This window comes from Mauremys reevesii, linkage group 2 (assembly GCF_016161935.1).
Source record: "Mauremys reevesii isolate NIE-2019 linkage group 2, ASM1616193v1, whole genome shotgun sequence".
Taxonomy (NCBI): Eukaryota; Metazoa; Chordata; order Testudines; family Geoemydidae; genus Mauremys; species Mauremys reevesii.
Window position 1 is genome coordinate 145,324,773 of NC_052624.1, and position 60,948 is coordinate 145,385,720.

The 60,948-nt window shown below is 53.7% G+C and overlaps 3 protein-coding genes across 3 annotated transcripts; 2 read left to right on the forward strand and 1 right to left on the reverse strand.

Annotated features, from left to right (window-relative positions):
- The first annotated feature begins 2,263 nt into the window (after positions 1-2,263).
- Positions 2,264-19,959, forward strand: LOC120397292 (pulmonary surfactant-associated protein B-like). Its single transcript, XM_039522990.1, has 10 exons — positions 2,264-2,650; positions 3,194-3,265; positions 3,352-3,477; positions 4,349-4,477; positions 15,731-15,820; positions 17,695-17,878; positions 18,520-18,680; positions 19,103-19,183; positions 19,408-19,515; positions 19,825-19,959. The coding sequence occupies exons 1-10, from the start codon at positions 2,264-2,266 to the stop codon at positions 19,858-19,860; spliced, it is 1,374 nt and encodes a 457-aa protein (XP_039378924.1). The 3' UTR covers positions 19,861-19,959.
- Positions 19,960-23,812: 3,853 nt separating this feature from the next.
- On the reverse strand, positions 23,813-53,385 carry USP39 (ubiquitin specific peptidase 39; the record flags this gene model as incomplete). Its single annotated transcript, XM_039522991.1, is given in 14 exon segments — positions 23,813-24,344; positions 32,224-32,310; positions 32,936-33,071; positions 34,466-34,608; positions 34,877-35,065; positions 40,887-40,954; positions 41,991-42,068; positions 43,026-43,251; positions 44,106-44,258; positions 46,132-46,268; positions 51,347-51,441; positions 52,385-52,454; positions 53,017-53,133; positions 53,136-53,385. Coding segments are annotated over 14 exon segments (1,797 nt in total), but the record flags the coding sequence as incomplete, so codon positions are not given.
- A 1,916-nt stretch (positions 53,386-55,301) lies between these two features.
- On the forward strand, positions 55,302-59,542 carry C2H2orf68 (chromosome 2 C2orf68 homolog). The gene is made up of 4 exons (XM_039521703.1): positions 55,302-55,457; positions 56,262-56,377; positions 57,174-57,319; positions 58,321-59,542. Exons 1-4 carry the CDS (start codon positions 55,342-55,344, stop codon positions 58,441-58,443), a joined length of 501 nt encoding a protein of 166 aa, XP_039377637.1. The 5' UTR covers positions 55,302-55,341; the 3' UTR covers positions 58,444-59,542.
- The last annotated feature ends 1,406 nt before the right edge of the window (positions 59,543-60,948 follow it).

A 60,948-nucleotide genomic window follows, 5' to 3' on the forward strand; every position in this document is an offset into this window, starting at 1 on the left:
GCCCGGACCCCTGCCTGTGTGCAGCCCCTGGGGACGGAGCTGGGTCTCAAGGCGATTCTGTATTGAGGGCTGGGCACAAGCTGTGCTGCCCGCTGTCACCCGTCAGGGGCCCCCTCAGGATCGGGAGCAACGCCCCCACCCTCGGCGTGGCCTGGGGCCGTTGGCTGCCAAGAACTGGCCCCCGAGAGCCCTTGTGCCGCCAGGAGAGGCCAAAGCCAACAGCCCGAGCACCTGAGCACACAGCGCCATGCCCCTCGGGGGCAATGTCAACACGCCCCGGGCGGGGCAGGCAAGGGCCTGGGCCCCCATCGGGGGGGCGGGTGACGGCAGCAGGAGCCCAGGACTCTGTGGCGCCAGCCTGCCCTTCCCGCAGGCCTGGGGGCAGGTGCCCTGGGCCAGGCACCAACTGCCCAGCGGGGGAGGGGCAGGCTGAATGCGGAGCTGGGGGGGGATTCGCACTTGCCAAACAAGTGACCTCATTTCACTCCTCCCACCCCCCAGCAAACAGCCCCCAGCTCTCAGCGAAGGACAAACCGGCAACTCCCCCCGGCCCTGCCTGGCAGTGAATGGGCCACTCAGGGCTGTTTGCTCAGCTGCGCCAGCCTCCGAGCGGGCGGGGCTGGATCCTGATCTAGGACCAGGCGTCTGGCCCTGCTCGGTCCAACCCCCACTCCCAGCCCAGAGCCCCCCAGCCTCCCTGGGGCCTTGTGCAGCCCGGGGCTCTGACACAGGGAGCCCTACGCCAAGTGGCACAGACACAAGGCACGGGGGCCTGGTCGCACGGCCCACATTTGGGGGGATCCCAGACCTGGGCTCAGCCACAGACTGAGCCCTGAGCGCACTGGCTGGGTCACACAGGCGTCAGGCCCCCATCCATCACCACAGACAGAAACCTGAGTGAGACTCCAACCGGCACCTTACAGGGCTGAGCTGTGGGGGGAGCCCAGGGCTGGGTTAGCAGGGGCTGCACATCGGGGGTGAGGGGCACCGGCAGAGCTGGGGGGCCCAGGGCTGGGGTAGCGGGGGCTGCAGATTGGGAGTGAGGGGCACTGGGGCTGGACCTCAGCCAAGTACTTTTGCCTCTTAGCCACTCACTTTGCTAAATTTAATCCAAGCCAAACCCCTGCTCCTCCAGGGGGATCCTGGGCACAGTCCCATTGGCCGGGCCGGGCCCCCCTCGCCCAGCATGGCTATAAAAGGGGCATGGGATGCGGGTGCTCGAATGCTTGAGCTCAGCATGGCCGGGTCCCGGCTCCTTTTGCTCGCCCTGCTCTGCGGAGGCTCAGGTAGGAACAGCCACAGGGACTGAGCTGCTGCCCTCCACCCCTACGCTGCCTGGGGCCGAGAATCAGCTCCACGGATCCAGCCAGTAGGGTGCATGGCCCCGGGCTGGGAGGGGAGTGATGGGCACACGAGGAGAGCCCCTGATGGGGGCATCTGCGAGGCAGGGGGACCCCTCACACGGCAAGGGCTGGGGGCAGAGATGTCTGAGCCATGGGGAGTGGGCTGTAGGGGACCCAGCCAGACCCCTGGCAAAGCGATGAAACGAGACTTCATGCACCTTCCTGCCCCAGGCTGGGGGAAATGGGACAGGGCTGGTTCTCTCAGCTCTGCCCTCCAGGCCTGGATCTCCTCCCCAGCAATGGGCGCATGGGGTGGAGGCAGGAGGGGCCCTTCCACCAAGTCCTTCACTCCTCACAATGAGCCAGAGCTGCTCCTTGGACCCAGGGCAGACCCCTGCATCTCCGCCCCATGTGCAGCACCAGGGTGCCATAAGGTTGCTGTGGGACTAACCCAGAGCCCGGAGGGGCAGCTGTAGCCCAGATATAGGAGGGCTCAGCGTGTAAGAGTCCAGGGGACAGGACTAGGACTCCTGGGTTCTCTCCTCAGCCCTGGGAGGGGAGTGGGGTCTAGTGGTTAGAGCAGGGGGGGACAGGGGCTGGGAGACAGGACGCCTGGGTTCTATCTCAGCTCTGCTGCTCACTCTGGATAGCTTCCCTTTCCTGCGCTGTACCTCAGTTTCCCCATCTGTAAAAGGGGCTAATGCTGCTGGCCCACCTTGGGTAAGCGCTTTGAGATGCAGAGACCTCTAGAAGGGCGGCTCCGGCTGTGGGGAGAGAAACCTCTGGCTGCCAGACCTGGTCCCCTGGTTTTGAAGGCGCCTTTCACTGACGTCCCGCAGCCCAGTTGCCGTTCTGTGGCTGGTGTCGGCTTTGCAGGTGTTGACTGGCCAGCTCAGCCACAGGCTCTTTGCTGTCCCAAAATGGAGCATCCCTTTTGGAAACACGTCCTGCCTTTGATGCTGTCGTGTGAATTCAGCAGAAGCTGGTGGAAGACGTGGCGCCAGAGAACGCGGAGGGAAGGACAGACAGAGGGATGCAGAGAGGGAGAGACAGGGGGACGGAGGGAGCGTTGGACGAAGCACGGCTGCCCCAGCACAGAGGCTGTCTGTCCCTGGTGCCAGCCAGGCCCCAGCTGCGTGTCACTAACCGGGCCTTGGCCTCTTTCGTCCCTAGCCCTGGCCGGGAGCCCGCTGGCCCAGCAGGGCTGTGCCGAGGGCCCGACGTTCTGGTGCCGGAGCCTGGCGACGGCCGTGCGGTGCGGCACGGTGCAGATCTGTGCCCAGGCCGGGTGGAACCAGGCTGCTAAGGCAGGTCTCGTCCGTGCCCCGCAACCTGCTGCGGTCGGGCTGGGTGAGATGTGTGGAGGCCATTCCCTGCCAGCCGGGGGCTGCGGCCAGGCAGAGGCGTGTGCTGTCAGAGCCGCAGATCCCGGGTTCAGGGCCAGCGGGGAGCCTGGCTAGGGGCAGCCAGCGTGTCCCTGAGCCCCGGGGGCTTGGCCCCAGCCCTGTCCAGGGAGCCCCTGGGAGGCCGGCAGGGAGAGAGTTGGGTGGGGCCAGAACCGGGGTCCCAGGAAGGGGGGTGGCCACAGCTGGCCCTTGGCCTGGAGGGGCTGCAGCTGAGCAGCCCTGGGGCCCCTGCAGGAGCCATGGCTGGGGGTGTGTGGGAGCCGTGAGGCAGGATCTGGGGGGGCTGGTGGCTCAGCCATGAGGCGGGGGGCTGGGGGGTGCCCTGGGCGCGCTGGCGCCAGGCCATGCCCTGCTGACGGGTGTGGGGGGAGAAGGAGGAGCAGCTGGGGCCCCACAGAGGGGCCCTGACCCCACTCAGCCCCTGACGTGGTCTCTCCCCCACAGGAGGACATGTGCGCGGACTGCGGGCAAGTCATCACCATCCTGACCCGCATGGCCAAGGATTCAGCCTTCAAGGTACTGTGGAGGGCCAGGGCTCCTTTCTGCTAGGCCTGGGGGAGCGGGCGCTGGCTCTGCCCCACTCACACCCCTTCCCCCCACAGGAAGGCATCCAGAAGTACCTGACCCACGAGTGCACCCTGCTGCCCCTGCACACCCTGGTGCCACACTGCCAGAAGGTGGTGGACACGTACTTCACCCTCTTCATCACCTGCCTGGAGGGGCAGATTGTAAGTGGGACCTGCCTGGCCCCTTCCCCGGGGGGTGGGGGATCCCTATCACTGCCTCACTTTCAGCGCCCAGCCAATCAGATAACAGGGGGCGCTGCTGCCCTCGCACGATGGCACCACGCCAGGAAATAAAGCCACCCCCAAGGGCTAGCAGCCCAAAGGAGCACCAGCCACACCGCTGGGACATGGGCTGGTGGGGAAACTGAGGCACAGTGGGAGGGGGACTTACCCGGGGTCCCAGTGAGTCAGGGACTGAGGCTGGGACTAGAACCCAGGAGTCCCAGCCCTGTCTGCTCTACCCCACTAGACCCTATCCACAGCCAAAGCCAGACCTGCTGCCCTGTCCCTTGCTGGACCCACCAGGCACCCGAGCCTGCCCTGGGCTCGCTGGCAGACGCTGTGCCAAGGGGACGGTGACCCAACCCACTGAGCCCCAGTCTTGCTCTGCCGGTGCCCATGGGCACAAGGGCTGGGCAGTGCTGGCTGGTCGCCCCACCTCACGATGGGCTGGGGTCACTCTGTCGTGCAGGGGTCTCTCCTCCGGCTAGTCCGGCCTGGCACACGGGAGAGCAGAACTGGGGCAGATCGGATCAGAACTGGCCCACAGCTGAACTGGGCAGTTCCAGCAGAGGGCGCAGGCAGTGACACCCCACAGCCAAGGGGTTCCCAGCCCCCTGCACCACTGGGATCCGCCCCTCCAGAGGAATTCCCAGCCCCAGGGGTCGGGGCAGTGTCAGAACTCAGGGGGCTCTGCTCCCGCCCTGGGGCCCCTGGGCATTGCTCCCCATTGTGTCACTCGCGGATCCCAGGGCACAAACCCACATACCCCCTCCGCTCCCCCTGTGTCACTGACCAGTGCTCTGCCCCTCAGAAACCCGCCTCCATCTGCGGCAGCCTGGGCCTGTGCCCCACGGACCCGTCGCAGGACCAGAGCCAGGACAAGTGTGTTCTCCAGCTGCTGCAAGGTCTCCGCCTGGATCTTCCCGATGGTCAGACCCAGGTACAGGCACCTTCACCCCTCTGGGCCCGATCCTGATGCCATGTGGGGTTCCTCTACCTACTTCAGCAGGGCTGATGTGCTGAATTCTGGGGGCTGCTCCCCCATACAGAGGGCCAGCACCAGGCCTAGGTGCCCATACGTCCCCCCGTGCCCTGGGTGCCCCATGACACCACACAGCCTGATAATGAGCCCATCCCTGCACCATGGAATCAGGGTCCTGGATCCCACCTTCACTGACAACCCTGATGACTGACAAGGAAACCCCCCTGGAGCAGTCTGGCTGCCTGAGTCTGCTGAGAGCCTGAGCCCATCACTGTGAGGGGCAGCAGGGAAGCTACCTAGCCTGGAGCTCATACAGCTGGGTCCTTTAGCTCAAGCAGAGGCTCGAGTTCAATGCCTGCCCTGGGGCATGTGACAGGGGTCCCGGGGAGCCACACTGAAGTTATTCAATTAGGGTGAAGTGCAAAGAATGGGGCAGACGATCCCCAAAGCTGAGGGATATTCCAATACTTAGATTTACCAGCCAGCCCAAAACAGCTTCTGTAATACCTCACTGATTACCCAGCAGCCAGCAACACAGTTCCCTTAAAGCAACCCAGCCTCAGGCCTCCGCCCAGACACCCAAGTCAAATATGATGAGCATTACTGAAAAGCTTATTCATCATATAAGAAAGTTCTACCAATCCCAAAGGATCGGACACATTACCTCCCAGGTTAATGAATATTCCAGATCTTACCCAAATACATGCTACAGCCAATTCTTATCAACTAAACTAAACTTGATTTAAAAAGAAAAGAGATGATTGGTTAAAAGATCAATATACATACAGAGATGAGAACGGTTCTGAGATCAGATTCATAGCAGAGATGGGGAGCTTTGGAGTTCTCTGAATTAGTCCAGAGGTTACAGTCCAATGTCCATATTCAGGGTGATCCAGGCGGGACTGGAGAGCTCAGTCTTATGACTTAAGCTTCCCCGGCATGAAGCATCCAGCAGATCTGAGATCAAAAGGATCCAGACCCAAAGGAGTTTTATACAGTTCCAGGTCTTCTCTTGACAGCTCGGAGTCCTTAGGTAAACAATAGACAATCATAGAGACTTGGAAGTAGACCTATTTCCTAAGCAGCACCGGTAATTAGATACACTGATTAACATAAGGCAATGTATCCATTAGGCAGTTTATCACAAACTTTAAAGAGACATCTAGACAATGACATTATTTCACCCAAGATTCATCTAAATGTTAATATTCCCTTTTGATCTCTGAATCAATAGCTCTAATGACAGACAGGAACTGCCTGTTTACATGGCTAACATTTAACAAGATATGAGTACACACATACAGTTAGTATCACCTCTAATTCGCTAACAATACAGGGTTGCATTTCAAAGTTCTGGCCTATCTAACATGGAATGGCCCTAATTACCATTCGCATACTTTTCAAACATGTCTCTAAAGGTTAAATTTGGGTCATTTATCCTGCAGGAGGCTTAACCTTTTCTGGCCATGCGTTACACCCCCAATGTGAGATTGGTGTAGACAGGAGTATTTGAAGCTCCTGGATACACCTAAAGGACCTCCCAATATTGATATGAGCTGTGTTTATATTGAATTCTTTCTAAGGCCAAATTAGTGATGCATCCTTTGGCCCAAGTTGACAACTTAGTCCATATTCTGTCAAACACTCTAGTGATTTCAGGATTGAGCCTATGTGTTAACTTAACATAGACATCAATGTTTTTCAGAGAGCACGTACTTTGACTTTTAGCCATGAAGGTGGTGAGGTGTTGTACCTCAGTTTCCCTTTTTGCACAGCAGTGCAAGCTTGTAATGGTTTTTCTGCTGTGGAAAGTTTTAGAATTGTGTATAGGCATTAGCTGTGAAACCTCAACATTATTAGGCTTTCTAATACAAAGTGTGTTCTTATTGACCCAAACAGCATAATCATAAGGGTTTCTATGATACAGTATGTTTTCATGTACCACTCTTAACATGTTTGAGGATTTTCCCCATAAGTCATACACATTAGACATTTTTACAGGTTTTGGCATCAGCCGTGAGAACTAGTTACAAGAATTAACATTAACATTAATATTAACATCAAATCTGTCACAAGTGCACAATCACAATGTGACGGCGCTGCCTGTAGGAGCCAGCTGAGGTTACTCAATCAGGGTGAACTGAAAACCAAATGGGGCAGACAAACCCCAAACGCTGGTGGTTATTCCAATACTTAGATTTACCAACCAGCACAAAACAGCTTCTATACTACCTCACTGGTTACTCAGAAGTCCAAACCACGCAGTTCCCTTAAAGTGCCCAGCCACAGGCCTCAATCCAGACACACCTGTCAGATATGATGGTGATTCCTGAAAATCTTATCTCATCATATAAAAGAAAAGGTTCTTCCAATCCCAAAGGATCAGCCACATACCCAGGTCCAATTACAACTTAGATCTTACCCAAAATACACACTATTAGCCAATTCTTATTAACTAAGCTAAAATTTATTTAAAAAGAAAAGAGAGACATGTTGGTTAAAAGATCAATATACATACAGACTTGAATTCAATTCTTGATGTTCAGATGCATAGTAGAGGTGAGCTTGTAGTTGCCAAAAGTCCTTTTAGAAATAGTCCAGAGGTTATGGTCCAATGTCCATATTCAGGGTGGCTCCAGTCAATGACTGGGGATCTCAATCCTTATGGCTTAAGGTTTCCCCATCTTGAAACCCAAAGCAGATCTGAGATCAAGTAGGATCATGTCCCAGGCTTCTTATACTGAGAAAACAATAGGCTTAACTCCTTCTCCCAAACAGCCTGGCAATTAGTACAGGGTAAAAGACGGTTACTCACCTGTAGTAACTGGTGTTCTTCGAGATGTGTTGCTCCAATCCATTCCAGTTAGGTGTGCGCGCCGCGCGTGCATGGTATTCGGAACTTTTTTACCCTAGCAACTCTGGCGGGCCGGCTGGGCGCCCCCTGGAGTGGCGCCGCTATGGCGCTGAATATATATCCCAGCCGGCCCGTCCGCTCCTCAGTTCCTTCTTGCCGGCTACTCCGACAGTGGGGAAGGAGGGCGGGTCTGGAATGGATTGGAGCAACACATCTCGAAGAACACCAGTTACTACAGGTGAGTAACCGTCTTTTCTTCTTCGAGTGATTGCTCCAATGCATTCCAGTTAGGTGATTCCCAAGCCTTACCTAGGCGGTGGGGTCGGAGTGAGACGTGGCGGAGTGCAGGACCGCGGAGCCGAAGGCTGCATCGTCTCTTGATTGTTGCACCAACGCATAGTGTGCCGCGAAGGTATGGACGGAGGACCAGGTGGCTGCTCTGCATATGTCCTGGATTGGAATATGGGCCAGGAAGGCAGCCGAAGAGGCTTGTGCTCTAGTAGAGTGGGCCGTCAGTCGAGGAGGTGGAACTCGAGCGAGATCGTAACACGCCCGAATACAAGCCGTCACCCACGAAGAAATCCTCTGTGAGGAGACCGGTTCGCCCCTCATACGCTCCGCAATTGCAACGAAGAGCTGGGGCGAACGCCGGAAGGGCTTTGTGCGCTCGATATAGAAGGCGAGGGCCCTGCGGACATCCAGGGAGTGAAGCCGCTGTTCCCGAGATGAGGCGTGCGGCCTCGGGTAGAACACCGGGAGGAAGATGTCCTGGTTTATATGGAAGGCTGACACGACCTTCGGGAGGAAGGCCGGATGCGGACGGAGCTGGACTTTGTCCGTGTGGAAGACAGTATATGGGGGACCGACAGTCAAGGCACTGAGCTCGGAGACTCGTCTCGCCGATGTTATCGCGACGAGGAAGGCTGTCTTCCACGAGAGATGAAGCAGGGAGCAAGACGCCAGAGGCTCAAACGGTGGACCCATGAGCTTGGCCAACACCAGGTTCAAGTCCCAGACCGGCGTCGGACGGGTGGGAACATCCGGTCCAACCCCTTGAGGAAGCGGGAGACCATATGGTTGGAAAATATGGAGCGTCCCTCAACCGGCGGGCGAAACGCAGATAAAGCTGCCAGGTGTACCCTTAAGGAGGAGACCGCGAGGCCTTGCTCCTTAAGGGACCAAAGGTAGTCCAGGACAACCGGAATAGGGACGAGAAAGGGGTTCTGGCCTTTCTGGTCGCACCAAATAGCGAAGCGTTTCCACTTTGCTAGATAGGTGGACCGCGTTGACGGCTTCCTGCTCTCCGTTAGGACCCGCTGAACAGCCCGCGAACAGGTCTGCTCGGCGCCAGTCAACCAGTCAGGTACCAGGCTGTAAGATGCAGGGAGCGGAGGTCCGGGTGGCGGAGCCGGCCGAAGTCTTGTGTGATAAGGTCCGGCCACAACGGGAGAGGAATGGGTTCCCGGACGGACAGCTCGAGCAGCAGGGTGTACCAATGCTGTCTCGGCCAGGCCGGAGCGATCAGGATGAGACGGGCCTTGTCCCTCCGAAGCTTTAGGAGCACCCGATGAATGAGTGGGAACGGAGGGAAGGCGTATAGGAGGTGATCCTTCCACGAGCAAAGGAACGCGTCCAACAAGGACCCGCGGGAGCGTCCCTGGAAGGAGCAGAACCGGGTGCACTTCCTGTTGGTCTCCGACGCAAAGAGGTCTAGTTGGGGAAATCCCCATCTTCGGAAGATCGTATACACCACGTCTGGGCGAAGGGACCACTCGTGTGCGAGGAAGGACCTGCTGAAGCGGTCGGCTAGTGTGTTCTGAATGCCCGGAAGAAACGACGCTGTTAGGTGAATGGAGCGGGCTATGCAAAAGTCCCACAGGCGAAGCGCTTCCGTGCAAAGCAGGGAGGAGCGTGCTCCGCCCTGCTTGTTGACATAGAACATCGCGGATGTATTGTCTGTCAGCACGGTGACACAGCGGCCGCGGAGATGGGCTTCGAAGGCCTGACACGCCAACCGAATCGCCCGGAGCTCCCGTACATTGATGTGTAGGGAGAGCTCCGGAGGGGACCAGGTGCCTTGCGTGTGAACATCGCCTAGGTGCGCTCCCCAACCCATGTCCGAGGCATCTGTGGTCAAGGTAATGGAGGGACACGGCGGGCGGAATGGTACCCCTGCACAGACGACCTGAGGGATTAGCCACCAATTGAGGGTGTCGAGGGTGGCCCTCGGGACTGTGACGATCAAGTCCATGGGGTCGCGATGTGGACGGTACACAGAGGCCAGCCACGTCTGGAACGGGCGAAGGTGCAACCTGGCATAAGTTGTCACAAAAGTGCACGACGCCATGTGGCCTAGGAGGCGAAGACAGGACCGCGCTGTCGTCGTGGGAAAGGCTTGGAGCTCCGTGATGCAAGCCGCCAGAGTCTGGTACCGAGTGAGCGGAAGACAGGCCCTGGCCAACTGGGAGTCCAGGACCGCTCCGATGAACTCCACCCTTTGAGCTGGAGTTAGGGCAGACTTTTCGAAGTTGATGAGCAGACCGAGCTCTCGAAACAGCGACAGGATATCGGCCACTTGGTCTGCTACCAGCTGACGCGACGGACCGCGTATCAACCAATCGTCGAGGTACGGATACACGTGCACCCGACGACGACGGAGGGCCGCGGCAACCACCGCCATACACTTGGTGAACACCCTCGGGGCGGTGGAGAGGCCGAAGGGCAGCACCGCGAACTGGTAGTGTCTGTCGTTCACCATGAAACGAAGGTATCGACGATGAGGGGGGTAGATTGCGACATGGAAATATGCGTCTCGCATGTCGAGGGCGGCAAACCAGTCTCCCGGATCCAGGGAGGGAATAATAGTCCCCAGGGATACCATGCGGAATTTGAGTTTTATCAGGTACCGGTTGAGCTTCCGGAGGTCCAGGATCGGACGGAGGCCTCCTTTGGCTTTGGGGATGAGGAAATAACGGGAATAGAAACCCCTGCCCCGCCGGTCGGGAGGCACCTCCTCTATGGCACCCAAGCTCAGGAGAGTCTCGATCTCTTGTCGAAGGACCTGCTCGTGAGCGGGGTCCCTGAAGAGGGACAGGGAGGGCGGGTGAGAAGGAGGGGGCGAAATAAACCGGAGGCGGTACCCGGATTGGACGTCGTAGGACCCAGCTGTCCGATGTTAAGCTGGCCCATGCCGGGAGGAAATAGGAGAGGCAGTTCGAAAACAAAGGGGAAGGATCCGATGGAGAGACTGAAGAGCCGTCCCCGGGCGTCCCATCAAAACGCCTGCTTAGGCCCTTGGGGGGCCTTAGCGGACGTCTGAGACTGATTGCGCCTGTTGCCTGATGGTCGGCGGCGCGTGAGGTTGTTCCTGCGGCTGTTATATGGTCGGGATCTGGCCTGGGTGAACGGCCGGGATGGCTGTCTACGGAAAGGTTGTCTCTGGGTCGCCGGCGTGTGCATCCCCAGTGTTCGGATAGCCACGCGACCGTCCTTAAGGGTCTGTATACGGGCGTCCGTCTTTTCCGAGAAAAGCCCGTGTGTTTCGAACGGCAGGTCCTGGAGAGAGTACTGTACCTCCGGGGCCAAGGTGGAGGATTGTAGCCAGGAAATCCGCCGCATAGTGACGCCAGAGGCGAGTGTGCGGGCTCCCGAGTCTGCTGAATCAAGCGCAGCTTGGATGGAGGAGCGCGCGGACTTTTTCCCGTCCTCAAGGAGGGCGCTGAACTCCTGTCGCGAGGACGCCGGGACAAGTTCGGTAAACTTGGAGAGCGAGAGCAGCATCTCATAGGTGTATCGGGCCAGCAACGCCGATTGATTGGCGATGCGGAGCTGCAGGCCCCCAGCCGAGTAGATCTTACGGCCCAAGAGGTCCATACGTCTTGCGTCTTTGGACTTGGGGGTCGCCGCTGGTTGACCGTTGCGCTCTCGGTCGTTTACCGACTGGACGACGAGGGAGTCCGGAGTCGGATGAGTATACAAATACTCGTACCCTGTAGGGGGAACCGAGTATTTGCGCTCCACTCCTCGGGCCGTGGGAGGTATAGACGCCGGCGTTTGCCAGATGGTATTGGCATTACGCTGAATTGTCCGAATAAAGGGGAGCGCCACCCGGACTGGAGCCTCCGACCCGATGACGTTAGTAACGGGGTCGTCATTTTCCACCACCTCTGCAATTGGGAGGTCAATGGACTGCGCGACCCTACGGAGCAGGTCTTGGTGCGCCTTTAAGTCTATTGGTGGCGGGTCCGCTGTTGACGAGCCTGCGACCGCCTCGTCAGGTGATGAGGACGACGACAGACCCGGGCCCGTAGGTTCTGGTGGCGGTTCGTCCACCATTGGAGCAGGGACCTCTGCGGCTGGCTGCACCGATGGGAGTGGCTGCGAAGCTCCTGCTGCAGGCGATGGCGGGGCCTTACTAACAGTCGCTTCTGGCGCGCGGCGCTCAGAACCCGGAGGTCGAGTGGGCAAGGGGGGGCCTTGCGACTCATGCTGTGCCCAAGGAACCCAGAAACCCCATTGCTGTGGGCCATAGGCTTGACCTGGGGTATCTGCTCTGAGGCCCGCTCCGCTGCCGCCCTGGGAAACGACCGATGCCTGGCGTGACCACTGGGGGGCCGACGCACTGATCGAGTGTCCCGTGGATGGCCGGTGCGCGTCCGCTGGCGGTGCCGTCGGCCCATGTCTGTCCTCACGGTACCGGGAGCACGACCGGGACCAACGGTCGCATCGGTGCCGGGACGGCGACCTGCTGCGGCTTCGGTATCGGGAAGCGCTGCGGTCGTGGCGTCTGGAGTAGCTGCGGTCCCGGCGCCTGGAGCGGCTGCGGTCACGGTGCCGAGAAGGGCTGCGGTCACGGTGCCGAGAAGGGCTGCGGTCACCGCGGTGCCGTGATCTGTCCCTAGAGGCCGACCTTCGGCGGTACCGGCGATCCGGGCTTCGAGAGCGGTACCTCGACGCCGAGCGGTACCGCGAACGAGATCGGTGCCGAGGTGTTGATCGGCGCCGGGAGCGAGGTCGCCGAGAAGGTGATCTACTGCGCGAGCGGGACCGACTGTAGACCCTTGCGCGGTGTTCCTCGGCGCCTGGGCGCTGCATCATGGCTGGTTTCCCAGCAGAAGGTACAGCCCGCACCGGCGGTGCCGGGGGCCGGAGGCTCGGAGCCTCTGTCAGTGCAATAAGCTCCCGCGCCTTTGAGTATGTCTCTGGCGTGGTCGGGAGTTCCAGCTCTACCTCGGGCGGTGCCGGGGAGCAGGGGGTGGCCGGGCTCAACGGCTCTTCTGGCGCCGGAGCTGCCGGTTCCATGCACTGTGCGTGCACCACCACCGCCGGAGCCACAGAAGTTGTCAGTGGCTGGCCAACCGGTCCCGAAGTCGGGGCTTTCGCCGCCGCTGGCGCCTTCTTTTTGCGCGCCGGGGACGGGGAGCGGCGCCGTGATATCGGTGCCGGCTTCGGTGGACGGGACGCCTCCGAGGTCCGGGTTGGTGCCGCCGATGCGCTGCGTACCGAGCCCGATTTCGGTGCCGTAGGGAGCGGTGCCGGTGGACGCAGCGCTGACTCCATCAGGATCTGTTTGAGCCTGGAGTCCCGCTCTTTCCTGGTCCGCGGTTTAAAGGCAGCACAAATGGGACACTTGTCTGTACGATGCGATTCCCCCAGGCAGCGGAGGCAGGAATCGTGAGCGTCCCCAACGGGCATCAACCATTGGCAAGCCGAGCACGGCTTGAAACCCGGTGTCTGGGGCATGAGCCCCACCGGGTGGGGAAAAAGGAGGGGGACCCCCCCTAATTCCTTATCTACTACTCTAAACTAACTAACTATGAACTAAACTAACTATGTACAAGAAAACCGGAGAAACTGCTAGGGGTGTGGAGGACTAACAGAGCACTCCACAGTTCCAGCTAACCGTCACGGGCGGGAAGAAGGAACTGAGGAGCGGACGGGCCGGCTGGGATATATATTCAGCGCCATAGCGGCGCCACTCCAGGGGGCGCCCAGCCGGCCCGCCGGGGTTGCTAGGGTAAAAAAGTTCCGAATACCGTGCACGCGCGGCGCGCACACCTAACTGGAATGCATTGGAGCAATCACTCGAAGAAGAATTTATCCATTAAACAGTTCAGATACAGGTTACCACAACCTTCACAGAGACACATAGACAATAATACTATTTTCCTTAAGTGTCTTCCTACATGTTAATATTCCTTTTTTGATCTTTGAATTAAAGTTATAGCAATAGACAAGACTTGTTTGCTCATATCACAAGCCCTGAACAAATATCTACCCTTGATTTCTAACAATGCAGACTTGCATTTCAAAGCTCTGTTCATTTACAGATCTTCCTAACCAATTCTTAAGGTTCACCCATGGGTCAAGTCAGTTGGTGAGTTACTTAACTCTTTCTGGCCCTGTCACCTTTCAATGAGATATTATATACTCATAATGTCACACACAATCACAATCGTTTTTGTCATGCCAAATCTTTTGGTTAGCTACCTTTGTAGAGTTCCCTTTACCTCAGGGTTTTCTTAACATAGACTTTTAGTTTAACCACATCCTCGGGGCTTCGGTATTTTAGAGATGAGTGAGGCAAGTCTGTTAGGGCGTTTGCCTTTCAAGGGGCAACTTGCCTTCCTTCTTTTCCCTTTGTAGAGGGTTGAAATTTGAGCTTTCTGGTACACCGTAATCTGTGGGATCCCCAGCTATGTGCTTATTGCCAGCCACTGTGGGCAGCTTTGTTCCCCTCTTGTGAGCTAGGGCATTTGCATGGACAACATGCCTTAAAGAGACACAACCATTTTCTAGCATCATGTCCAAACTACAGTTCTCCTGCTTTTCAGCTACCGATTTCTGCATCCACAAGGCATCAGATGCATCAGAGCTTACTAAGCAATCACCTGACATATCCAAAGTGTCTATGGGACTATTTACGAGGCTGCTCTGCTGTGTAACGCCAGGAATCCGGCCTCACTTTTGAACCTGAGACACAAACTGTTCACTTCCAATTTCAATTCATGAAGCCTCCTTTAAGCTAGTTCCCCTGGATTTTTCCAAAGCAAAGTCAGTGGATTCATTTTTATTTGAAAGACTCTGGCCTTAGGCACCAACACACTTTTCTTAGTAGAGAAACTGTTTACTACCAACACTGGCCCATTAAGAGACAATGGTTCATTAAGAGTCAAAGGGAGCAATTCTTTTTCACCCCCACTAGGACAGCTACTGACTTCTCACAGACTTCAAAGACTTCACCCAGAAATCCCTTCCCTTCTGCAATACCATACACTGCAACAGCTTGCTTTAGCTATGTTCAAAATCGACTTGGGTACAATGGACAATTTAACAAACTCCTTCTAAGCGTCACTCAAATCCAGAACTACCTCTGGGACATCAGGGAAATTTTCACACAACTTCCTCTCGGGCAAGCTGCTAGACTCCATATTCGAAAGGTTAGAGCCATTCTCTTCCCCTTTGCAGGTCTCCTGGCTGACAACACACACAAGCTTGGGGGCCATTCCCGCCTTGTCACGAGTTTCCACACTGTCAGTGGGTAACAGTCAAATCACCTCCGTGCTTTCCTTGTGCCCTGACTATATCACCCTAATCAGACAAGGTTGTCATATCTTTACTCAGCAACACACTAGGATCGCCTGGCCCCTGGGAACTAGCTCTGACATTAACCGGATGTGACCTAGTTACAATGTTGTTCTCCCCAGCAGACACAGACTTAGGAACGTTTCCTTTCTGGGCTTCAGTTGCGTCCAGAATCGATTCGGAGACAACTGATACATTTTCACCCATCATAGGCTGACAGGCTTCTTCCATCTGCTCCACAGACAAAGAACTAGAGACACATTATTTTGTAGCAGACACACTGCTATTCTCCCAGCAATTGTGTCAGGCTCTCTGCAGATCCAGGCAGCCATAGCAACCTCCTAAACATCTCTGGCATCCAGCCACCAGAGAGGACAGCACCACCCAGTGTCCAGGTGGGGGACTTTGCCCCACCCATGGAGCTTGCTACAAGATCCACCCAGCCCACATCCCCACAGGGGCTACCCCCTGGGCTGCCACACCCCAAGCAGGTCCGCAGTGGTGGTGGGGATCAAACCAGGGTTGCCCAGATCCAGAACAGTGAGCATCGTGTTATGTGTAAGGCAGCCAAGGTCCCGTCCCCTCAGGCCACGTGTGGCTGGAGACAGGCTGGCTTGAAGGGCTCCCTGGCTTGGCTGTGGGAGTGAAGCTCAAGGGCGCAGGTGGGGCTCAGGTGCCATGGGCCAGACGCCAGCCCCACTCTCTGGTTGGTTGCCTGGCACTGCCAGGCCAGCCCCCAGCTGCCGGAGCTGACCCCGTTCTCTTTTCCCAAGGGAGGCCACAGCAAGGACCTGCCGTTCCCGCTCCCGCTGTGCTGGATGTGCCGCTCCTTCGTCGGCCGGATAGAGTCCACCATCCCCAAGGTGCTGCACCCACCTTCCCCCCTCTCCTCCGGGGCATCGCGGGAGAGACCCCAGAGCTGGCCACCGGCTCCAGCCCCGCCCAGGCTGGCAGCAAATGGGAGACTATGAAATGAGCTAGGCAGGTCTCAGCTCGGCCAGCGCTGGCTGGTACAGGTGCTGGCAGCCCGCAGCTCCCAGGGCAGGGCGTGGGGGACGCTCGCTCTGCCGTGTGGGAAATGCCTGAGGAAACTAAAGTGTGTTTTAGCTCTGAACAAATGACTCGGGGAGCAGCCCTGCTCTCTCCATGGCTTCCATGGGTCCCCCCGCCACTCCGGAGCGGCTCCGGGAGAGCTGGACCCTCCCCGTGCTGGGCATGAGGTGCCATCAATCACCTTCAGGGGTGGGGCTGCACACCTGGGCCCTAGGGCTGGATGGGGCTGGCAGAACCGAGAGCGACTGGAATTTGGAGCCTGGCTTGGCTGGCTGAGCCGAGGAGGAGCAGCAGGGGCTGGCAATGGGCAATGTCCCAGGGACAATAACCCCAGGTGCCCTTGAATTGGAGAGGAGGGAGCAGGAATCAGGACCTGTGGGAAATGCTCATAGTTCAGCCTTTGTTTTGCTCCCAAGTTGGGACAAAAAAATCAAAGTGTTTTTATGGGACAAAAAGCTCCAAACATGTTTCATTGGAGTCTGTTCAACATTGACACCAAACTGCGTCTTCCCAGGGTGCCACGGTGCCTCATGTCCCCTGCCCGCGCTCTCCCCTAGGGGCCAGACTCATTAGCCAAACTACATCTCCCATGATGCACCACATGGCTTGGTTAGAGGGCACACCATGGTGCATCATGGGAGATGTAGTCCAAGTAGGGGAGAACACCAACGCTCATGAGGCACCACAGGCAGATGCACAGGCATAGCTGGAGACACACTGGGCTGCTAAGCCAACTTTCCCCTGCCTGCTCCCCAAGGCTGGCTTCAGCTCCTAGCCCAGCCGATCCCTCTCCTCCACCCGGGGCAGCCTCCGCTTTAAGTCTCACCCCCTCGAGAGCTGACTCAAAACCAAGCCCTTGTTTGGTTTTTCGGGTGGAAAATTTCAATGGTTTGTAGAAACTGCATTTTTGGTTGGAAACTAATTTCAGTGGAGAATTCTCAGTCAGCTCGAAAGAGACTTTAGGTCCCCAGACTGTGAGCCTGGAACTGCCAAGGCCCCTGTGGCAATTCCTCTGCAGCAGAGAGGTTCTGCTCCTCCCAGAACTGCAATGCCCAGGGTAACTCTGAGCTATCAGCCCTAGTGCCCTGCTTATGGTTCATCTCAGCTGTTTACATGGTGCCAGGCATCTGTGCTCGGGGCCTCTGGCACCACACTGCAGAGAAATGCCTGTGCAGCCTAAATTGCCTCCTGCAGTGGCAGCTGCATCTGGCATCTGTGCCAAGTGGGCACAGAGCAGGGCAGTGGGGCAGACCCACCCCGAGGGTGACATGAATATTCAAATAATGTCTTTTCCATCCAAAAAGAAATGGAATTTTCCAGATTTTTTTTATGAAAAACCACCATTTTCAGTTTAAAAAAATGGGTAAAAATCTTTGGGTTTTGGTCAAAGTTCTTTGGCTTTTAAAAACGGAGGCATTTGATCTAGCCCTTGAAATCTGATCTCAAAATCATTTTAACTTTTTTTTTTTTTTCAAATCAGGGAGTTTTTCCATCCACAACATGAAACCTGGAAATTTCCAAAATGTCCAGCAAAAAATAATGAGTCTACCTAGGGCCTTGCTGCAGCCACTCCTGCAACGGGAGCTGGCCGGGCGGAAGGGGGGAACCTGCCCACCCGCTAGGGGGGCCAGAGGTGAGAGAGTCTGGGTGGGGCACTGACTCAAGCTGTCTGCCTTTCCCCAAGGGGGCCATCGCCAAGTCTATGTCACAGCTCTGCCGTCTCCTGCCGGGCACCATCGGTGGCATGTGCCAGCGCCTGATGGAGAAATACACCACCACCATGCTGGACCTGATCCTAGACAAGCTGGGCCCGCGGCTGATCTGCGGGATGCTCCTCATGTGCGCCACGGTGGAGAACTGCGGCCCGGGTGAGTCCTGGTCCTGGCCCTGCTCTGCTGCTCCTGGGCTTGGGGGCTGGAGTGTCTACATTGCATTTTAACCCTAGGTTAAGGATTTTCTGACCTGTGCTTGAACCTGAGGCTCTGGCGTCCACACTGCAGTGTGCAGACCCACCAACTTAACTCGAGCTCGGATCTGCCAGCCCTGCAGGGACCTGGGGTCTGGCCCTGGGTTAGCACAACTACAGTGTAGATGCAAGGGGTGTTAGGCTTGAGCCCAAGTTCAAGCCAGGGGCTTACAGTGCAGCGCAGACACACTAGAGAGCAGGGTGTTGGCCCTTCAACGGCAATTCCCTGGCCCAGTACTAGGCTGTCATGGCTGCAGCCCAGAACTGAGGCATTCTAGGGCTCATAGTCTGGAGCAATGCTGGGAGGTGGAGCCTGGGGCACCAAGGCATGCTGGGATGGGGCAAGGCTTAAATAAGCTGCATTTTAATGCTGTCCTGGCCAGGCTGCCTTGGTCCTGGGCTTTGATGACCCCCGGGGGTAGGACCAGGGCACTGGGTGGAGACGTTCCCGGGGGCTCATGTGTATTTCATGCCAGCCCCCAGCTGCTGCTACGCTGCCCCCAGTCTTTGTGCATCTCATGTTACTCCTTGTCTCCCCTGCAGACCCACCCCTGGTGCCGCTCCTTGCCCAGAGCGCCGAGTGCCAGGCCTGCGTTGCTGTCCTGGGCCTGGCGAAGTCGGCCGTGCAGGCGAACAGCACTGTGGCAGACGTGGAGGTGGCTCTGCTCAGGGCCTGCAGCGGTGCCCACCTGGGCTGGCAGGAGGTGGGTGCCCAGGCCGCTGGCAGTGACACAGGAGCGATGAGGCCAAGGGGCCTCCCCAGATGGCTCCTAGTTCCCAGTTCCTCCCCAGGGTCCCATTCCCATGGATGTGGCTGTCGGTGCCGGGGGATGTGACGTGATGGGTAGGGTTCCTGGCAGGCAGAACGGGGCTGGAGGATCTACACAAGGGGCTCTCTGTGAAGGTGGGGTCCCTGCTGTGCTAGTGTCTGAGCTCCCGGCCCTTGGAGCCATGCCCCATGGGGTCTCTCTGCAAGAGAGGGACCCTCACAGGTGAAGCCAGCCATGCCCCTGAGATCTGCAAGGAGCACCCAGGGGGCAGGAGGGCATCAGTGGGGAGGGGGTTGGGGCTCCACAGACAGACAGACGACCAGGGGGAGACACTAACCTGCCTCCTCCCTCCCCAGTGCAAGAGCTTCATGGAGCGGCACTGGCCCCAGCTGCTGACCTTGCTGCCAAAGGCCTGGGACCCCCAGAACACGTGCCAGGTAAGAGGAGCCGCAAACACCCCTTCCCCAGCCAGGGATCCAGGCCACTTGCCCCAGCCAGGTGGCACCAGGACCTGAAAGGAAAATCCTGAGAGACTCTCTCAGCTACTGTGGCTCCCAGCCGGGCTCCCTCCATCACCGCTCAGAGGGGAGCTGCCCCCCGGCTGCCCTGACCTGCCCCTGAGGCTGACGGGCCTTGTGCTTTCTCTGCCACCCGCACACAGGAACTGGGCGCGTGTGAGGCTGGGACGGGCCTTGCTCCTGGACCCGAGGGCTGCATGCTGGGACCAGCCTACTGGTGCTCCAGCCTGGAGACTGCCAAGCAGTGCCAGGTGAGTACTGTGCCGGGGGGGGAGGGGAAGAGGCACACAGGCAAGGGACTAGCCAATGTGCACACAGCTTTGTCTCCCCTCACTCCCCTGGGAGCCCCCTTTCCACCCCACCTCCCCCATTCCAGGTAGGAGGGGGGACACAAGACCTGCTCCAGGTCCATGGGGGCCCCTTTCCCAGCATCACTGGGGCCCAAATTCCTCCTGCCTGTGCAGGTCACCCCAGCTGGAGCCAGACTGGGGCCACGTGGGGGCAGAAGCTGGAGGGGACCCTGTCTGGCTCTAACGTCTCCTCTCCCCGTTCCCTTCCAGGCCGTGCAGCACTGCCAGGCCCATGGCTGGGCATAGCTGGAGACACACCAGGCTGCTGAGCCAATTCTCCCCTGCCTGCAGCCAGCCCAGCCCCTCCCTCTCCTCCACCCAGGCAGCCTCCACTTTCAATCTCACCCCCTCGAGAGTGATTTCCTCCCCTCTGCCCCCACCCTCCCAGCCTTGGCTACCCACTCAGTGCTGCTGGCCTGTGCTCTGCCCCAGGGTGTGTGGCACCAGGGGTAATGCCTGCGGCTCCAGCACTGCTGGGATAGTCCTTGGGCAGGACCATGGTGGCTTACAGAGGTCGCATGTGGCCTCCTCGCCGGGGAGATGCCTGCCTTTGGAACTGGTCAGCTGGGGCCAGTGCGAACTGCTGGGCCGAGATTCCTGTGCCGAACCGCAGCTGTCGGCACACGTCCAAGGCCCCTGGCTATGCTACAGCTAGAACTGCCAGGCCAGGCCAACCCCAACGGGCAGCTCCCGCACGTGCCTATAAAGAGGGTCCAAGGCAGCATTTGGCACGTGCTGCATCTCCCAGGCAGCCGTGGCCTGAAACCCAGCTGAGATCCAGCTCCATGGTGGGACCCCGTTTGCAAGGTGAACTGCACCCTAGACAGGAGGTGAGAGAGGAGAACTGGCCAAGCTCCTGTTCCTCCTGGGCCAGCTGCTGCGTGCTCCTCAGAAAGGGGGAGCTTACACTCCCACTGCCAGCAACGCCAACCCGACTGTGCCCTTCACAGGCCCCCCTGCGAGGGGCGTGGCTGCTGCAGGGAGGACCTCCCCCCCCCCCCCCGAGGGGCTAGGCAGATCCCATCCTGTGCTAGGAGCATGACACAGTATTTCACACACCTGCAGGAAGCAAATTCTAACTGCTTTGCTCCTGCACCCTTGGGCCAGCCAGGAAACCGCATGCAATGCGGCCACCTCCTCCCCTCCCCTCCCCTCCCCTTGCAAAGGGAGCAGCCTTCGAGGGATGTAACCTCTGCAAAAATTTGGCTCCAAGATTTTGAACATCACATCCATGGGCTGAGGCGGGGGGGAGGTGGAGTTAAGACAACACACACTATTCCCTGCCCCAGTGACACAGAGTCTGCTGCCCTGCTGGCCACGGGGCATTGGAGAAGAGGGAAGCTGTGGGGCTGACGGTGCTGTCTAGTGTACAAGAGAAGGGTCTCACGGCAGCTGAGTCACAGTGAGAACCACACGCTGGCTTGGCTCCCACATCAGAAGACGTGCTTCTCCCCCCCAAGTTGCGAGCTTCGCCGCAGCGATAAAGCCACAGCAGCCTCTGCACACCGACGGCACATCTGAAATCCCCCCTGCCTACAACGTTCAGCTGCTTCAGGAAACACCCCCTCCCCCCGAGGGTCAGCCCCCCTGCTCCCCCTCGCTTGGTGTAGCGGGTGAAGGCTCCGGCTTGCTGTATGGAGAAATGTACCTGACAAATAAAGCTTTGGATTCACACTGTGACTGGCCAGGGTGAGATTACAGCCCTTCACATCCCCTCCAGCCCCTTTCCAGTTCCATCTTCACTCTCTTTACTACCCCACATTGACTGGGGTTTTTAACATCCTTCCCGGGGCAGTGGTGGTAGCCGGGGCCACTCCAGGCACCTCCATCCCTCTCTGGCGTTGGCTGCTGCTTCCAGTCGCTCTGTGGGACTGCGCGTCCCCAGCCTGCCCTCCCGCAAAGGGTTCAAAAGGTTTCTCTCTGGCACCCTCTTTCCTCACACGACTTGGCTACCACATGACGGCTTCCTGGGGGAGTGAGAACAGGCCTCAATGCTGCGCTCTGCTCATGGCACAGCCAAGCTGCTGGGGAGCAGTTCCTCCGATCTCCTGGCTGGGGAAGACGCCGTCACAACCAATGCCTAGAATCTGGCCTAGACACTCAAAAGGTGTCTAGCTTTCTGGCCACCGTTTTAGTAGCTCTCCAGCTCTTGTGGCTGTTCATTAGCACCAAGCTTACAGCACAATTTCAATTCGACCCCCTCAAACTCTGGGAGTTTAATACTCCTCTTTTAGAGGCTCCCTGCACTGGCTGTAGGTTCATGGGCCCAGTTCTCAGCGACTGTAAATAACGGAGCAGGAAGCAGGTTCATGAAGAGTGTCCCGTTTTTCACATACCCCCTCCCATGTAGAATTTCCCAGCCAGTCCTGCTGGTTTTCACTGGTGCTGTTACAGCAGCTCTGATGCACACGGTCATAGCAGCAGAATGTAACCCCCCCCCCCCCCCGAGAACCAGTGATGAGAAAAAGCAGGTGCTCCAAGCCAGGGGGGACAGTACTGGGGCAGGACAGATTTCAGTTACCTGGGCATTTCAAGAGGCAGGTATGGCACGTTTGAAAATTACCAGGCATCTATCTATATCTTTAGCTCGTCACACACTGTTAAAAATCCATCCCTAAGAGCCTAAATCCCTTGTAAAAGCAGGAGGTAGGCTCCTAAATCACCTAGCTTCTGACCGTTTGACCCAGGGTCCTAGGAGCTCCTTGCTGGGGGAAGATGTGCCAAGGTGTGAATTTAAACCAGTGCTGCTCTTACTTCAGTTTCAGAGGCTCATTGGGATTTAGCTCTAGGCGCCGGGAGCGCACAGGGTGACGGGAAATAAGCCGCTGTGATGCGGGAACACTCAGGGATTTGCACCCGTTTAACTCTAGCAGTGTAAATAGTGACCGAAGAGCCTCTCTAGACACAGCCTTGCATCAGCTTAGTTCCATTTGTGCCAGCCCATGTGGACAGCCTGTAGCTTAGAGTCAAATCCTGGCTCTTATCGAGTGCTTTTCATCAGAGCACTTTAGAGAGGTCAGTGCCGTCAATGCATTTTAAGGATGGGGAAACTGAGGCACAAGCAGTGACTTGCCCAAGGTCACCTTGCAGGCCAGCAGGTCCCGAGTTCCAGCTCAATGCTCCATCTACTAGGCTACACTGCCTCGCAGTGCCATTTGAAACTGGTGTCAAACCACGCCTCCGATTAGACCAGTGCAAGGACAAGAGGAGGATTATAGCACAACAGGGTATAACCAAGAGGGTGAGGGAATTGCTGGCTTAAACAAAGGAAGGGCAGTTCTAACACTTACTGCCACCAAGCCCCTGGTCGGATGGAACACGTCCCATCATCCTCTCGGCCTGCCCTTCTTCCCATGCCCTGCGAACCCGGAGCCACACACCCAAAGCAGAGGCAGGGGGAAAGCAGCAGGGGTCAGAAGGAGCCTCCTGAGCGAATACGCTCCATCCGTGCACTGCCCTCCGCAGGGCTCCTCCATGGCCTGCCTGCTGTCTGCAAAGTCATCAACATGCAGCAGCAAAAGGGTTACGTGCCCTTGTTTTCACACTGACGCAAACAACGCTGTCACGTCCCTGACTTGCTGAAGCCACAGTGACCAGCTTCCACCTGCAATCTCCCACCATCAGTGGCTGACTGACTTTTCCATCAACAGGCTCGTGGGACTGCCTCAAAGAGACCCCAGTGGTGTGGTTCCACTCTGACCTCCTCTGATGTGGTGGGCGAGCGCTCCTCCCCTTCTGAAGGGCGCCCCCACACCCTGACCAGCACCTTCTCCAGGGGAGGCAGGGGCACAACAGAAGGAGGCCGAGAGCAGTTAGAGGAGCTAGGCCCAGCCCCCCAAGGGTACTGGGGTGCCTAAGTCCCATCCATTTCAATAGGAGTTTGGTACCCAGATACCTTGGAGGGTCTGGCCCCTGCTGGCTCCTTAGGAAAATGGGAGCTGGGGGAGCTCCCACCATCCTCAAAGGGAGACTCTGGAGCGGGGAAAGGAGTTGTGCCTGGAGTCTGTCCCAGCTGAGGGTTAGGGCACTCGAACAGAAGCTGGGCTAGGTGGGACAGTCCTGCCAAACTCCAACAGCCAATGGCAGGCTTCCCACAGCTCTGACAGGGTGTGAGATCCCACACCCCGCCTGAGAGGAGACAGAAGCAGGCGCACTGAACAGATGGGATTTCAGAAGCAATGAGGCCAGGCAAGGGAAATAAAAAACAGGCCTGAACTCCTTTAATATACATAAGGACTGGCAAGTAGAAGAGAGGCCGTTCCTGCTCCAAGCCTCGCTAGCCACTGTGCCCAGGGCAGGGTCTGCTCCAGCAACCAGCCAACGGCAGTACAGCTGGAATGGGGACGTCAGCGGGACATGAGATGAGGGGAACAGCCTGGGTTCCCTGAAGAGTTTTCCAGGCGGGACCGGCTTCCTCTGCCACGGGCACAGGCCAAGGTTTGCTGGGGCCTGCGTGCAACCAGAGACCAGCAGAAGGGCACTGGGTGATGCGAGACTCCATCCCACTGTCCCCTCGGAGGCTGGTGGAGAAGCTGATCGGCTGAGTCCTGCTGGCACGTACTGTGCATTGTGCTAGGCCAGGGACGAGAAGCGCCATCCAGCTGTGGGGGGCAGCGTCCCAGTCTCTCCTCCGGTTCCCTGGAGAGGATGGTGGTAAACATCTGTAGCACTCTGCTCTCTTCTCACGCCCCCTGCTGGTTGGTCTCGTCCTCATCCCGCCTCTTCCAGATCTGCAAAGAGAAAGGAAACCCATCACTTTGGGGTTTCTTTCCTGCCCTCAGCAGAGCTCAGGAAGGCAGCGTGGCCTAGTGGAGAAGGCACAGGGCTGGCAGTCAGGAGAGCCAGGCTCTGCTTCTAATCAACACGGACCCTGAGCGACCTTGGGCAAGGCACTTCTGTGCCTCCGTTTCCCCTTCTGCAAAATGGGGATACTCCGCCACTTACCCCTCTGTGATTCTTATCTGGCCCCCACCACCACAGTAACCAAGCTCTTCACAATCTAGAGGGTACATATCCTCTCACCGCCACGAAGCCAAGCAGTTCCCCTCTGCAGATGGGGAACTGAGAAAATCAAATGACTTGCCCAGGGATTTCCCCCTTCAATACATTCATCCCCTTTGGGAAGGGAGAGCTCTATATCCTAGTAGAGAGGATAGGAAGGGAGTTGGTAGAGCATAGGCAGGAGCTAGTGAGGAACAGTCACACATTAAAGAGTCCCATTTAAACACAATACATGAAGGCAAGCAGCTGAGTATTGACAAAATGAACAAGTGCTTCTATACAAATGCTAGAAGTCTAAATTCTAAGATGGGTGAACTCAAGTGCCTGACCTGAATGAGGATATCGCTATAATAGGCATCGTGGAAAACTGATAGAATGAGAATAATCAATGGGAAGTGGTAAAAGCAGGGTACAAATATCCAGGAACGACAGAGTAGGTCGCGCTAGTGGGGGGATGGCTCTGCATAGAGGCAAATAAAGTGAACATCTGAAATGAATCAAACTGTGCCATACAATCTCTATGGACATTCCATGCTTAACCACTGAGCATTTAACGGCTGGGACATACTACTGACCGCCTGGCCAGGATGGTGGTGATGACTGGGAAATGTGCAGGGAGATTAGAGAGGCTACAAAGGCAGAAAACACAATAATAGTTGAAATCCCCCATCCCTGCATTGACTGGATACACGTCACCACAGGACAGGATACAGAGAGAAAATTTCCAAACACTATAAATGACTGCTTTTTGGAGCAGCTAATCCTGGGACCCACAAGGGGAGAGGTAATTCTTGATTTAGTCCAGAGGTGGGCAAACTCCAGCCCGCGGACCGTTCTGCCCGACCCTTGAGCTCCGGGCTGGGAGGCTGGCCCCTGGCCCCTCCCCTACAGCCTCAGCTCACTGTGCCTCTGGGCAGCAGGGCTGTGAGTTCCTGCCAGGCAGCGCAGCTGTATGAGCTACTGGGAGTAGTGTATTAAATTGCTCCCCGTAGGAATGTGCTACTTATGGTGTACTACTTACAGCTGCCAGTCCTGGCGCTTCATAAGTAGCACATTCCTACGGGGAGCAATTTAATACAATACACCCCAGGTAAGGAAGGCTATGCCTCCCCACACAGCCTGGCCCCCGCCCCCTATCCACCTCCTCCCACTTCCCCCCTCAGAACCCCTGACCCATCCAATCCCCCCTGCTCCTTGTCCCCTGACTGCCCCCTCCCGGGACCCCCCCACCCCTAACCGCTCCCCCGGGACCCCACCCCTCTCCAACCCCCCGCTCCCTATCCCGACTGCCCCCCTGTGCCCCTTACCATGCCACTCAGAGCACCAGGACTGGCAGCCATAAAGTAGCACATTCCTATGGGGAGCAATTTAATACACTACATTGGCCCTCCAGACGGTTTTGGAACCCTGATGTGGCCCTCAGGCCAAAAAGTTTGCCCACCCTGATTTAGTCCTCAATGGAGCCCAGGATCCAGTCCAAGAGGTGAATATACACCTCTACCCCCATGAAACGCGACCCGATATAACATGAATTTGGATACAACAACGTGGTAAAGCAGCGCTCGGGAGGGGGGGGGGGGGGGGGCTGCGCACGCCGGCAGATCAAAGTAAGTTCGATATAATGCAGTTTCACCTATAGCGCAGTAAGATTTGTTGACTCCTGAAGACAGCGTTATATCGGGGCAAAGGTGTAGCTGAATCCACGCTAATAAAAGACCATAAATTTAACATCCTTGTAGGAGGGGAAATGCCAAAGAAACCCATCGCAGTAGTATTTAACTTCAAAAAAGGGAACGACACAAAACCGAGGAAGCTAGTTAAACAGAAATTAAAAGGAACTGTCACAAGGGTGAAATGCCTGCGAGCTGCATGTAGCCTATTTAAAAACACCATAATAGAGGGCCAAACTAAATGTACACCCTCAAATAAAATAAACGATAAGAGGACCAAAATAACGCCACCAGGGCTAAACAGCAGAGTAAAAGAGGCAGATGCAGACAAAAGGGCATACTTTAAAAATTGAAAGTCAAATCCTACTAAGCAAAATACAAAAGCAGGATAAACTCTGGCAAGTCAAGTGTACAGTATAAGAAGGCAGGCCAAGAAAGAATTTGAACAGCAACTAGCTAAGGAGACACAAAATACCAGCAAGAAATGTTTAAAGTATATCAAAAGCAGAAAGCTTGCCTAGCAGTCAGTGGGGCCGCTGGCCAATCGAGGTGCTAGAGGAACACTCGAGGAAGACATGGCTACTGCAGAGAAGCAGAATGAATGCTTTGCATGGGTCTTCACTGCAGAGAATATGCGGGGAGATCCCAACACGAGCCATTCTTTTTAAGTGACAAATCTGAGGAACTGTCCAAGAGGTGTCATTAGAGGAGGTTTTGACCAAACTGATGAATTAAACAATAATAAATCACCAGGACCAGATGGTATCACCCAAGAGTTCTGAAGGAACTCAAATATGAAATTGCAGAACTACTAACTGTGATCTGTGACCTATAGCTTAAATCAGCCTCTGGACTGGAGGGTAGCTCCTGTGACACCTATTTTTAAAAAAGGTTCCAGAGGCGATCCTGGCACTTACAACCCAGTAAGCCTAACCTCAGTACCAGGAAAATTGGCTGAAACTATAGTAAACTACAGAATTATCAGACTCAAGAGATAAACGCAGTATGCTGGGGAAAAGTCAACATGGTTTTTGTAAAGGGAAATCATGCCTCACCAATTTTTTTTTTTTTAATAATTGGAGATATGCCTATCTCCTAGAACTGGAAGGGACCTTGAAAGGTCATCAAGTCCAGCCCCCTGCCTTCACTAGCAGGACCAAGTACTGATTTTTGCCCCAGATCCCTAAGTGACCCCCTCCAGGATTGAACTCACAACCCTGGGTTTAGCAGGCCAATGCTCAAACCACTGAGGTATCCCTCCTCCTTAAAATTCTTTGAGAGAGTCAATAAGCATGTGGACAAGGGTGTATATCTGGAATTTCAGAAAGCCTTTGACAAGGTGTCACGGAGTCCCCGGGTGATGCTCTGGAACTGCTCCCCACAAAGCCAGTCAGGACTTTGGGGAGCCTCCTCTCCCTTGAAGCAGACGGTCTCCAGGGCAAGAAGCTCACACGGCTTCACCTCCTGGGTCTGACCTTGGAGCATTCAGCATATGCCCCTCCGTGTGCTTCCCACAGCAAGTCTGCCCAGGTGGGATCCTGGGGAAGCCAGAGGGTCCTGCACGGACCCCCCCACTTCGCAGTCAGACATGACTCTCAGCCAGCCAGTAAAACAGAGGTTTATTAGATGACAAGAACACGGTCTAAAACAGAGCTTGTAGGTACAGAGAACGGGACCCCTCAGCTGGGTCCATTCTGGGGCCCAGCAACCTCGTCTGCCCTCACTCCTAGTCCCCAGCCAGCCCCAAACTGAAACCCCCTCCAGCCCCTCCTTTCTGGCCTTTGTCTCTTTCCCGGGCCAGGAGGTCACCTGATCTCTTTGCTCAGCTTTAGCTATTCCCTTGCAGGGGGGAAGGGCCCTGGTGATTTGTTGCCAGGATACAGAGTGTCGGCCATTTATGCACACTGGAAACTTAAGAAATGCATAGGGGAAACTGAGGCACCCACACAGTATTCAGAGGAAACATTAAGAACAGTCCCACTTCGTCACACAAGGTCCCTCACCAAAGGCTCTTAAACAAAGTAAGCAGTCATGGGATAAGCAGGAAGGTCCTCTCATGGGTCAGTAACTGGTTAAAAGACAGGAAACAACGGTCAGTTTTCACAATGAAGCAAGATAAATTGCAGGGTTCCCCAGGTATCTGTACTGGGACCTGTGCTGTTCAACATATTCATAAGTGATCAGGAAAAGGGGGTGAACAGTGAGATGGCAAAATTTGCAGACAATTACTCAAGATTGTTAAGTCCAAAGGTGACTGCAAAGAGCTCCAAAAGAATCTCACAAAACTGGGTGACCGGGCGACAAAATGGCAGATGAAATTCAATGTTGATAAATGCAATGTAATGCACATTGGAAAACATAAACCCAACTATACAAACAAAATAACAGGGTCTAAATTAGCTGTTACCACTTTAAAAAAAAAAAAAAAAAAGATCTTGGCATCATGATGGGCAGTTCTCTGAAAACATCTGCTCAGTGTGCAGCAGCAGTCAAAAAACCTAAGAGCACATTAGGAACCATTAGGAAAGAGATAGATAATAAGAAAGAAAACATTATAATGTCACTATATTCAGCCATGGTGCGTCCACACCTTGAACACTGCGTGCAGTTCTGGTTGCTTCATCTCAAAAATGGGATATTGGAATTAGAAAACACACAGTGAAGGGCAACAAAAAATGATCTAAAAAAATAAAAAGGAGTTGTATAAAAAATGGAAACTAGGACAGATTACAAAGGATGAATATAGGCAAACAACACAGGAATGCAGGGTCAAGATTAGAAAGGGAAAGGCACAAAATGAGCTCAAACTGGCTATGGGAATAAAAAAATAAATAAAAAAACAAGATGACTTTTTATCAATACATTAGAAGCAAGAGGAAGACCAAGGACAGGGTAGGCCCACTGCTCAGTGAGAAGGGAGATACAGTAACAGGAAACTTGGAAATGGCAGAGATGCTCAATGACTTCTTTGTTTCAGTCTTCACCGAGAAGTCTGAAGGAATGGCTAACATAGTGAATGCTAATGGGAAGGGGGTAGGTTTAGAAGAGAAAATAAAAAAAGGACAAGTTAAAAATCACTTAGAAAAGTTAGATGCCTGCAAGTCACCAGGGCCTGATGAAATGCATCCTAGAATACTCAAGGAGCTAACAGAGGAGGTATCTGAGCCTCTAGCTATTATCTTTGGAACATCATGGGGAGAGATTCCAGGAGACTGGAAAAGGGCAAACATAGTGCCCATCTATAAAAAGGGAAATAAAAACAACCCAGGAAACTACAGACCAGTTAGTTTAACTTCTGAGCCAGGGAAGATAATGGAGCAAGTAATTAAGGAAATCATCTGCAAACACTTGGAAGGTGGTAAGGTGATAGGGAATAGCCAGCATGGATTTGTAAAGAACAAATCATGTCAAACTAATCTGATAGCTTTCTTTGATAGGATAATGAGTCTTGTGAATAAGGGAGAAGTGATGGATGTCGTATACCTAGATTTTAGTAAGGCATTTGATACGGTCTTGCATAATATTCTTATTGATAAACTAGGCAAGTGCAACTTAGATGGGGCTACTATAAGGTGGGTGCATAACTGGCTGGATAACTGTACTCAGAGAGTAGTTAATGGTTCCCAATCCTGCTGGAAAGGTATAACAGGTGAGATTCCGCAGGGGTCTGTTTTGGGACCGGCTCTGTTCAATATCTTCATCAACGACTTAGATATTGGCATAGAAAGTACACTTATTAAGTTTGCAGATGATACCAAACTGGGAGGGATTGCAACTGCTTTGGAGGATAGGGTCATAATTCAAAATGATCTGGACAAATTGGAGAAATGGTCTGAGGTAAACAGGATGAAGTTTAACAAAGACAAATGCAAAGTGCTCCACTTAGGAAGGAAAGATCAGTTTCACACATACAGAATGGGAAGAGACTGTCTAGGAAGGAGTATGGCAGAAAGGGATCTAGGGGTTATAGTGGACCAACAGCTAAATATGAGTCAACAGTGTGATGCTGTTGCAAAAAAAGCAAACGTGATTCTGGGATGCATTAACAGGCGTGTTGTGAGCAAGACATGAGAAGTCATTCTTCCCGCTCTACTCTGTGCTGGTTAGGCCTCAGCTGGAGTATTGTGTCCAGTTCTGGGCACCGCATTCAAGAAAGATGTGGAGAAGTTGGAGAGGGTCCAGAGAAGAGCAACAAGATGATTAAAGGTCCAGAGAACATGACCTACGAAGGAAGGCTGAAAGAATTGAGTTTGTTTAGTTTGGAAAAGAGAAGACAGAGAGGGGACGTGATAGCAGTTTTCAGGTAACTAAAAGGGTGCCATAAGGAGAAGGGAGAAAACTTGTTCACCTTAGCCTCTAAGGATAGAACAAGAAGCAATGGGCTTAAACTGCAGCAAGGGAGGTTTAGGTTGGACATTAGGAAAAAGTTCCTAACTGTCAGGGTGGTTAAACACTGGAATAAACTGCCTAGGCAGGTTGTGGAATCTCCATCTCTGGAGATATTTAAGAGTAGTTAGAGAAATGTCTATCAGGGATGGTCTAGACAGTATTTGGTTCTGCCATGAGGGCAGGGGACTGGACTCGATGACCTCTCGAGGTCCCTTCCAGTCCTACAATCTATGAATCTGTGAAAAACAATGAGGGGTAAGGAACAGCTTCCATACGAGCAGAGATGAAAGACTGGGACTGTTCAGTTTAGAAGAAACGACTAAGGGGGGCTGTGATAGAGGTCTATGAAATGATGAATGGTGTGAAGAGTGTGAATAGGGAAGTGTTATTCACCCCTTCACATAACACCAGAACCAGGGGTCACTCAAAGAAATTAAAAGGCAGCAAATTTAAAACAAAGAATGGAAGTACTTCCTCACACAACGCAGTCAGCCTGTGGAACTTGTTACCAGGAGATGTTGTGAAGGCCAAAAGAAATATAACTGGGTTCAAAAGAGAACTAGATAAGTTCATGGGTAACAGGTCCATCAACGGCTATTAGCCAAGATGGTCAGAGACGCAACTCCATGCTCTGGGAGTCCCTAAGCCTTTGACTGCCGGAAGCTGGGACTGGATGATGGGAATGGATCATTCAATAATTGCCCTGTTCTGTTCATTCCCTCTGAAGCACCTGGCACTGGCCATTGTCAGAGGACAGGACACTGGGCTAGATGGACCATGGGTCTGACCCAGCCTGGCCATTCTTGTGAGTTTGTGACAGAGCCAGGAATTGAACCTGGCTCTCCTTAGCCCCAGGCTAGTGACCTGACCACTGGGCAATCCATCCACCCTTTGAGCAGTACAGATGAGAAGCGCTAAGTATTACTTTGAGCTCCACTTTCTAAATACAGGCTGCCCTTCCCATTGCCACTCTGTGCCTCAGGACACACAAGGCTGCTGTAAGGACTCAAAACACTGCCTGCCTGAGAAGTTAATCACCCCCACACGTTTGTTCTACAACATCATTTATCACATTAAGTTATTACTGACTTGCTGACCAGAGCCTGTGGGCTGCTGCTGCATCCCAGAGTGCAACAGCACTGTCTGTATCATGGGTATGTGCACTAGAGCCACAGGAACATGGCCACCAGCACTGATGTGACAGCAACGCCTCCCACATGTCCCATCATTGCACCACTGGGTCAGCACTTACCGTATGCAATGAATGACTCATCACACATACAGCCCTCTTTCCCCGCACAGGGACCACCACTTCCTTCCCCGAGGTGCTCAGCCTGTGCTAGAGGAGATGATGCTAGAGCAGCTGCAGCACAAGCAAGTTTTCTTTAAATAGCTCTGCAACAGCAACTCACATCTGCCATGTTGTGAAGAGACCCGGGACAGCCAAAAAGCCAGGCAAAGCTTGTACGGCCCTACGCCGTCAGGAGAGATCACCTGAACAGGTAGAACGAGTTGCCCCATGTGGTGGAATAGACAGCAGTGCACTCACCTGGATATAGGCCTCTGAGAGCGTTATCATCTGGGGCAGGATATCGGTCACCTGTAAGTCTTGCAGCTCATACCACTTGCCCGTGCCCTGCCAAAAGCCATTGCAAAAGGGTGAGGAGAGTTATGACAGCAGGTCTTACCGTGGCGCTAGTTCTGACACAGCAGGCTCCAGACATCCACTCTGCCCAGCCTGTTGCTTTGAGCCACTGTCTGGCCACGCCATGCAACAGAGCAAAGCATGCACTAGGAAGTTCATCCCCAGCTCCCCGAGCAATCATCCACATGGGCACAAAGCGATGAGCACAGAAGCCCAGCGGCGGGCGCACTGCTTTCCCAGCACATCTCATCAGGATGCGTCTGGACTGGGGGAGCAGGTTACGGCCAGCTGCTACCTGAGCTCACTTGTGGGGCTATTCAGGGAGCAGAGCTGCTTGGACAAGCCCCAAGTGCTGCCCTTGGCTGCTGTGCAGGCTGGAGAATGAACCGGGGAGGGCTCCTCAGCTCCCTGCTAGAGCAGCTGCAAGGGATCAGCCTGAGGCAGCGAGCTAGCGTCAGCAATCCTCTGCATGGGCTAAATCCCTAGAGACTAGAGCGGTCACGCCCCAAGGGAACACTGCAAGCCACTGGGCTAGCAGGGACTAGGGGTGCCGTGCATGCTGCTCCAGCCCCCAAGCTGCCGGCAGACACTGAACCCCACCCCTTCGGTCACGCACATGATGCAGCACGTGAATTCTGTAGGAGCCCTCGGTGGGTTTCCCATCATGCACGATGTTGGCGATGAGGTCGTAGGTGGTGTTCTTGTGCACGGCCTGCACCTCCTCGGACAGGTACTCCCGGAGATCCACGTTCCTGCAGCAGGAGGAACAGCAGCATTGTGAGCACAAGGGGCAAGCTGCACTAGGCCCTGAAAAGGCAGGGAGTTCCAGTGTGCCCCTGTACGTTGCATGCTGATGCCCCGGGGGCCAGAGCAGGGGGCCAGCTCCTTAGCTAGCTGCGATTGCAGTCACCAAGCGTCAGCCCCACACGCATGTAAATCAGAACAAGGCACCCCGCTATTATGGCTGAGCTGTCTCATCTATTGCCATGCAAGGCTGGATCCCCAGCACCACAGAAGACAACCCGGCACTGCACTAGATCAAGGAGGGAGGACACGCTCTGGCCAAGACAGTCTGCACAGTTCAGTTGGAAGCTGCACAGATCATTAATAATACTCAAAGCAAAAGAGAAAGACGACTAAATGTCACGTTCCCCGTTAGTCATAACCAGATGTGTTGTGCCACCCTGCCCTAGCACCCATTCAAACAGGGGGCTCCACGCCGGGGGCTGTATAAGGTCATCTCCACATTGACACACAACATGCCGGCCTACAAGCTCCAGGTGCAGAGCAGCCGACTGCACGTGGCACTGCAGCCACAGAGGGCCCAAACGAGACCTCACAAGGCTGAGCTCCATTGGTGTCTGTATCTACAGTCCCCCCGAGCACCTCACAGAGTGCTGAGGTCATCCTCACCAGACCCCTAGGAGGCAGAGAAGGATCACCCCCATTTTACAGATGAGGAAACTGAGGCACAGCGAGGCAGAGATTTGCCCAGGGTCGCACAGGGAGTTTGTGGCAGCGCCAGGAACTGATCTCAGGTCTCCGGAGTCCCAGTCTTATGTTTACCCACAAGCCCCTCCTTCCATCACAACCCAGTGCTTTGTATCAGCACAGGACTGCATGGTCTGTACAGGGGGAGTGTCTGCTAAACTGGGCTGTTTACTGGGGTTGAGTGTCCATGTAAGTAGTCAAGTATCAGAGGGGTGGCCATGTTAGTCTGGATCTGTAAAAAGCAACAGTCCTGTGGCACCTTACAGACTAACAGACGTATTGGAGCATGAGCTTTCGTGGGTGAATACCCACTTCGCCAGACGACATCTGTTAGTCTATAAGGTGCCACAGGACTCTTTGTCGCATGTAAGTAGTGTGTTTCTAGCCAAACGGGCCTAGCTGCCAACCAACGCCTGGAGGGAATCCTTGGAGGAACAGGGAGCACCCAACCAATATATCCCACAAGGGTGCAATCTGCACCAGCTCCTGACAGCACCATTCAGGCGCCTACGCTCGTCTAATGCCACTTGGAGACGGGCTGCATTGGGTCTCATCCACTGCAGACAAACCCTGTTCTCAGAGCGAGTGCAAGGGGCTTTCCCTAGAAAGCACAGCTGGAGCTGCAGCCCCCCAGCCAGGTCCAGGCGGTACCCACGTGATGGGGAAGTTGACGATGGTGGGGTTCTTCTCCACAAAGAAGTTGTTCTTGGTGAACCTCTTGATGCAGAAGATGAGGTAGGGAGGCAGCTTGGTCAGCTGGAAGCGCTTGAGGAAATTCTCCTTGTAGGTCTTATACTCCTGAAGCAAGAACAGAGAGACACAACCCTCAGCAACCAGAGACCCACGCATGGCCAGGGCAGAGGCACCCACACGGATAGGAGAGCACACCAGCCCCCGCTCTGCCCTGCCAGCACCAACAATGCTGCCTTAGCAGACTTGAGACTGCCCCTCAAACACAAGCAGCGCTGCAGAGCAGGAGAGTCTAACAGGCACAGGTGGCAGGGAAGTGTGCCTCTAGAGGCAGGAGGGCAGCAGGGCAGGAGAGTCAGGGAAGGGGCGGAGTTACCTTCTCAGTGATGCCGTTGAACTTGGCAAGGATGTTGAAGAGCGGCACCTGGGGGATGATCAGCTGCTCCTTCTCGTCCTTGTACAGCGGGGCAGTGGGGAGGTCGAGGGTCAGGTACATGAAGGTGGATTCCACCATTGTCTCCTGGTACTCATCATTTTGCAGCAGCTGCTCCTTCTCCTCTGCTGGCTGAGGAGAGGTGGGGACACAACCATCTGGGTTAGCACAGCAAAGCACCACGGGACAGACGGACGGACCTAACCCACACATTTTGGGAGATGGGGCCCAGAGTTAATACGGTGTGCACTGCCTAGAGCTAGCCATAGTGCAGGTTCCCTCTAAGGATCCACTGTCATCCCAGCCCCAACCTGCATCACCTTCCATTGCAATCTTCAGCAGCTACTAAGAAAAGACTAACCCTGCTACACCGTATGAGGACATTGGCCCTGATCTTAAGGAAACCCACAGGGCTTTGCCTGCATGACTTTCCTGGTAGGATGAAGGCCTTGGTGAGGGGGAGCTTTGGAACTGCACCAATTTCGCTAGAATAACTCCAGCTTTGACGCCTAGCTCTGCAGCAGGTGAGGGACTGGGACATCTTTGCACCACCAGCCCCACCACAAAACCAGGTCTGCTGCGCAGCATCAAGTGTTCATCTCACATCAGCCAGCTCCATTTGTGAACTGTTTTTCTACAGTGTTTGCAGCTGTTGCTACTTCCCCAGCGTAAGGAAACCTATGATCTGAAACTGAGACACCAGAAATCGCAACAGAGTTCATCTACAGAGGCACCAAGCCAAGGCCAGCTGCCAAAGAGAGCTCATGGCCTCTTCGAATTGACGAGTGACATTGTGTCTCAGAAGGGCCTATGCCCCTCCCACTCCAGCAGCCCTGCAGTGACTCCTGCAGGCTACACAGCTTGCTGTGTAGATCTATAACCGCAGCTTTTAGTTTTGGCTTGTGACCCAATGTTTCCCCTGAGAAGTTGGCCTGTTGTACAATCAGTCTCCCTGGTGGCTTTTTAAGGGGGATGCATGGGTCAGAACTGTGACTGGAACCTCACGGTTTGTAGCACTTCAGAGATAGAAACTGCATCTCTCATCTATTTAGACTGCAAGCTTTTAAGGAGCAGGGACTGTCTTACTATTTGTCTGTGAGGTACCTAGCACAACGGGGGCCTGATCTCAGCTGGGGGCCTCTGAAAGCCACTGCAATACAAATAAATAATAATGTCACCCCATGATGAATAGAACTCACCATATTTGTAATGTAAAAGTTTCCAGCATCATTGAGGAGTGAAAGTGCCTCCTGTACTCTTAAATGGACAATACTGAATGTGAGGCTAGTTTAGGACAGATGCATTAAGTTTTGGCACCATCTAGTGGCAATACTGTATAGTGCCCCCCAAATGGAAACAAAGTCCACAAGATGAAGAAAAAGGAAACAAAACTTAATAGCTGAGCAAATCATTCCCAGAGGACTCACCATCTATTACCCTCTGGCCCCTACATACAACTCCAAATATGCTGATCAACTCTGCAGAAGGACTTCAGAAAAACTGGGGAACTATCTCCAGCACCTTACGTACTCCAGAAGGGGCTACCTCAAACCAGGAATCACCACATTCTCCCACATACTGGAAAGAAAAAAAAATCAGGAACCTAGAGATTATGCAAGAAACCCAAAACAACTATCAAAAACCCCAAGGACAGCCATCCAAAACTAAAAGTGGAACCAACCACAACTCCACAAGCCACAGAACACCACCTCTTGGAGAAACCATAGAACCAAGACCCAAGTGGACATTACGTGACACCCCCAACATTATCAATTTATCAAGACTACCCCTAACTGGAGCTGAATTATCTGTACTCTCCAAGGGACTGAACTTGTCCCCGCCACGGAACCTGACAGCGTACTAACACATGAAGAGCTAGTAGAATTCTTTTGCTGACTCCATCTCAAAGAATTCTCCCCCCCCCCCGCAAAAAAAAAAATTACTAGGCCCCCACTGTCATACACAAAATAATCATCTGACTGGACACCCCAGAACAGATGAAACCACACACTTGATCATTACATTGATTGCTTCAGGAAGTTCACTGTGAAATCCTTAAACATCACATCCACCACTATTGCTCGACTATCACTCCACCCGCTATAGTCTCTGAAACCCAACCTCCAGATAGTGATCAGACCAGCAGACAAAGGGAGTGCCATCACAGTCCTCCACCATGACAACTATGTTAATGAGGACAAGCAACTCTCCACCACCCGCTGCTATAAAGAACTCAAAGAAGACCCCACACCACAGTTCAGTCAGGAACTGAAGGATACTACCAAAACCTTCCCCAAACAACTCCAAGAGAAACTCTTCAACCTCATCATCCTCGAACCCGACCGCGGGACCTTCTACCTGCTTCCCAAGATACACACAAACAAGGGGACCCGGGCAGACCCATCGTATCTGGCCACAGCACTCTAACTGAAGGGATATCAGTACTCACAGAAACCATCCTCAAACCACTCAACACGCAAAGGGCCTGCTTCCTCCTGGACTCCAGGAACTCTGCAACACTAACCACTTCCCTCAGAATACCACCCTTGCCACCATGGATGTCACCGCCTTATACACCAACATTGCTCCCAATGATAGCATCACGGCCTGCCTCCAGTATCTACAATGGACAACTCATCTCTTTCACCCTCGCCCATAACAACTTTACATCAGCAACACTTTGTCCAAAGACAATGGGAACAGCCATGGGTACTAGGACGGCTCCCCAGTATGCCAGCCTCTTCAAGGGCCCTCATAAATTTCCACCACCACCACCACCACCAGTACATTAAACTCTCTCTGGAAAGCTCCCAGCATCAACTTCAACAACATAGCCTTACACACAATATATACAAGATCACCACGCTGGCCTTCAAGTCCTCTGGAATGTACTTTTGTAATCTCTTGTGAAGTATTAACTGTGCACTGAACCAGCACTGAGGTTCACTATTAATATTTCTGCAAACAACCCCCCAACCTTGCCAAGGTCATCTTCAGAAACAAGCTCCCCACAGACCAGGCCCCCATGAACGCAAAGCAGCACCAGACCCTGCTAGAACAACACATGCAAAACCTGCAGACATATCTCCACTGCTACGATGATCAATACACCCCACAACACACCACTCAAGATCCATGAGTCCTACACATGCCTGTAACAACATGTGGCGTCCTCAGCCAGTGCACTAAATGCCCCGACAGTGTGAGTGAAAACAGTGAAATCACTGTGCTCTCCAATGAACTCACACAGAAAAATGATAAAAGACAAAAACACTATCACTCATGAGCAAACACTTTTCACAAAGCAATCACTCCCTATCTGACCTCCCAGTCCCCATCCTCAAAAGGAAACCTGCACAGCACCTTCAAACAACGAGCCGGGGAGCGTTCATAACTTTGCTAGATACTAAAAATCATGGACTTCATAAAGACACTGGATTTCTGGCTAATTACAACAATCTATATAACCCACTGTAGTGAGGCAGTGTGGCTCACCGCCACCCTGGAGAGTGAAGAGCCCATCCGGAGGCTGGAGTGGGCGGAGCTAGGGAGCTCTGAGCCCGCCCCTCAGAGGATCAGGCGGCGACCCAGATGTATAAAGGCCGGCCCTCAGAGGTCTGTAAGGCCCCCAGCTGCTGGAGAGGCCAAACGCCTGCAGCCTAGCCCACGACTGGGAAAACCCCGCAGCCCAAGGTGGCCGCCAGGACTGGCTGGGCCTGCCCTGCGCCCACTACCTGGAGGAATTGCCAGGCCTGCCCTGTGCCCGCTACCCGGAGGAGTTGCCAGGCCTGCTGCTCGCCGAGAAACCTATGGTGCTGGACCCCCAGAGGACAACACCCTGACCCAAGTACTACCCGAGGGGGAGTTTGGAAGTAGCCCGGGAGCAGCCAACCCTAGTCTGGCTGCAGCACTGCCAGAGCCCATGTCAGTGTGTTGCGGCCAGGATCCCCACTGACACAGCAGCGGGTCTTCTGCTGCTGCTAGGGCCCCGGGCTGGGACACAGTGGAGTGGGAGGGCCTGTGTCCCCCCTGCCACCCAACTCGGGGGTGGCCATCTCCCCCTCTCCCAGGCCTGAGGAGGCGTGGGCCTATTGTTATTGCCTGTGGGCCTGAGCCCCTGACTTCTTGTTGCCCCGCCCAGACCCGGGCCTGGGCTTCCTATTGCTTGTACTGCCACTGCTCAGCCCTGCCTGAAGGCCTGAGCTCTGACTCTGCACTGCCCCGCCCTGACCCAGGGCCTGGGCTTATGGTGTTTATTTCAGTTACCGCAAGGGCTGCCGAGGGAGACCCCCACGGACAGATTAATTCCCCCGAACAACTGTGTGTAGTGAGCCGGTGTGGATCCCCGCCGTCCCGGAGAGGATCGAGCCCCGGTTAACCCTTGTACACCCACTAACCCCCCTTTTTTGTCCTATGACTGACCATTTCACCTTGAATGGTCTCTTACGTGTTACTCCTTATGCTAAACAACCAGTTCCACCTTGTATTTAGCTGTGACACTAAGTACCCTAAGAGCTCTGTGTAAGCTCAAAAGCTCGTCTCTTTCACCAGCAGAAGTTGGTCCATGGAAGATATGACCTCACCCACCCTGCCTCTCTAGTGCCTCTAAGCAACTTCAGTCACCTATGCTCCCATCCCAGCAGACCTGTGGTGGCACGAGGAAAGGGTCGCAGACTTGATAGGTCTGCCCTGATCCTGTATTATGACAGTCTTGGATAGCAAGCCTTCATTGCTTGACATCTCTTTCACTGGTTCTGCAATGGGCAATGCAGACACAAGGATAACAGGGTTGGGGGAGGTGATCTGCTTTCACTGTAGCTCCTCTAAGTGCATCTGCGGCCTCCACTAGAATTTCCTATAGTAGTGTGACGCATGTCTAGAAAGGGTTAAACATCCTGCAAAATAAATAACCCTCTAAAGACATGTGGGGAGAGAATGTTTGTGTATTTACATATGTATGAGTATGTAACCAACAGTCCCTGTCTATGCTGTATTCTGATAATTCAGAGATCAAAAGAACATCCTAGCATTTAAATAAATTGTAAACACGGGATAGCTCAGTATTCATCTCTCTTTGAGATGTATAGCAAATAATCTGTGAATGGTGGAAGAACTCCAACCTGTCAAAAGACATGAAATTGTATAAAAGATCCTTGGGTCCTGATTCTGTCATCTCAGAGCTGCTTAGGCTTCATCAGGGGAAGTTTGAGTTGCAAGACTGAGGTCCCAGTTATGCTAGTACACCCTGAATACGATATTTGGACATTGGACTATGACCTATGAACTATTTCTTAAAACTCTTTGCAACTACAAAGCTCACCATCTCCGCTATGAATCTGCGCCTCAGTGAACTGAACTCATGTCTGTATGCATATTGATCTTTTAACCATACTCTCTTGTTTTTTAATAAATTTTAGTTTAGTTAATAAGAATTGGCTGTAGCGTGTATTTGGGTAAGATCTGAAACATTGAATAACCTGGGAGGCAATGTGTCCGATCCTTTGGGATTGGTAGAACCTTTTCTTTTATATGGATGAAATAAGATTTGAAGAAATTTTCATCATATTTGATGTGAGTGCCTGGATTGAGGCCTGAGGCTGGATCACTTTAAGGGAACTGTGTTGTTTGGACAGCTAAGTAACCAGTAAGGTAATAAAGAAGCTGTTTTATGCTGGCTTTGTGAATCTAAGTATTGGAATATCCACCAGCTTTATGGGGATTGTCTGCCCCATTCTTTGCAGTTCACCCTAATTGAGTGGCCACAGCTGGCCCGCACTGGGACCCCAGTCACAAGCAGTAACACCCAGGAACTGTACTGCAACAGGCCCGCTGGGGTGTGCACGTGTGGCACTCCCCCCATCCCCCAGTGCAACCATGGGATCCGCTGCTCCTGGACGTTCCAAGTGTGAAGGATGGGCAGAAACCCAGAGAGGTCGGGGCCAAGTGAACTCACCAGGTCAGGGTGTGGAAGCTTTTTGGTAAAGATCCGCATGGAGCCTTGGAACACGTCGGTCACAATGGCTGTGAAAACACACACACACAGACAGAGCAAAGAACTGTTACCAGTGACCAAGTAGAGCTCTGAAGAGAAGGCTCTGGTGTGAAAGCCATTTGTGGAGCATCCCAGTTGCTGGGGCAGTGCAAGTTCCCAAGACAGGAACCTCCTATGCCAAGCACATTCAGAAACAGCATGTTCAGAGGAACATGTGAAATGTACAAGAGCTGCACAGGAAACAGATTGTTGGACATGGTTTTCTTGTCATGGGTTTCTTGCCTTGACTGTTACACTGTACTGAACATTTAGGGAACAGAATACTGAGGGAGCGTGTGGCTAACAGACAGGTGCCATGGATGATCCACTGGCTGCACTGCTGAAATCACCAAGATTACTTTAGGACTCTGAAGTAAAGAAACTAGCACCTGCAGTTGGAATCTGTATGGGGAAAAGGTGATTTAACTAGGGTTAAGAGCTCAGCAGCTCCATCTGAAGTGGGAGGAATCCTAACCTGGAGAGATGAGACAAAGGGTCAAGCTGAGGAAGTCTTTGCTCTGGTAGGAGTTTTGTGTGGGCTGGTGCGGGGGTGGGGGGTATTGAATACAAAGTCTGAGGAAAGAGGATGTGCTAGAAACCCCACTTAGTTACCACAGATGTGATTTTTATTGTCTTGATTTAGTTACTTCAAAGTTGTCTTCTTATTTTTGAAAACCTGGCTCATTTCGGACTCTTTACAATTATAAATATTCCAATTAACTTGTGAATATATGACAATATCTCCTCTCCTTTTACATTGTGGCTGCTGTTTGAAACAAGCATTGGGAGTGCACAGGAAACTCACTTGCCTCTGAAACAAACCAAGTATCTTAGGATGGAATTGCGGGGGTGGGGGAGGGAGAGATTTATTTTTCTTTTTTCCTTTTTAACAAGCAAACTAAAATGGTTAACTTGGTGGACACCTATTCTCCAGAGACTCCACATCAGTACACGCTAGGCCAAACATGAATTAACATCCGTTAAACAAGCAGCAGCCACAGAAACACCATCATTTCCCCAACTTACTCTTTTTCTTCTTCTTTGTCCCGCCAAGAGCAGAGTGCAAGGCATTTAGAAACCAGGAGAGGAAGTCAACGCCATCACCTGAAGACAGGGAGACATTGAGGAAAATGAGTCAGGGCAATAAAGCAAGAGAGGAAACCAACACTGAAGGAGTTTACACAGAGCCAGTGAGTTAAACTCCTCCCCCCCACCCCCAGCCTGTCATCTGGCACCTCATGATGGCAATCACAATGAAAAGTATTTAATTCTCTGCTGGTTCAACCTCCTACTGCTGCTCCATAAGGAACCTGCTGTGCCCTGACCACGGCCTATCATGCTGGTCTGTATTATCTCACAGTTTCCTCATGCTTCCCTGTCTGCCTGTACCCACCTGCTGTCTCCTGTCCCATACTTATTTGTAAGGCCTTTGTGGGCAGGGACCATCTTTTTGTTCTATGTCTGCACAGCATCTCGGATGGAGGAGGACTGGTCCATGACTTAGGTGCTATTGCAGTACACGTAAATACCCTGGCGCAGTTGGGGCTGGGAGTGTCACAGAGGTGGCTACTCTCAGCATTCAGATGGCACAGAATGTCAATTTCACACTCAGAAGAGAATCACATTAGAATCCAAGCAGAGGAAATCCAAATTGAAAATCAAAATGTGTCTTAAAGTCCATTGCTTCACAGACCTTGAAGGCTAGGAACGAATGCTTTATACAAGGCAGGAAGAGCGGATTGCAAGTGGTAAAACGCGTTCATTTTCAGCCCTGCAGTTTTGCAAGAACTTGGGTCTCTCGTCCATCGCAGGCCCGTTGATCTAGCATTGTTCTCACCATGACCCAGACACACACACAGACCACCCAGGACCTCAGACTAGCGTGAGCATGATCTCCGCTTTCCCCTCTGCAGTGTCACACTGCAGATAATGCATGAAATCCCCTTCCCAGTGCAACCCACCCTCCCAGTGTGCAAACTGATGCTCCAGGCCACCATGTTTTAGGGCTCTGCTGCACGGCTGAAAGAAAAGAGCCTGCTAAAGATCTCCCCTTGGTCTCACCTTGCTTGGTAATCTGGAAGGTCTTCTTACTGCACAGGACCACAGCCTGCAGCATTTCATGGGGAGAGACGTGAGCCTTGAAATTTCGGGGGTTCCACAGCTTCCTCATCAGCTCTCCAAACCTCTGAACGAGCAGGAACATGATGTCCCCCGGTGGGCGCTTGATGTTCTTGTAGTTCTCCTCCTCCAGGAAGTAGTTCCGCAGAGGTGGGACGTTAGACAGGGCCTGGGCACAGACATTCAAAGGTCAGTGGCAAAGCGATCACTCAGCCCAATACGCCCACTGGCAGGCAGCAGGTTCAGAGCTCTCCCAACCTCCAGCCTGATTTGATTCCAAGCAATTGAAGACTAATTAAGTACAAGCCGATAAACTGATTGTGCTTCCTGTGGAAACATGATGCAGGTGAAGGATTCCCTTATACTCCCCCACAGGACACAAGGATAAGGGGCAGAGAAAATCTGCAGAGATTCAAATTCTCATGCAAGATAAGTTAATATTCTGGCTCTATATACAGGGACCTAGATCAATGGTAACTTTGGAGAACAAATAAATAGGATGTTGCTGATCTTTTTTCCATATTTTGTTGTAGGAATAATTTATTAATTTCAGTATCTGTGATGATACAGTTAAATTAAAAGGGAAGAAAAGCCCCTTGCAATTATTGTAAAAGCATGGCCCCATGCCAGCAGACATGCAGGTACAACGCTCTCCAGTCACACACTGGTGTGGCCCACGTTAAGTTAACTTTGCATGTGGGAATTCCCCAGCAATTAACTAAACAACAGTTTTAAATCTAAGAGACCCAATTTTTGCCCAACCTAGAGAAAGAGTCCAACCAGCTTACAATGGAGCAAGCTGCAGTCACTCATCTTGAGCACAGAGTGCAGGCCAAAGAGACTACAAATCCCAGCATGCAATCAGCAGTCCATCTTGAGCCAAGAAACGTGGCCACATCATTCCACTCATCCCGAGGGAGGGTGGGTCTGAAAGGCAGAACCTCTGGGGGCAGGGGGGAATGCACACAGTTTGCCCACTCTTTACGCTTCTCCCCAGAGATTGCATGACTACCACTATTGTACCTGGAGTACTGCATTGGCATAGTCATTGGCCTTGATGTTGTTCAGTCCCACAATGCCAGGCAGGTAAGTGGTGCCATCATATGCCCGCGAAAGTTTGGCTTGTTTGTCCAAATTGATGATTTGCTGCTTGGTGAAAGTGGGCTTCAACACGTACTGAAAGAGAAAGGCAGCAAGCCTTTAGAATTAAAAGTCATCTTTAGAATTAAGAGCTTCTTTACATCAGCTCCTGGGATCTGAATTCCAGCACCATGTTCCATATTTATCACTGGGTGATTTTTCCAGGGCAGGTTTACTGCGTGGGAAGCATATTCCAACTAATTTATCACTTGAAAGGGGCACACAATTCTAAGTGATCAGAATTAAGATTGTGAAAAAAAATAAGGTTTTAACAAAATGTAAGACCAACATGAGTTTCCTCATGTCTTTTAAATTTCACTGGAAACAGCTTTTAAACAATATAGATGCCCAAAAGCATTTACAGCACAAACATTAGGGCAACAGTGTCTAAAGGGAAGCTGATGATAAACAGAAGTGGAACAGATTCCATTGATTTGCACTGGCCACGCAAGAAAAATGCAAGAAAGGAAATAAACAGCGTGAGAAAATCTGTACTTTTAAAATTCAGTGTGAAGAATGCAAGGTCCTCCCAGTAACTGAAGTAAAGATATCTGTAAGCTCAAAGTGCCCCTAGAACATCACCAGTACCCTGGCATGAAAAGACACGTACCCAACACTGAAAAGCCCATGCTACATCTGTATGGCCTAGGGACTCATGGGGCAGATCACACTGGACAATTAGGATGGTCAGCATCTTCAGATATGAAAACTTAAATACCTACCGACTTCCCCTCTAAAGTTATACCGATGTATGCCACCTTGCATCGACCTATTTATGCAAGTGTCTACATTCAGATTTGACTCCCAACAATGTAAGCACCGTGTTACAGAGATGCAGTAAAGCCACCTCCTCGAATGGTGTTGAACCATGGTCAACCTACAGAGGCTGAAACAGTGCAAGTGTAGACACTGTGCCGACAGTCCTCCAGCAGCTATCCCACAATGCCTGACAAGTGACCGCTCTAGTCACAATGGTGAACTTCACTGCCCAGGAGTCACGGAAACCGGGAGCCACACCGCCATTAAAACACCCTACCCATTTTCAAAATGCTTTCCCATGACTGCCTGGCTTGGTGAGCACACCTAGCAGCTCTGCCTTGTTGTGTGCAGCTGCCCAACCGACCATGCCGGTTACACGCTCTAGACACACTCCTTCCTGGAGCAGGCAGGAGGTATTGAATCTCCTGGGCCCACGGGGAAAAGAGGCTGTGCAGGCACAGCTCTGGACCAGCCGTAGAAACATGGACAGCTACAAAAAAACTGCAGAGGGGTGAAGGGGTCTGACAGGGATCAGCAGCAGTGCCACATGAAAGCGAAGGACCAGGGCTAGGTTAAGCTACAGATGGGGACCAAGGCACAGAGAAATTCAGTGACCGACCAAGTCATACAGGGAGTCTGAGGCAGGAATTGAACCTGAGTCTCTGGATAATGGCCTAGCCACTACCCGATCCTTCCTCTCCCGATAATGCTTCATTCGTAACCACTCTGCCCCTAATTCCCACAATATTCTGCTAATGCCTTTTGCAGACTGCTCCTTTCTACTGCAAAAACACCTGGGCCTGCGGACACATGTATCCAGCCCGTACTCTGCATATGGCATCACAAATAACCGTCTAACTCAGGCCTTTCTATCCCAAACACACAGGCCTCTCTGCAGTGAGTTACAGGAGCAATTCCACCGGCTTCTGGTCTGACCAAGTCTATCCTGTCCCCATGGAGATCATTGGGCAGGTGTGTATCTGGACCATATGACACAACAGACAGTTTGCCCATGCAGGTACAAACTGTACTGTATCCTGGAAGAGCACATTCTTATGCCCTCCAATGTGAGAAGAGGGAGCCACCTCCCTCCTCTCCCCTCCCCACTGCCCAGGCACTACTGACAGCAAAGCTCCAGAAGGCAACGTACAGTGATGTCCTCCAGCGAGGAGTCAATGATCTCGTAGTTGTCTGGCAGACAGTAGAACTTGAGGGTGTGGAGGTTCAGAAAGACGTGATGGCTGAACTGTACGCTGTGAATGTAAGCATGAGACTTCAACCCACGGCCTGCAGAAGGGACAAAAAAGGCAGGTCAGGAACACAGAGCGCAGCAACAAAAGCCAAAGGGACAGCATGAACTAGATGTCTAATGGCTTAAACTTCACTGCAAAGGCAACGGACGAGCTGGACAAACAGAATTTCCAGGGTCTGCTCTCTATACCTTGAGCGGTATTTGGTTTTGTCCATCACTGGGTATGTTCAGGAAACTACATGAACTGTTAAGAGAAAAATGTTGCCTTCTGCAAGTGCTGAGCAGCAGCATGGACTGCAGGAATTGTTTTAATGATATCTCCACTCCAGAGGTGCAACACGGTGCATTGCGAGCGACACCTCACCTCAGTCCACTCCCTCCCCAGCGAGGCTGCTGTGCTCTAGAGCAGTGTTTCCCAAACTTACAACAGTTGCGTACCCCTTTTGAGACATTTGTCTTACCGGCGAACCCCTTCTCCGGTAAAGATAATTGGGAGGCGGGGGGGGGGGGGGGTTAGTAGTCACATTTTTATAACACACTCCTAATTCGTTTAATTCTGGATTAAATGTTTATTAGAAATAAATACAAAATTATATTACATACAGCTGAAACAAAACTTTTAATAGAAATAATAGTTACATATAGAAATAGTACTAGAAATAATTAAAATAATAGAAGCGAATCAAAAGTCTGGCAGAACAGCGTGTAATTAATTATATTATATCAATATAATATATGGTGAATTCGTATCATTCATGCATCATGCATCCAACGAAGTGAGTATTCACCCACAAAAGCTTTTGCTCCAATACGTCAGTTAGTCTATAAGGTGCCACAGATCTCTTTGCTGCTCTTACAGATCCAAACTAACACAGCTACCCCTCTGATACTCATATCATTCTGAAATTAAAATACGCTGGTTTGGTTTGGTTTGGTTAGGTTAGTGAAGAAAGCACTAGTTTTAATACTTACTATTTCAGTATTTAAAAATTTTAAGTACAAACCAAACTATTCAGTGCGAGGGATGGAACTGCTTTTGACCAGACACTATCACAGGGATATCTGGCTCCATGTTTGTGATCTTAAGACGAAGATGGGGCTCCACGTCAATAAGACGATTTCGGTTGTTTGTTTTGATGCCAAGCAGCACAGAGAATCCGATCTCGCACAAATACGAGGTGGGAAAAGGCAGAAGATACTTGACAGCTTTGTCCGATAGAGCTGGATATTCAGAGATAACCCCCAACCAAAATGACGTCAGTGTATTTTGCTCAAATTTTGTTTTCAGGAAGCTATCTGAAGCCAGCTCCAAGATCTGTTGTTCTTCTGAAGCAGAGAGGTTATTTGGCAATGTTTGAACATTGATGATAAAAGGGTTCCTTATTCATTCAAAAGTGCCGTCCGGTTCAGGGAAATACTTAACGAAGATTTTTCTGAAAGCTTTCCAAATGCTGCTTCATGGTTTGCAACACATCACTATCAAGTTCGTTAGTCGAATTTATTACTAAGTCATGAAGAGATGGAAAGGAATCCAGTTCATGACGACTAAGACGTTTATGCCACAGTTTCAATTTTGCGACCATGGCGCTCACTTTGTCTTGAACATGGAATATGGATATGAGTTTCCCTTGCAAGGATAGATTGAGGTTGTTTAAATGAGCAAAGGTATCTGCAATATATGCTAGTTTGCATAGCCATTTCCAGTCATGTATACGGTCTCGCAGGGGTTAAAGGTTTCATCTAAAGAAACTTGCAGTTCTTCTCACAGCTCCAACAGGCGATTCAGAACTTTTCCACGCGAAAACCAACGCACTTCAGTGTGAAATAGGAGTTGTGTGTAATCACTGCCCATCTCATCACATAGCTGAGAAAACGGCCAAGCATTCAGAGGGCAGCCTTTCACAAAATTGATTATTTTCACAGCTTCATCCAGTACTTGCTTTAGATCTGCCTGCATGTTCTGGGTGGCGAGTGTTTCCCTGTGAATGCAACAATGAGGCGATTTTGCTTCTGGCACAACAGCCTGAATGCATGCAACAACTCCTTTATTCGAACCAATCACGGCTCTGGCACCATCCGTGCTTATTCCAACACAATGACTCCAATCCAAGTCATTGTTTTTGATAAAGTCATCAATAACTTTAAAAAAATAGCTTCTCCAGTTGTATGTGTTGGCATAGGTTGGCAGAACAAAATATCATCATGGACTTAATTATTCAGCTTGTATCTGACAAACAAATTCACAATATCAGCTTTGTGATACAGCATGGCCAGAGCGCAGCAGGAGAGGGTTAGTAGGGAGCCTTATTCCCTGTAAGGGGAAGAAAGTTTGCTATAGTTTAATTAGAGCACCTGAAGCCAATTAGAGCACCTGAAGTCAGTCACATGATAAAAAACCCTGCTTCAATCAGACAGTGTGGGAGTTGGAGCAGAAAGGATTGGTGTTGGAGCAGAGAACAGTTTGAAGGGAAGCAGAGGAAAGTTTGGAGAAGTGCTGCAGTAGGCTAAGAAGTCCAAGACCCTAGGTAAAGGGGCACCTGGCTTGTACAGAGGGAGGGCAGGAAGCCCCCACAAGCTGAAGGGGAGGAGAGGGAAGTAGCCCAGGGGAAGGAACCATCAGTTCAAGTGGTTTACCACTATCCTCAGGGCCCCTGGGCTGGGACCTGGAATAGAGGGCGGGCCCAGGTCCCTCTCTCTCCACTCCCCTCCTCTAGGACACTAGTGGGGCAGTTAATATTCCAATTCAGGGGCAAGAAATGGCGCCCTGAAACCCCCCCACCCAAAGAAGAGAAAGCGCGAGACCCATCATAACAGTGCTGGCAATTTGCCACAGCTTGCAGTGCATAGTAGCAACTCTTTTGTACTCTTGACAATAATTGCTGATTTACATTTTCGGCCATATCTGTGATTCTACAATGAACAGATAGCTTCAATCTATAGCTTTGCTAGCCTTGTCTCCAATCATCACTTGCACCATTACTTTGGCTGCAGGTTTTACTAACGTCTCACCAAGCAGCTCCAGACTTTGCAATTAAGTACGCCAACTACATGAAGCTTCCAAAGCTTTCATATTTTCACCTCCCGTCACATTATGAATTGTTTTCTGGGACTTCTGGAGATTTGTGCCTATTTTTGAAGAATTCTACAGGTTTTCCCTCATATTCTTTGTTTGCTATCGAAACGGCGTTTTAGGTTGGATGGTTTCATACTTTCATTTGTGAGAGTCTCGTAACAAATCACACAGTGGAACAGGCTCCACCTCATCGCCAGTCCACAAAAATCCCAGTTTAAGATATTTTTCAACATATTTGCGGGCTTTTTTCATTTTCTTTGCAGCTGATATGTTCGATAAACTTAAGAGGGTTCATACGGTTCACTAATTTTGTCATCACAATTGTTTGACGTAGCCATATCACTGCATTTTTCAGCATAATTATCACTAACATTCGTATTTCCTTCATAATTTTCTTTTGTACATTTCAAACTTCCTGTTTTTAGCCAGCGATCCATTGTAAATGGGTTTAACAAAAAGAGAAATTTTGTATATTGATACACACCAAGTATGTACTTGCTACGATCTTTAGATTACTACTAATAGTTATTGCCCGAGCCATGGTAACGCGCACATGTGGTTTGCGTCAGCTCTGATGTGCTATTAGATGTTACTGAACGCGTTATCATATTAGTTTCAATGTAAACCTGTGTATTTCTACTGTATAAGTGTACACCATTCTTATATATTACATTTTAGTGAATTGTTTTCTGCTGCTAAAAAAAAATATGATAAAGTAAAATAAAAAATTCTGCCGCATACCCCATGAAACCCTTTCACATACCACCAGGGGTACGCGTACCACACTTTGGGAAACACTGCTCTAGAGGAAGATTGCTCAGCCCTTTGGAGACAGGAACAAGTGAATGAGTCTTGCAGACTAGCAAAGGCAACAGTGAACTCTGGGAAAGCAACATGTAGCCTTCCTCAGGCAGAGAGGTGCCACAGGATGGTGGGGAAATTGCTATATCGCATCATGGTGCTTTACAGATCAAGACAAGCTTACAAATCCAAAGGAGAATCACAGAGACCTCCACACCCCACCCTCATTGTTAATTTTATTCTGGAGGAATACACTAGAACAGGGGTCGGCAACCTTTCAAAAGTGGTGGGCCGAGTCTTCATTTATTCACTCTGATTTAAGGTTTCGCATGCCAGTAATACATTTGAATGTTTTTAGAAGGTCTCTTTCTATAAGTCTATAATATATAACTAAACTATTGTTGTATGTAAAGTAAATAAGGTTTTTAAAATGTTTAAGAAGCTTCATTTAAAATTAAATTAAAATGCAGAGCCCCCTGGACCGGTGGCCAGGACCCGGGCAGCGTGAGTGCCACTGAAAATCAGCTCACATGCCGCCTTCGGCACACGTGCCATCGGTTGCCTTCTCTTGCGCTAGAATCCTCTAGTTTTAGGCCCTTTTGCTGAGCATCTAGCACACCTGGGAAGAGGCCTCAGGGGAAACTGGGATTTTTGGGGGGGTATTTTGAAGAAAAATAATGTTAAAACAGCTTCACATGCTCAGGAGATAGATTTCCATAAAGGCAGGGTGGGATTTAGCTATGAGAACCCTGGGATCCAGTCACAGGATTCCTGCTAATGTTAAAATGGGAGCCTTGTTGCCCAACACTGACAATTAGTTCCCCACATTCAGTTACTTACCACAATATTTTCTTTTAAACTGCACATGCCTTCACTAAAATGAAATAAGCCACTGGCCATGTTGATTTCAAGGGGACTTTGCAAAGAAGGAACCATAGAACAGAGCAATATATTCATGCAGAACTGACCTCCAGCCACCCACACTTGCTATGTCCCCTGCACAAGCCACAGCAATGGTTAAGAAAAGGGCCTGCCACGTTCTGACAGTAATTTGAAGTTAAAATAGCTTTAGAAATTCAGGGCCCGCAGGAAAAGGTGAAAGACAATTGTCACTTAAGACAAATGGAATATCCTTCTCTTTAAGTGAACCCCCGAAGTGTTCAACTAGCCAGGGTAACACCCCCATTCAGTGCTTCTGTTTGCTGCAGACGCAGGTATGCAGCACAGCAGTGAACTCACCCTGGAAGTACTTCCCACACACCAGGCAAGCATAGACGTTTATATGCGAGAGTGAGATGGAGCACAGCTTCTCAAAGTCAAAATCCAGAACACTCCTGAAATGGCAGGTTAATAGCAAGTTAGCAGAGCTACCCTTAAACAGTCAGACAAATATTGCCTACCATTGGGTCCCCTGCAGTCCTACGTTCTCATGAATCTGACAGAGCTCAAGAGAACCAAGGTCAACAGAAAAATTATCATGTGTGACCCACACTACAGTACTGGAAGGCTGCTTGGTACCACACTGCACGTGACAGTACCTCAAATATGAGAGAGCCCCTTCCTCCTGGTTCTGGGATCTCACAGGAACTAAGATCTCACATCATTTTAAAAATCAGAGCTGCATCTCAATCCTGACGTGTATCATCCCTTGCCATTCCAGTCCTGCTGCTCCTGCTGGCATTGATCACCCTTTGCGGATGCAGCTCACCCCTGCCCTGTAGCAACAGCTATTATTCCAGTCCTGAGCAGAGACTGTTATTCCAGAAAACAGTTGTGGTTCTTTGTGGCCACTAGATACACTCACAGACATTTATGTATTAGGCCCTAATCTATAAATGTCTGTTAGTGTATCTAGTACCCACAAAGAGCTAGGCCAATGGGTACGCAGAGGTCTTCCAGGGGGTACATCAACTCATCTAGATATTTTCCTAGTTTTACAATGGGCTACATAAAAAGCACTAGCAAAGTCAGTACAAACTAAAATTTCAAACAATGACTTGTTTGTACTGCTCTATATACTACACACTGAAAAGTAAAGTTCAGTATTTAAATTACAATTGATTTAATCATGAGAAAGTCAGCAATTTTTCAGTACTAGTGTGCTGTGACACTGCTGTATTTTTATGTCTGATTTTGTAAGCAAATAGTTTTTAAGTGAGGTGAAAGCTAGAGTATGCAAGACCAATCAGACTGCTGGTCAAGAAGAACCACTGTACTAGGCCACTACTGCTCTGCCATGCCCTGTGTTACAAGTATTTGCTTTGTCTCTATGCTGACCTGTTAATAGTGTCCAGGTATGGGCAGTGTCTGCTGCGCCGGTCCTCGGGGTCAAATCGGCCATATCTCACTGGAACAAAGACCCACACAAATGGATTAGAAACAACTCAAGCATCACTCCCAGGGGCTAAGGAATTAACAGTTTTCCTGAGTGGTACCTGCCACTGAAAAGCAACACTTCAGAAACCAAAACCCCAGATCCACATGGCATTTCCTCAGGAGAAAATAACCCAGGCAGGCTGCTGGGAGCATGACACCAGCACTTCGTACTCTGTAAGGGCTGCCCACATGACAGCACTAGTTACACTGACTAGAGAACCTGAACTGGGGTGAGAACTAGCTTGAGTAACGACCTCCCCCCTTGTTCCTCACGCGGTTACAGTACCTCCGCCTAACATCAAACCTCCTACCCAGAACCTCGCACCTGGGACGGCAAAGCGAGGCGAGAATCACCAGCCCCAGCTCAGCCCCGGGGACACAGAAGCCCCAGCGTGGGGAAGGATCTGGCGCGGGCTAGAGCAGAACCCAGCTCGGACACCCGGCACCAAGGCGACGTCGGCTGCTCGCTGCCCCGCGCCCGGCCGGGGGCCGCGGGGTGCCCAGCACTGACCCGCCCCCGCGCCCGCCGCCACCTGTCGGCTCCGGCTCCGGCTCCGGCTCCTCCTCGGCCTCGCGCTCCCGCTTGGCCCGGGGCGGCCCGTCCTCGGGCTCGCGCTTCACCCGGACCCGCTCGGGCTCCGCCTCGCGCTTCCTCGGGAGGAGCCGCGCGACCCCGCCGGCTCCCGCTTCACCCGGCCCGAGGCCGAGCTCCGCGGGGACGCCCGGGGCTCCCGCTCCCGCTTCACCCGGCCGGACATCCCGGGCCGCGTCCAGCCGCTACTGCGCACGCGCGGGGCGACAGACGCATGCGCGTACACAGGCCAGCGGCGCCTGTACCCTTCCCCACACGCATGTGCAGTAGCAGACGCATGCGCACACCCGTCCAAAGGGAGGCGCGAGAATCAGTTTGTCGCCTGCGCACTCTTACGGCGCCACCCGTTCCGTCGCGCATGCGCATTGGTTGTTCTCCGGCCAGTGTTTGTGGGATGGGCCGACCGCTGCTCTTCTCGGAGTTCCTATTTAAAGAGACAGTCTCCCCTTTATGCAGCTATCATTGGCAATGGCAGCTTGGGGCTGTGCGGCCTCGCTCTGCCCCGCAGGGGGCTGGTGTCTCGTGTCTGTGCTGCTGCGCCTTGCCCTGCCCCTGGCATGTCTTCTAAAGCCCCAGCTCCTGGAGTCCAGTGACGGGGTGAGGATCTGGGCTCTCATGGGAAGCACGTTGGTTTCTAGACCTTGTGTGTGGGGAGAAAGCCGGAAAATGTGAATCCCAAGGCCTAACAAGCCACAAGGCCAAGGAGACTAACCGCAGCAGTTACTGATTTTAAAATTTCATGATTGTTAAGCCAAGCTCATGATTTATGAAGGCCTGAAATTGCCAACACAGCAATAGGCATTGCAGCCATGTCAGCCCCAGGAGATTAGAGACATGAGGTGGGGGAGGCAATATCTTTTATTGGACCAACTTCTGTGACAGAGACAAGTTTTCAAGCTACACCAAGCTCTTCTGCAGGGCTGGGAAAGGCACTTCCAGCATTACAGCTAAAAACAAGATGGAACCGATTCTTTAGCATAAGCAGTTAACACCTTGTGATGCTCTGAGTTGGTTTCCCAGTCCTGAAGAAGAGCTCGGTGTGGCTCAAAAGCTTGTCTCTCTCACCAGCAGAAGCTGGTCCAATAAAACATATTACCTCCCCGACCTTGTCTCTCAATTCTATTATTGTTTAGCATTGGCATTACATTCACACCCAGAGGCTTTGACTTAGGCCTGGTCTACACTAGACAATTAAATTGGTTTAACTACTTCGCTCAAGGGTGTGAAAAATCCACACATTTCCCCCCCCCCCTCCGCCGAGTGGCATACTTAAGCCAACCTAACCCTCAGTGTAGACAGCACTAGGTGGACGGAAGAATTCTTCTGGGGACCTAGCTGCTGCCCCACAGGGAGGTGACTAATGGAAGAACCCCTGCTGTGGGGTAGATAGTGTCTACACTGAAGTGCTACAGTTGAGTGTAGACAAGCTCTGAGAGGAATTTGCCTTTATGCAGGGGTGGCCATAGCTTCCCAATTCCGCGGGTGCGCTATGTCTGCCCCACACGCACCCTGGCGCAGCAGCTCTGTGCTGTTGGGCTGGGCCTGGCCCCCCGCTTTGCAATCTGGCGCACAGGGTGGCGGTGCCACCAATGGAGGGGCAGCCAGGCCAACTCTGAGGGATCAGGTTAGAGCACCACTGAGGGTTGGCGCTCTTGATTTCTGGGGGTGCAACTGAACCTATGAGCCCCCAGGGTTAAGGCAGCCCTGCCCTGACATAACCTCCCTCTGTGCAGATACAATATCCAACGCGGACCGCCTGGCACACGGCTCTGCCCTGTGGCGTCTCACCCCAGGGTGTCAAACGCTCCCACCTCATTTGTCGCCAGTGACGGGGGCAGTGCAAAGGGAACTCAGAAGTGGGGGGCACTGTGCAGAGCTCGGTGTGGGGGTGCGAGGCACGGGCGGGGGTGAATGCACAGGTACCGGGTGGCGGTGGGTTGTAGGGGCCATGGGGGAGACACAGAGATGGGGATGAGGGTGAATGGTCTCTGCTCCAGGGGGGTGCAGGTGCGTACCCCGGGTAGGGGGCGGCCCTGGGGAGACGCGGGGGGCTGGTCCCAGGGTGGGAGGCTCCGGACCGGGGGCTGGGAGGCTGATCCCGGTCTGGAGGGGCTGGCCCCGGGGCCGGAGGGGGGCTGACCAGGTGCGGGGGAGCTGGGGTCTGAGTCCGTCTCTCGCGGCTCCCCGCGCTCGGCCGGGCGGGGCCGGGGGCGGGTCTCAGGGCTCCGGCGCCGCCGCTCTCCGGCGCTGGGCGAGGCGGGGGCCGATGGACGCGGGGCCGGAGGCGGAGCGGGGCCCGGCCTGGGGCGGCTGCCGGCCGGGGGGGCGGCTCGACATGAGCCACGGCTTCGTGCGGCACATCCGGCGGAACCAGATCGCCAGGTACCGGCCCGGGCTCCCGGGACCGGCCCCTGCCCCCCAACTCCCCGGGACCGGACCCCGGATCTCCGTCCCGGGACCGGACCCTGCCCCCCCAACTCCCCGGGACCGGACCCCGGATCTCCCGGAACCTGGCCCGGACCCCGCCCCCCGGATCTCCAAGTGCCGGATCCTGGGCGCGGGCAGCCCCCCCAGTACCTGACCCCGTCCCGGGACCCCCCACTCGGCTGGGACTCCTGGTCCTGGCCCCCAGGGAACCCCCGCCCACATGAGAGCTCCCAGCCCTGCAGAAATCCCCCCCGCCCCAGACAGCAAGGGTTGGGGGAGCTGGACCCTCACTGAATGCAGGGCTCGGAGACCCCGGCTGGGGGGGCTGGTATTCAACCCCCTCCCAGGTCACGCCTGCTCCCACCCTGGGCACAATTCAGGTCACGGGTATGGCATCTATGTACCAGCCCTGCCAGTTCTCTGTTCAGCCGTGGGGGCTGGGGGGAAACGGGACCCCAACTCCTAATGCAAACAGCAAGCAGGACGCCTCTCTCCAGTCGGGCGAAAAGGGTAGGTGCCTATCCCCCACCCCCCTCCGCAGATATCCTGTAAGGGGAGGGCACTGGAGAACAGGGTAAGATTGGGCAGATAAAACCCCCCACAGCACCAGCTCCTCGCCCTGCCACACGGCCTATGCAAACCCACCCCACGTGCACCCCCCCTAAGCGTGGCGAATCAATGGCATCTCCAGGCAGGCCTGTCCTGGCTCCCAGCCCCATTCCCAGCTGCAGCCCCAGGCCTCACTCTCCTCCCCATCAGGGACGACTACGACCGGGAGATGAAGCAGGCCAAGGAGAAGGTGAAGAAGAGGCACACGCCGACCCCACCCCGGCCCAGGAAACCTGACCAGCAGGTGTACCACCCCTGCCGGAGAAGTGAGCACAGCCGGCGCCCTGCTCTCTGTGCTCCCACTGGGGAGCGGATGGGGCATGTGTACAGCTGAGTGGGGACTCCTCCCCCTCTGCCCTTGTTGTGGGGGCTGCCTAGTCGTTATTAGCTGCTGTGCTGATCCAAGTCATTGAGTTTGGTGGGGGCAAGTCCAGGATCCCCCCAGCACTGTGTCTGCACCTTTGGTGCGACGGGCAGCAGTTCCAAGGGGCAGCTGACCGACCAGCCAAGTTTGGGCCGTGGCCAGGCTGAGGGATCAGATGGGTACAGGCCTGGCATGCCCAGCCCTTTCCTTGGTCACTGGCAGCACCGCAGAGCAGGGGTTTAACCACGCGGTCCCTTTGCCCGGAGCCCTGGGTCCAAATCTAAGTGACGGTCGCCCGCGGGACCTGGCTCTGGGCCTCCTAACTGGTGCCCATCCCAGTCCAAAGATGATCACGACTGGCTACTTCTGCTTAGCAGGATTCTGAGGGGCTGCGGGTCGGGATTCAGGGGCACTGGCAAAGCTGGTGGGGAGCCCAGGGCTGAGCTAGCAGGGGGCTGCAGGTTGGGATTGAGGGGCAGCAGCAGGGCTGTGGGGTGGGGAGCCCAGGGCTGAGCTAGCTGGGGACTGCAGGTCGGGATTGAGGGGCATTAGATCAACGCCCCTTAAATCTGACGGATTCCCGGTCCCAGGTTCAAGGACTCCATTTCCAGACTGCTGCGCCCATGCCCTGTGTTCTCAGGGTGGGTGCAGGCACCACCTGGCCACACTCCCCTCATCGGCTCCTTTATGCTCCCCAGGTCGAGCTGACCCAGCCTGCAGCCTAGAGTACGAGGGGTCTAGCGAGAGCAGCTCCAGCACCGAGCCAGACCCCCGCGGCACAGAGCTCTTCTGCCTCGAGTATGAGGCCGACAGCGGCGAGGTCACCTCGGTCATTGTACACCAGGTATGTGCCTGGCACACCAGGCAGGGGGTGGCAGGAGAACAGGGCGGCAGGGAGGGGATCTCCTGGCAGGAGAGGGTGGAAGCTAGTAGGGAGCGCTCTCCCCCGGATCAGTGCTGACCCCAATGACTGAGCGAGGTGTTAGGGGCCCGGGCTGCAGGGAGCAGGGCAGGGGCTCAGCTCGGGGAAGAGGGTTATGGGGTTTGGCAGGGGGCGCCGTGCTGTAGGGGGTGGAGCAGGGGGCACTGTGCTGTGGGGAGCAGGGCGAGGGCTCAACAGGGGGCTCTGTGTTGTGGGAACTGGAGCAGAGGGTGCTGTGCTATGGGGAGATCGGTGGGGGGCTCAGCAGGGGGGTGGAGTGGGGTGGACTGTACTGTGAGGAGGAGATGTGGGGCTTGGCAGGGGGCGCTGTGTTGTGGGTAGCAGGGTGGGGGGCTCAGCAGGAGGCGCTGTGGTGTGGGGAGTGGAGCAGGGGGTGCCATGGTGTGGGGAGTGGGCCGGGGGACTTGGCAGGGGGCTCTGTGCTGTGGGGAGTGGAGCAAGGGGCGCATGGTGTGGGGAGGGGGGCCTCGGCGTGGGGGTGTGGTTTGGGGAGTGGGGCAGTTGCTTGACATGGGGCCCTGTGATGTGGAGAGCAGGGTAGGGGGCTCAGCAGGGGGTGCTGTCACTCCTAGCGTTCTGTGCGGTCCCTCTATCCCGTTCGTGTCTCCCCATCTCTCGCCCTCTCACCTTGCTCCCCCGTCTCTCCAGGGGCAGAGGGCACCTCCACATGCCAGCTGCCGGCCCAGCACCCCTCCCCTCCCAAAGACAGGAGCCAGGGCCCGCAGACCCCATGGCAGAGGCTGCAGCTGGCGCAGAGTGACGGGATTGTCCAGCTGCGGGGGCTGGGGCATGCTGGAGCCCTGGCACATGCTGCCGGGGGTGGTGCAGGGAGCTCGCGCATGCAGGAGCTGGGTGGCAGGAGTTTCCAGAGCTGATCACGGGCCCTGCCCCTCTCGCTGCAGGACGACAGCCCTGAGGAGGTGACGGAGAAGGTCTGTGCCCGGAGCCCGCTGGAGCCGCCCCTACGTGAGGCCCTGAGGCAGCGGGTGCAGGAGGAGCTGCGGAAGCGGCGGGCGAAGCGCTGAGGCCCGTGGTGGCTGTGCTGGGTGGGGAGCCGGGTGCAGAGGGGGAGCTGCGGCACCCTGGCTGGGGGGGTTGGAAGCTGTGACCCCGGGGAGCGAGAACCCAGCTGCCCCAAGCTCCCACAGACTTGCTGAGCAGGTTTGTTCTCTGCCGCTCCCAGCCACCCCCAGCAGCCAGGGCCCAGCGCTGGTGCCCCCAGGAGGAGCTGGCTGCTAGGTTGAGATCCTGAGCGGGGCGGCCTGGGGGTCCTGGGAACTGGGGCAGATGAAGCCCTGGGCACAGCCTGTGGGGGAGGAGTCTTGCCCAGCCTGGTAATGCCTGGAGAGTGCACCGGTGCTGACAGGCCCCATGAAGCCACTCTGCCCCTATGGTCCTCCAGCCTCCCCTCCCCCAGGATCCCCCCGCCCCCCTCCCCTCAAGGTCCACCCATCCCCAGCCTCCCATCCCCCTAAAGTCCCCCTGTCCCCATTCCTCCTGGCTCCCCTGTCAACCTGCCCTCTGACTTCCATGCCCCCAGGGTCCCCCATCCCCATTCCCCCAACTCCCACCTTCTGGGGTCCCCTATTCCCCATTCTATGGGTGGCTGAGCTGCTCCCTCTTCTGGCTTAGTTCCCGCGGGGGGCTCACACCCAGGCAGACTGTTTTGTTTAAGGGAGCTCTGTGGCTGGTTGAAGGTGCCAGGCTGTTGGCCAGCACACAGCACGGGACCTGGCAACTGCGGCGGTGGCCAGAGGGCACCGGGATTGGGCTGGTCCCTGAGAGGTTCCCATGAGCTCCATGCCCCCACCCTGGCAGGAATGTGCCACTGAGCCCTTTAGGGGACGCCCTGTGTCCTGAGTGGGGGAACCGGCCAAACCCCATTGGATCTGCCCTACACGCATGGCGAAACCGCCCCCTCGGTGCCGGGCTGCGTCAGGCGTCTCGGCTCTAGTGCCCGTTGGCCCCGGGGCACTGGAGAAATGAATGAGCCCCATGCTCCAGTGCCATGGTCAGCCAGGCCTGCCCCAGGGAGCTCTCGGCACCAGGACCGCAGGGCCCTGTGCTCGCGGCACCAATAAACATCCTGACAAAACAGAACTGGGGTGTGTAGTAACGAGCATTCCTGTGCGACCCCTGCCTGGATGGGGATCGCTGGGGCCGCGCCCTGGGGGTGTTCTAGCCTGAAATGGATGAGTCTTATCAGCCTGGCCCAGCTCACCCAGCAGAGCTAGGAATGGGCCCTGCTCCCCTGAGCGCCAGCCTGGTGCCCTTGCCGCTACGCAATGCTGACCCCTGGCGTGTGATTTCATCCGACTGCTGCCATGGGCCCGGCGAGCGCTGCACACGCCAGCAGCTCTTCCTTCCCCCTGGGATCTGGAGAGGCACTTCGGCTGCTGTCCCGCCCCCTGATTTGGTGCGGAAAGTGAGGCGCAACGAGCGGAAATTACTCGGGCCAACTCAGGCAGCCGGGCAGCAGCAGAGCTGGGAACGGAACCCAGGAGTCCGGCTTCCCTGTCCTGAGCACTGAGCAGGAGGCAGTTCTTGTGCTGCCCAGTCCCCGCTGCTGTTAGGTCGCCTCTCCCCTAGGCCCCCCCTTGTAGGACAGCTCGCCCCTTGCACTCACTCCTACACCCATCGGACACCTCCCCCCCAGGGCAGAGAGGTGGGGCCGCCTGAGGGAGAGTATAATTCCCACTAGGGCCTTCTCTGGGGCAGGGCGACTCATCCGCTTCTCTAGTACGTCGGGTGTGGGGGGCAGTGATCGGTTTTCGCCGAGCCCAGAACTTACATGAGCCTGAGATGGGCCTGCATGGAGAGTTGTTCCCTTTAAATGGAGCGAAACCCTCCTATGTGCACATCTCTGTTTGAACCAGGGTGGGAGGGATAGCTCAGTGGTTTGAGTATTGGCCTGCTAAACCCAGGGTTGTGAGTTCAGCCCTTGATGGGGCCACTTAGGGATCTGGGGCAAAAATTGGTCCTGCTAGTGAAGGCAGGGGGCTGGACTCAATGACCTTTCAAGGTCCCTTCCAGTTCTAGGAGATTGGTGTATCTCCAATTACTATATTTTATTATTAACCAGGTTCTAGCAGTTTAACTTCAGTGGATTGGGAACTGGTTCAAGCTGACGTGCGATCAGTGTGTCCTCACAGGGGCGACACTGGTTTCACTAAACTGAAACAAATCACGGGCCGAGGGCTGCCTTTTCATTGTGTGGCATCCCAGGCACTGCCACAATCCAGATACTCAGACAATCCCGCAAACCTTTCTGTGCCTGGGTCACTTTCAGACCCTGCTCGTGTCTAGCTACACTTGCAATGGGCACCATGGCTGTCCCCATTTTACCAATGAGGAAACTGAGGAACAGGAAGGGAAAGCCCAAGGGTCACCCAGCAAACCCGTGGTCTAACCACTCGCCACATGGCTTTCCTGAAATTAAAGGGAAGAGAATAGTCACCTTTCCTGCAATGGGATTGGACCATGCAGCCATTTGCACGCAACAGTTGCATGGCCAAAAACTTGTCCTTCTG

Coding starts and splice junctions, on each gene's coding strand:
- LOC120397292 (XM_039522990.1), top strand. CDS start 2,264: ATGGAGCATCCCTTTTGGAAACACGTCCTGCCTTTGATGCTGTCGTGT. Junction 3,266..3,351: donor CCAAGGATTCAGCCTTCAAG/GTACTGTGGAGG, acceptor TTCCCCCCACAG/GAAGGCATCCAGAAGTACCT. Junction 3,478..4,348: donor CCTGCCTGGAGGGGCAGATT/GTAAGTGGGACC, acceptor TCTGCCCCTCAG/AAACCCGCCTCCATCTGCGG.
- C2H2orf68 (XM_039521703.1), top strand. CDS start 55,342: ATGGACGCGGGGCCGGAGGCGGAGCGGGGCCCGGCCTGGGGCGGCTGC. Junction 56,378..57,173: donor GTACCACCCCTGCCGGAGAA/GTGAGCACAGCC, acceptor TATGCTCCCCAG/GTCGAGCTGACCCAGCCTGC. Junction 57,320..58,320: donor CCTCGGTCATTGTACACCAG/GTATGTGCCTGG, acceptor CTCTCGCTGCAG/GACGACAGCCCTGAGGAGGT.